The sequence below is a fragment of the Triticum aestivum genome, chromosome 5A (assembly GCF_018294505.1).
Source record: "Triticum aestivum cultivar Chinese Spring chromosome 5A, IWGSC CS RefSeq v2.1, whole genome shotgun sequence".
In the NCBI taxonomy this organism is placed as follows: Eukaryota; Viridiplantae; Streptophyta; class Magnoliopsida; order Poales; family Poaceae; genus Triticum; species Triticum aestivum.
In genome coordinates, this window is record NC_057806.1 from 686,582,221 (window position 1) to 686,653,788 (window position 71,568).

Genomic DNA, 71,568 nt, shown 5'->3' on the forward strand with positions numbered 1-71,568 from the left:
CATGGCTCCCAAATTCGCCAAGGGCAAGGGGGTGGCTAAGGGCGCCGGGACGGTGGAGCCGCCGGAGAGCGCGCTGTCGGGGGACTGGACGATGTCCGCCTTTTTCTTCCCGTTGATGGTTGATGTTCAAGAGCTCCGGGCCTCCTTCAAGCCCCTATGGGGAGTGAAGATGGGGGGAGAGGGTTCGGGACACCCGGCGACGCGCATCATTCCTGCCCTTGCGCTGATCCTGCCTCAAATCGGTACCCCTTCTTCGTTGATTACTTTTCTTGCGGGTTATGCCCTCCTTTCTCCGACTTCTTCTACGACATTATGGGCACATTCGGCTTTCGCCTCTTGGATTTTACTCCGAATGCGGTGGCGTCCATGGCTTTCTTCGCGCATCTTTGCGAAGGCTTTGCCGGGGTGCAGCCCAACACGGCGCTCTTCCGCCATTCCTTCTTCCCTCGAATCCAGCCGGGAGGAGCCGTCTCCGGTTGCATCACCTGGATCCCAAGATCCAAGGGGGCGTACCCGGATGGTGCCGTGAAGGAGAGGTGGGAGGAATGGCGTGGCCGGTGGTGCTCGATTGAATATGAGAACCCGCCGGAATTCTGCAAGGTCCGCCGAGTGCCGCCGGTCCGCGGCAGCGATTGGAGTGATGTCGACGCCGCCGATGGGAGGCTCACCATCGCCACCACCAGGATTCTTCGGCTCACCCAGGCCAGACTCACCCTTGAGATGATCGGGGCGGACTTCATTCGCCGCCGGATCGCCCCGTTGCACAGCAAGGCGAGGCCAGCTTGGCTCTTCACGAACCCGCCTGACATTATGCGACTCCGCCCCAGCCTCGATCACAACTTCACAGTGCTGGCGCATGCCCACTTCTGCCAGCGGCTTTTCCAGCTTGGTGTGTGTCGCGATGGCGAGGTCGAGCGGACCGGCAAGGCCGCAAGGGCTGCCGCAAAGGTTGGCAAGGCCCTCAAGGGGCCATTTTGCAAGCTGCCAGCGGGGGTGGTCCCGTTGTGCAACAATTCGCGTCGGTCCGAGATCATCGCCATGATGCCGGACTGTAATGTGCACGGCCCTGTCCCGAGCTGGAAGGAGCCGAAGGTCGAGGATGTGCAGTAATTCTTCGACACCCTGATCGAGGTGTACATCAATGCTGACGCCGAGCGGTGGCTTATCATGGACACCACCCAGGCAGAGCTGGAGTACATCGCCACTAGGGCGAGGGAGGCACAACTTGCCATGTAGGCCGGCAGCGCCGGGGGCGTGGAGGACATATCCGCAACAGCGGCGGAGGAAGAGGAGCTCTCCCGGTGGGCGGCGGCCTCCGGGGAGGTCAGCAGCGCCAACACTGGATCTCCGTTTGTCGAAGACGCGGCCGACGAGTCGTCGGGGGAGCAGGAGGACATGGCGGCGGGCTCAACGCCAACCAGGGGAAGAGGGCGAGTCCCGCGGCGGGCTGGCTCCGGTGAGCCGGTCCGGCCCGGTAGGGCTGCGCGGCCTCAATTGACCCTGGAGGGGTCTGGGCGCCACACGAGGGCCACGGCAGCCAATAGGCTGACGAAGGCTGCTGAGAAGAAGAAGACAACAGCCCCATTCCTCATCCGGGCGCGCACAAACCCCGCCGCCTCCTTTGCCTCCTCTGGCAGGCGTCGACTCGGATGATGATACGGAGCTCCCTTTTGATCTCGGGCCTCTCAGCCTGGAGAGGAAAAGGAAACTGGTGGAAGAGGAGGAGACGGATGACGAGTAAGTTCTCCGTTCCTTACTGTCATTTCCATTTCCTTGAATTGGGTCGCTTGTCTTGATCCACTTTTTCTTCCGTAGGGAGACAGAGACGTTGGCCCAGAGGGCGAAGAGGGCGAGGACCTCGGCGAGCAGCCAGCCCCGGCTGGGGCTTCAAAGACACCACTGGTGGTGCTGAGCAGCCCGGACAGCAGCCCCCGGCGCAGCCCCTCGCATAAGTTCCTCACCCTCTTCTTACTCGACATGTGGGAGGTGCTCGATGCCATGACGCTGACCTTGCCGGGTTTGCAGGAGGGGAGCGGCAGCAGGAGGAGCCACAGAGGGCTACTCCCAACACACCACCCCCATCGACTACGCCGCCGCGGGGGGCGTCCCCGGCAAGGGCATCAGGCACAGAGCCCACACCCATGGAGGAAGAGGGGAACTTGGGCGCTGGTGGCTTTGCCACGACGCCAAATGCCGGTGGAGAGGGGACATCTGGTCACAACCTGGCACTGGTGAGTCGCTTGTCCTTCGTCTCTGTTCTTCCCTTATTCTTTTCTTGGCTTCATTGCTCCCGTTGCTGCCCAGGCCCTCCTTCAACAGGTATGGAGGACGTGGATACCGTTGCTGGGAACATTGCTGAGGAGGCCGCCAAGGATGCTGCCGAGGACACCGCGGCGGGGGCCGCCAAGGCGACCGGCGAGGCTTCTGCCGAGGGCACCAGCGGTGGACCTGCCGGTGGGGCCGGCAATGCCTCTGCCGAGGAAGAGGTGGTGGGTGACCAGCCTCCCTCCTCCTCAACCTCGGGCCCCGGCAGGTATCTAAAGGTGGGCGACGATCTCTTCGTCCACCTCCCAGGGGTGTCAAGCCGGGCGCCCGCCGAAGGGGAAGTTTTCGACGGCGAGGTGCTTGCTGCCACCGGGCTCGAGGTGGTTGATGAGCCGGGGTTGGTGGCGACGGTTCTCCAGAAGAGCAGCTATTCCGTGCCATGGGGGCCAATTTCCGGAAGCTCCAAGTGCTCTACCGTGCTCGCCTGGACAAGGTCAAGTCCAGGATGGCAACGGTGCACAACACGGAGGTGGACTTCAAGGCGCGCGTTGCCGAGACGCAGACCTGGTTCCACCAGGCTCGCGAGGAGCAGCGGGCCTTCCAGGAGAAATTGGCCGAGCGTGATGTGGAGCTCACCATGAAGATTGCCGACATCGAGAAGGCCCAGGAAAAGGCGGCGAACTTGGCTGCCGTGGCCGAGGCCGCCCGGAACCAGCAGCAAGCCACCTTGGATTCCCAGGAAGAGGACCTCACCACGCGTGAGGCGGCCGCAGCGCTCCGTGGCAAGGATGAGGAGCTCGAGGCCGTTGTCGCACGGCGGACTCGTGAGCTGGAGCAGAGGCACAAGGAAGCACTCGATGCCCAGGCTCTGGCCCATGTCGGCAAGGTAAGGGAGTTGGAGGTGGCGCAGGACGAGCTGAAGGAGCAGGCCCTCAAGCTGTCCATTGAGAACACACTCAACAGCGCCTTGGTGGAGGCGCAAAGAGCGGTCATCAGCAGGGCTGGGGAGCTCTCCAAAGCACAAAACTCCGTCAGAGACCTCAAGCTGAAGCTGGAGGATCTCGAGAAGATGCTGTCGGAGAGCAGGGCTCGGGAGGAGACCTTGAGCAGGAGCCTGGAGGAGGAGAAGCAGCTGCGGGCGAACGAGGCCGCCTCCCACCAGGATTATGTGGCGGGCGAGAACAGATGGATCAGCCGCCTGGAGGAGGTCGCCGGCAGGGTCACCTCGCAGTTGGCCACCACGGGGATGCCACACGTGAGGTACGCCCCTGAGCGCAGTGGGACCATCAACACCAATTTGACCCTGTTCTTCGAGGGCGTCCTCGGAGCCTTGGCGTATCTTCACTCCAACAGGGCGGCCACGCTGGCCGAGGAGGCCCAGCGACTCTGCCGGAGGGTCGTGACCAAGGTCCACACCAAGACGGCATACTGGAATCCCGATCTTGACTTCGCGGCCGCGATGAAGAGCTTGCCGGATGATGCTGACCTCATGGTGCTCAAGGAGCGCATCAAGCCCATCACCGACTGCATCGACGAAATCAAGAGGGTGGAAGGCCAGCGCTGGGATTAGGCATCCCGTTCTTCTTCACCGATGCGGGTTCCCGAGCAAAACAAATTTTATCTTTAGTTAGAACCGCAGCTATGATGTGATGTAATATAACTTTGAAGTACTCTTAAGTTTCATGCATCTTATTTCCCGGTTCGATTCCTCTTTGTATGCGTGCCCTACGTCCATCGGGAAGTCTTGCCGGCGCGGAAGCCCCTAGCGGCATTTTGGGGACGGATCCCCATGGCCAGCCGGGTATGCGTGCTGCCGTACGAGCCACCTTTCCGTTCTGAACGCAGCTGCTCGAACTGTCGAGCTTGACTCGAGTCAGAATCGGGGGTGTTGCAGATGGCGGAAGGCTACTCTGCCATTCTCGACGCAGCCGCTTGAGCTGTTGAGCGGACTCGAAACAGGGAAAGGGCGTTGCCGATCGTGGTAGAGCCCCCTGGCGTGCAGGTTTCTCATACAAAGAAAATATCACCGGGGGGGGGATAACCTCAAATACGAAGGGTAGCACAAATAAGGGTTCAGTGCAACTTAGCTTCTGTTTGCGATCGCTCGAGTGTCGATGTTCTTGCCTCCTTTCTTCTTCAAGGGTCACGAAGATGAAGGAGTGCCGGGCTAACTGCTAGAGCCGATTCTCACAATTGCGTCCCCTACCTGGCGCGCGAAAGATGTCGGTGGGAACGACACCTATGGGATCACAAGAATCCCTACTATGGTTGCGGTGCGCGGGGTCGTGAGAAGAGTGGATCAAACAGGTAGCACACGGTTCGTTTATCCAGGTTCGGGCCGCGGGGATGCGTAAAACCCTACTCCTTCTTTGGTGGATTGTATATCTGTGTTCTTGAGCTAGCTATGGGGCGTGAGGAGCTCCAAAAAGCCGAATCCTCCTCCTGGTCGCCTCGGGCCTCCTTTTATTGGAAAGGGGGTTGCCACAGTAGCACCAGGAGGTGGAAAGGGAGCAGTGATGTGAGGTTATCCCTCGCATTACATGACAAGGCGCATTTAATGGGTCTTGCCCAGGTGTCCTTTCTTTATCGGGGATGGGGGAGAGCCCTGTCTTGTCCGTCGTCGCTCCCTCTCGCGTTGGCACGCGCCCTTGCCAGCGGCGCCCGCGGCGCCATGTAGGCAGGCAGGCAGCTGAGGTGGCACAGCAGTGGGTCTCCACGAAGATCTGCATGCCGCCACGCAGGTGCCTGCCCAGTTGGTTGGGTCGGCATCTACATGCGAACGACGGTGGAGGTTTGACTGGTGTGGGCCTGATGGTGGCCCTACGGGTGTTCTTGGAAAGGGCCTTGCCGGGGCCCCGGCAAGGGTCTTGCCGTGGCGCCTGCTGTCATCCCCGGTAAGGCTCTTGCCGGGGGCCTTGTGGTCCTCTTTGGCTAGGATCCCGCCAAGGATCATCATCTTCTAAAGGGTGTATCTGATCTTGAATGTCTTCACAAAGATCTGCATGTCACAACGGGGATGTCTCCTGAATCCTTGCCCTATGGGGGCAGTGGACTCAAGGATGACTCACTCCGTAGGTGTGAGGCGAGCTGTCACGGCAAGGGTCTTGCCGGGTTTGCTAAAACCGCCTCCCGGGAAGGATCTTGCCGGGGGGTCCGTTTCGTCCGCTTTGCTCTTTGTGGTCTTTGTCTTGGCGTCGTTCTGCTTCTCCTGAGCTTCGGTCTTACCTTGACTCACCTCCCTTGCCTTGCTCAGTGTGGTGGTGCCCGTGGCTCAGACTGCCCGTGCACAGTTATAGGGGTACAAAAAGCGTACCCCTCTTTTTGTATACCGACAGTGGTGTCTAGCCACCCGTCCTCGATTAGCACAGCTGGCTCCGAGCTAAGGGTCGGAGCTGATGCGGGCGCGGCCTCTGGGGTACCGTCTAATGGCAGAGCTAGGTCATACCCATTGGGATAGTGCGGCGCGCCCGGCTGTGGTTCGAATCCGTCGAAGATCATGTCCCCACGGATGTTGGCCGTGTAATTCAAACTTCCAAATCTGACCTGATGCCAGGGGCATAGCTTTCAATCTGCTCCGGATGGCCAAGCAAATTAGCCCGTAGTACAAAGCCACCGAATACGAAGATCTGTCCGGGGAGAAAAGTCTCACCCTAGACCGCATCGCTATCGATGATAGTAGGAGCCATCAAGCCTAACAGTGACGACACAGAGGAACTCTCAATGAAAGCACCAATGTCGGTGTCAAAACCGACAGATCTCGGGTAGGGGGTCCCGAACTGTGCGTCTAGGCCGGATGGTAACAGGAGGCAAGGGACACGAAGTTTTACCCAGGTTCGGGCCCTCTTGATGGACTAAAACCCTACGTCCTGCTTGATTAATATTGATGGTATGGGTGTTACAAGAGTAGATGTACCACGAGATCAGAGAGGCTAAACCCTAGAAGCTAGCCTACGGTATGATTGTATGTTGTGATTGTTGTCCTACGGACTAAAGCCCTCCGGTTTATATAGACACCGGAGAGGGTTAGGGTTACACAAGGTCGGTTACAAAGGAGGAGATATCCATATACGTATTGCCTAGCTTGCCTTCCACGCCAAGTAGAGTCCCATCCGGACACGAGACGAAGTCTTCAATCTTGTATCTTCATAGTCTAACAGTCCGGCTAATGGAGATAGTTCGGCTGTCCGGAGACCCCCTAATCCAGGACTCCCTCACCCCTATTACAATACAAGGGGCTCAATATGCGCGAACAAGTGGCAATCAGGCTCAATTTTACTCATCTTGAATTGTACATGGTTTCTTTAGTATAACCTACCTTTTTGCATGACAACTTTTCAACTAAGTTCCTCTCTTTTACAGATGACCATCGTGCTACACCCGTCCAGGATACGGCACAACGGAGACACAGGCGCAGACGTTCAGCAAGGACCTGTTCCAAGGATTCTTTTTAGATTAAGAACCTGCGTAAACCTTTTTTACTGTCTCTTGTTGATACACATCCCTCGGATTCTCAGTACAATTGAAAAGGATGCTGACGTCTTGGCATGTGGCCACATCAGAATAATGCATGTACCTGGACACCAGGGGCTTATTACAAAGGGCACTGTTTAGGCCCAGTTTACACCATAAAGACCGAATACCTTAGGGAGTGTTCGGCGTCGCGAGTTTGGCCTTATATGCATCAGCTCCGAATCATGTCTTTGGTCAAATGTTGGGTTTGCCTGGCTCCTGTGTTTTGCTGCCTTACGTTCCGCTCTATCGGCTAAGGCGGCTCCAGGAGAACTACTGCGATTGTGCCCTGGTTCATCTGGACGAGCACCTCAGTAGAGAAAGCCGAAAACAGACTGTCGTGATATAGCGTGAGACTGGTCAACCACTCGATGACCTATTGGAATCTTCGGGATTCCTCCGCCTTAACGAAGGGCCGTTTCCCGGCCAGGCATGTACGCACCCCGAATTCGGATGAGTGTAGAGCCACCAGGGGCTATATAGTAGCCCCACTGTCAAACTCCTCTGGCTAAGTGAAAGTGTTAAAGCATTATAGTCCGGTTGCCTAGTTCGCTATGCTATCACCTCCTTAATGGACCAAGACATTGCATCAAATGTGAACACGCGTCTTCTGCGAACACCCCCGCATTATATGCGTGGGGGCTGAAGCCGACGACAGCAATCTTTCAGGTTATATACATATATACGTAAACGGCCGCACAGGAGGCATCATATTACTTTTGGGCAAAAGTATAAATATAGCCTTGCTAAATTTAATAAAACATTGTTTTTAAAATGGGAATGCATGTCACTCAAACATAATATTCTTTGAGCACTGGGCCTCTATCGAACGAGCGCCTTCAAGAACTTCTTCAAAATAGTCCTCAGCAGCCACCCGGCCTATGGCCGAACCCTGCGCCGCAACAGCGGTGGCATCCATCTCCGCCCTGTATGTCTTGACACGGGCAAGGGCCATCCGCGAGCCTTCTATGCACGCCGACCTCTTCATCGCATTAATGCATGGCACCGCATCAAGGAACTGCTGCTCCAAGCTAAAATAACTATTCGGCTTTGGCCTTTTCGGCCACAGATGATCTACAACAGACCTCATGGCGAGTCTGGACAATCTATTCAGCTCGGCCCATTTGGCAAGCTGATCAGTTAATGGAAGCGGATGCTCTGGAACGTTAAATTGCGACTAGAACAGTTTGTCCACTTCACGATCTGTTTGATCTCGGAAGTATTAGGCCGCATCGACAGCACTCGCAGCCAAGTCCAGATATGCATTGACCGAACTCCACAGCCGATCCCGAGGGGCATACCGCGGATCTCCGAACTTCCTCCGCAGCATAAAGGGCTTCCCAGCCACAATATCCCCGGCTTCACCCAGTTCCTCCTTCTTCGCTCTTGTTGCAGAGCGGGTGTCTTTGGTCGCCATTGTGGCCTTTTCAAGGTCCGTTGCCTTCGCCTGGTTTTCTTCTTCAAGAAACTAGAAACGGTCGGCAACGTCTTTTAACTTTATAGCCATCTTGGCCATTTTCTCTTTGCTCTCGCAATGCGCAGCCTTTTCGGAGCTTCAACCACCTGCACATAAAGGCGGTCTGGTTATTACCTGGGACTATGATCCTTTGTTTGCCGCCGTTCTCAACGACAACCAAACTCTTAGGGGCTACTATCTACATGGGGCAGACCTAAAATGTGCGGTACTATCACAAATGTATATCATTTCATGTACCTCAAAGCCCGTCAGTAGACTCATAAAAGCTTCATGCAACCCGCTTTCGGCGGACGAAATCCTTTCAATCACCATACCCATCAATGTATGGTGTTCTTCTGAGATAGTTGCTCGCTCTAGCAGATCCTTCAGTACATCCGACCGCATACCAGATGGTGCCGGACTCTTTTGATTGCTCTCTTCGAGAGCCGGATACTGGGGACTTCGGGTGGCCATAGGATTACCTTCTGGCCTTGCCGGATCAGGAGAAACCCTTTGTGATGATACTTCAAGGTCGCCCGCTTCTTGAGCGGGAGAGTCTGGGGGAGGCGTTTCGCTCTCTATCATCTCCGGAATAAGATCCCCCGAAGATGAGCTCTGCTGAGAAGTGGTAAGATCCAAAATGCAAGATAAATGCTTCGATTATTTTCCTCAGAGGTAAGGTAGTATATCTTAACTACTAAGTACTTTTTGATTACTTACAGCTCGTTAGAGGGCTGATCCCCGCACGGACTTTGTGCGGCAAGAGCACTCTCGGAGGGGGGCATGTAATTGTTATCCTCCTCCTCTCCGCCAGCCGCTCTCTCAGGAGAGCTGGCTCCTTCATCCTCCTGATCAAACTCTTGCTGGAGGGGGTTTTCATTGTCTTCGGCACTATACGGAGTGTTATTATCTCCTGTGCCGGTATCACCACTTTTGTTTTGGCGGGACTTAGAGCGGCCCCACTGACGTCGGCGCTTGGGTTGCTTCTTGGAGGGGTCATCCTCCGGTATCTCGTCGTCCTCCGCTATCTCGTCACCGTTGCCTTCATTGGGTGTATCCACCATGTATATGTCATACGACGAGGTGGCTTTCCAGTGCCCTATAGGTGCTGGTTCATGTTCGTCTCCTACATCGTCGTCCATACCGTCGATGTCTTCGGAGTCGAAGTCGAGCATGTCGGTTAAATCATCGACAATGGCTACAAAGTGGGTGGTGGGTGGGCGTCAAATTTATTCGTCGTCCGCATCCCAGTCCTGTTGGCCATGATCCGGCTAGGGCTCTCCTGATAGAGAGAGAGACCTTAGTGAATTCAGAATGTCGCTGAAGGGCGAGTGCTGAAAGATATCCACAGCGGTGAATTCCATGATCGGCGCCCAGTCGGATTCGATTGGCAGGGGCGCGGATGGTTCAGGGTCCGGAAGAGAGTCCGGCACCTTGGAGTCACGGGCTGCGCAGAGGATAATGCTGGTGTTCGGCTCGATCGCCGTTGAGACTGCAGCCCCTGGGGTGGTTGTCGGTGGGAACGACACCTATGGGATCACAAGAATCCCTACTACGGTTGCGGGGCGCGGGGTCGTGAGAAGAGCAGATCAAACAGGTAGCACACGGTTCGTTTATCGAGGTGCAGGCCGCAGGGATGCGTAAAACCCTACTCCTGCTTTGGTGGATTGTATATCTATGTTCTTGAGCTAGCTATGGGGCGTGAGGAGCTCCAAAAAGCCGAATCCTCCTCCTGGTCGCCACGGGCCTCCTTTTATAGGAAAGGGGGTTGCCACAGTAGCACCAAGAGGTGGAAAGGGAGCAGTGATGTGAGGTTATCCCTCGCATTACATGACAAGGCGCATTTAATGCATCTTGCCCAGGTCTCCTTGCTTTATCGGGGACGGGGGAGAGCCCTGTCTCGTCCGTCGCCGCTCCCTCTCGCGTTGACACGCGCCCTGGCCAGCAGCGCCCGCGGTGCCATGTAGGTAGGCAGGTAGCTGAGGTGGCGCAGCGGTGGGTCTCCACGAAGATCTGCATGCCGCCATGCAGGTGCCTGCCCAGCTGGTTGGGTCGGCAGCTGCATGCGAACGGCGGTGGAGGTTTGATTGGCGTGGGCCTGATGGTGGCCCAACGGGTGTTCTTGGCAAGGGCCTTGCCGGGGCCCCGGCAAGGGTCTTGCCGTGGCGCCTGCTGTCATCCCCGGCAAGGCTCTTGCCGGGGGCCTTGTGGTCCTCCTTGGCTGGGATCCCGCCAAGGATCATCATCTTCTGAAGGGTGTATCTGATCTTGAATGTCTTCACAAAGATCTGCATGCCACCACGGGGATGTCTCCCGAATCCTTGCCCCATGGGGGCAGTGGACTCAAGGGTGACTCACTCCGTAGGTGTGGGGCGAGCTGTCACGGCAAGGGTCTTGCCGGGTTTGCTAAAACGGCCTCCCGGCAAGGATCTTGCCGGGGGGGGGTCCGCTTCGTCCCCTTTGCTCTTTGTGGTCTTGGTCTTGGCGTCGTTCTGCTTCTCCTGAGCTTCGGCCTTACCTTGGCTCACCTCCCTTGCCTTGCTCAGTGTGGTGGTGCCCGTGGCTCAGACTGCCCATGCATAGTTATAGGGGTACAAAAAGCGTACCCCTCTTTTTGTACAGCGACAGGAGCCCCCGGGCCTGGGCCACACGTAAGCGCAATCGCGTCGTTGGGCTAGGACCAAAAATGGTGCACGGGCAGGCGGGGCGGTTTTTACCGCGGTAAGTCTCTTCACGCGCTGCACTTCCCTTGCATCCCGCGCGTGGCGTGGCATGGGGATGCGTGTGTGACGTGGGCGGCATGCGTCGGGTTGCTTCCCGCGGGCATGCTTCACATCACAGTTAATGTGAAAGGAGGCGGCCCGTGTTTTTCCCCCATAAGAAGGAATAACCGTGGGCACGCTGCTCACTTTCTCCTCTTCCCTCGTGCCTTTTTCGATCTCAGAGCCGCCGTTCCCTTTCTTCCTTCCTTCCTAAGCTTTCGCTGTCGCCCGCCGCCGCTGCTTTGCCATCCCCCTTCCTCAGCCCTCTGAACTTCTTGGTCGCCATGGCTCCCAAATTCGCCAAGGGCAAGGGGGTGGCTAAGGGCACCGGGACGGTGGAGCCGCCGGAGAGCGCGCTGTCGGGGGACCGGACGAAGTCCGCCTTCTTCTTCCCCTCGACGGTTGATGTTCAAGAGCTCCGGGCCTCCTTCAAGCCCCTATGGGGAGTGAAGATGGGGGGAGAGGGTTCGGGACACCCGGCGACGCGTATCATTCCTGCCGCTTGCGCTGATCCGGCCTCAAATTGGTACCCCTTCTTCGTTGATTACTTTTCTTGCGGGTTATGCCCTCCTTTCTCCGATTTCTTCTACGACGTTATGCGCACCTTCGGCTTTCGCCTCTTGGATTTTACTCCGAATGCGGTGGCGTGCATGGCTTTCTTCGCGCATCTTTGTGAAGGCTTTGCCGGGGTGCAGCCCAACACGGCGCTCTTCCGCCATTACTTCTTCCCTCGAATCCAGCCGGGAGGAGCCGTCTCCGGTTGCGTCACCTGGATCCCAAGATCCAAGGGGGCGTACCCGGACGGTGCCGTGAAGGAGAGGTGGGAGGAATGGCGTGGCCGGTGGTGCTGGATTGAAGATGAAAACCCGCCGGAATTCTGCAAGGTCCGCCGAGTGCCGCCGGTCCGCGGTAGCAATTGGAGCGATGTCGACGCCGCCGATGGGAGGCTCACCGTCGCCACCACCAGGATTCTCCGGCTCACCCAGGCCGGACTCACCCTTGAGATGATCGGGGCGGACTTCATTCGCCGCCGGATCGCCCCGTTGCACAGCAAGGGGAGGCCAGCTTGGCTCTTCACGAACCCGCCTGACATTATGCGACTCCGCCCCGGCCTCGATCACAACTTCACAGTGCTGGCGCATGCCCACTTCTGCCAGCGGCTTTTCCAGCTTGATGTGTGTCGCGATGGCGAGGTCGAGCGGACCGGCAAGGCCGCGAGGGCTGCCGCAAAGGTTGGCAAGGCCCTCAAGGGGCCATTTTTCAAGCTGCCAGCGGGGGTGGTCCCGTTGTGCAACAATTCGCGTCGGTCCGAGATCATCGCCATGATGCCGGACTGTAATGCGCACGGCCCTGTCCCGAGCTGGAAGGAGCCGAAGGTCGAGGATGTGCAGCAATTCTTCGACACCCTGATCGAGGTGTACGTCAATGCCGACGCCGAGCGGTGGCTTATCATGGACACCACCCAGGCAGAGCTGGACTACATCACCACTAGGGCGAGGGAGTCACAACTTTCCATGGAGGCCGGCAGCGCCAGGGGCATGGAGGACATGGCCGCAACGGCGACAGAGGAAGAGGAGCTCTCCCGGTGGGCGGCGGCCTCCGGGGAGGTCAGCAGTGCCAACACTGGATCTCCGCTCGTCGAAGACGCGGCCGACGAGTCGTCGGGGGAGCAGGAGGACACGGCGGCGGGCTCGACGCCAACCAGGGGAAGAGGGCGAGTCCCGCGGCGGGCTGGCTCCAGTGAGCCGGTCCGGCCCGGCAGGGCTGCGCGGCCTCAATTGACCCTGGAGGGGTCTGGGCGCCACACGAGGGCCACGGCACCCAAGAGGCTGACGAAGGCTGCTGAGAAGAAGAAGACAACCGCATTCCTCATCCGGGCGCGCACAAACCCCGCCGCCTCCTTCGCCTCCTCCGGCAGGCGTCGACTCGGATGATGATGCGGAGCTCCCTTTTGATCTCGGGCCACTCAGCCCGGAGAGGAAAAGGAAACTGGTGGAAGAGGAGGAGACGGATGACGAGTAAGTTCTCCGTTCCTTACTGTCATTTCCATTTCCTTGAATTGGGTCGCTTGTCTTGATCCATTTTTGCTTCCGTAGGGAGACAGAGACGTTGGCCCAGAGGGCGAAGAGGGCGAGGACCTCGGCGAGCAGCCAGCCCCCGGCTGGGGCTTCAAAGACACCACTGGTGGTGCTGAGCAGCCCGGACAGCAGCCCCCGGCGCAGCCCCCAGCGTAAGTTCGTCACCCTCTTCTTACTCGACATGTGGTAGGTTCTCGATGCCATGACGCTGACCTTGCCGGGTTTGCAGGAGGGGAGCGGCAGCAGGAGGAGCCACAGAGGGCTACTCCTAACACACCACCCCCATCGACTACGCCGCCGCGGGGGGCGTCCCCGGCAAGGGCATCAGGCACGGAGCCCACACCCATGGAGGAAGAGGGGAACTTGGGCGCTGGTGGCTCTGCCACGGCGCCAAATGCTGGCGGAGAGGGGACTTCTGCTTCACAGCCTGGCACTGGTGAGTCGCCTGTCCTTCGTCTCTGTTTTTCCCTTATTCTTTTCTTGGCTTCATTGCTCCCGTTGCTGCCCAGGCCCTTCTTGAACAGGTATGGAGGACGTGGATACCGTTGCTGGGAACATTGCTGAGGAGGCCGCCAAGGATGCTGCCGAGGACACCGCGGCTGGTGCCGCCAAGGCGACCGGCGAGGCTTCTGCCGAGGGCACCAGCGGTGGACCTGCCGGTGGGGCCGGCAATGCCTCTGCCGAGGAAGAGGTGGTGGGTGACCAGCCTCCCTCCTCCTCAACCTCGGGCCCCGCCAGGTATCTGAAGGTGGGCGATGATCTCTTCGTCCACCTCCCAGGGGTATCAAGCCGGGCGCCCGCCGAAGGGGAAGTTTTCGACGGCGAGGTGCTTGCCGCCATCGGGCTCGAGGTGGTTGATGAGCCGGGGTTGGTGGCGACGGTTCTCTAGAAGAGCAGCTTTTCCGTGCCATGGGGGCCAATTTCCGGAAGCTCCAAGTGCTCTACCGTGCTCGCCTGGACAAGGTCAAGTCCAGGATGGCAACGGTGGACAACACGGAGGTGGACTTCAAGGCACGCGTTGCCGAGACGCAGACCTGGTTCCACCAGGCTCACGAGGAGCAGAGGGCCTTCTAGGAGAAATTGGCCAAGCGTGATGTGGAGCTCACCATGAAGATGGCCGACATCGAGAAGGCCCAGGAAAAGGCGGCGAACTTGGCTGCCGTGGCCGAGGCCGCCCGGAACCAGCATCAAGCCACCTTGGATTCCCAGGAAGAGGACCTCACCGCGCGTGAGGCGAAGCTTGCCGCAGCGCTCCGTGGCAAGGATGAGGAGCTCGAGGCCCTTGTCGCGCGGCGGACTCGCGAGCTGGAGCAGAGGCACAAGGAGGCACTCGATGCCCAGGCTCTGGCCCATGCCGGCAAGGTAAGGGAGTTGGAGGTGGCGCAGGACGAGCTGAAGGAGCAGGCCCTCAAGCTGTCCAACGAGAAGAGCACGCTCAACAGCGCCTTGGTGGAGGCGCAAGGAGCGGTCATCAGCAGGGCTGGGGAGCTCTCCGAAGCGCAAAACTCCGTCAGAGACCTCAAGCTGAAGCTGGAGGATCTCGAGAAGATGCTGTCGGAGAGCAGGGCTCGGGAGGAGACCTTGACCAGGAGCCTGGAGGAGGAGAAGCAGCTGCGGGCGAACGAGGCCGCCTCCCACCAGGATTATGTGGCGGGCGAGAACAGATGGATCAGCCGCCTGTTGGAGGTCGCCGGCAGGGTCACCTTGCAGTTGGCCACCATGGGGATGCCACACGTGAGGTACGCCCCTGAGCGCAGTGGGACCATCAACACCAATTTGACCCTGTTCTTCGAGGGCGTCCTCGGAGCCTTGGCGTATCTTCACTCCAACAGGGCGGCCACGCTGGCCGAGGAGGCCCGGCGACTCTGCCGGAGGGTCGTGACCAAGGTCCTCACCAAGACGGCATACTGGAATCCCGATCTTGACTTCGCGGCCGCGATGAAGAGCTTGCCGGATGGTGCTGACCTCATGGTGCTCAAGGAGCGCATCAAGCCCATCACCGACTGCATCGACGAAATCAAGAGGGTAGAAGGCCAACACTGGGATTAGGCATCCCGTTCTTCTTCGCCGCTGCGGGTTCACGAGCAAGACAAATTTTATCTTTAGTTAGAACCGCAGCTATGATGTGATGTAATGTAACTTTGAAGTACTCTTAATTTTCATGCATGTTATTTCCCGGTTCGATTCCTCTTTGTATGCGTGCCCTACGTCCATCGGGAAGTCTTGCTGGCGCGGAAGCCCCTAGCGGCATTTTGGGGATGGATCCCCATGGCCAGCCAGGTACGCATGCTGCCGTATGAGACACCTTTCCATTCTGAACGCAGCCGCTCGAACTGTCGAGCTTGACTCGAGTCAGAATCGGGGGCGTTGCAGATCGCAGAAGGCTACTCTGCCGTTCTCGACGCAGCCGCTTGAGCTGTTGAGCGGACTCGAAACAGGGAAAGGGCGTTGCCGATCGTGGTAGAGCCCCCTGGCGTGCAGGTTTCTCATACAAAGAAAATATCTCCGGGGGGAATAACCTCAAATAAGAAGGGTAGCACAAATAAGGGTTCAGTGCAACTTAGCTTCTGTTTGCGATCGCTCGAGTGTCGATCTTCTGGCCTCCTTTCTTCTTCAAGGGTCACAAAGATGAAGGAGTGCCGGGCTAACTGCTAGAGCCGATTCTCACAATTGCGTCCCCTACCTGGCGCGCGAAAGATGTCGGTGGGAACGACACCTATGGGATCACAAGAATCCCTACTACGGTTGCGGGGCGCGGGGTCGTGAGAAGAGCGGATCAAACAGATAGCACACGGTTCGTTTATCCAGGTTCGGGCCGCGGGGATGCGTAAAACCCTACTCCTTCTTTGGTGGATTGTATATCTGTGTTCTTGAGCTAGCTATGGGGCGTGAGGAGCTCCAAAAAGCCGAATCCTCCTCCTGGTCGCCTCGGGCCTCCTTTTATAGGAAAGGGGGTTGCCACAGTAGCACCAGGAGGTGGAAAGGGAGCAGTGATGTGAGGTTATCCCTCGCATTACATGACAAGGCGCATTTAATGCGTCTTGCCCAGGTGTCCTTGCTTTATCGGGGACGGGGGAGAGCCCTGTCTCGTCCGTCGCCGCTCCCTCTCGCGTCGACACGCGCCCTGGCCAGCGGCGCCCGCGGTGCCATGTAGGCAGGCAGGCAGCTGAGGTGGCAGCAGTGGGGTCTCCACGAAGATCTGCATGCCGCCACGCAGGTGCCTGCCCAGCTGGTTGGGTCGGCAGCTGCATGCGAACGACGGTGGAGGTTTGACTGGCGTGGGCCTGATGGTGGCCCTACGGGTGTTCTTGGAAAGGGCCTTGCCGGGGCCCCGGCAAGGGTCTTGCCGTGGCACCTGCTGTCATCCCCGGCAAGGCTCTTGCCGGGGGCCTTGTGGTCCTCCTTGGCTGGGATCCCGCCAAGGATCATCATCTTCTAAAGGGTGTATCTGATCTTGAATGTCTTCACAAAGATCTGCATGCCACCACGGGGATGTCTCCCGAATCCTTGCCCTATGGGGCAGTGGACTCAAGGGTGACTCACTCCGTAGGTGTGGGGCGAGCTGCATGGCAAGGGTCTTGCTGGGTTTGCTAAAACCGCCTCCCGGCAAGGATCTTGCCGGGGGGGGGGGTCCGTTTCGTCCGCTTTGCTCTTTGTGGTCTTGGTCTTGGTGTCGTTCTGCTTCTCCTGAGCTTCGGCCTTACCTTGACTCACCTCCCTTGCCTTGCACAGTGTGGTGGTGCCCGTTGCTCAGACTGCCCGTGCATAGTTATAGGGGTACAAAAAGCGTACCCCTCTTTTTGTACACCGACAGTGGTGTCTAGCCACCCGTCCTCGATTAGCACAGCTGGCTCTGAGCTAAGGGTCGGAGCTGATGCGGGCGCGGCCTCTGGGGTACCATCTGATGGCAGAGCTAGGTCATACCCATTGCAATAGTGCGGCGCGCCCGGCTGTGGTTCGAATCCGTCGAAGATCATGTCCCCATGGTTGTTGGCCGTGTAATTCAAACTTCCAAATCTGACCTGATGCCAGGGGCATAGCTTTCAATCTGCTCCGGACAGCCAAGCAAATTAGCCTGTAGTGCAAAGCCACCGAATACGAAGATCTGTCCGGGGAGAAAAGTCTCACCCTGGACCGCATCGCTATCGATGATAGTAGGAGCCATCAAGCCTAATAGTGACGACACAGAGGAACTCTCAATGAAAGCACCAATGTCGGTGTCAAAACCGGCAGATCTCGGGTAGGGGGTCCCGAACTGTGCGTCTAGGCCGGATGGTAACAGGAGGCAAGGGACACGATGTTTTACCCAGGTTCGGGCCCTCTTGATGGAGGTAAAACCCTACGTCCTGCTTGATTAATATTGATGATATGGGTGTTACAAGAGTAGATGTACCACGAGATCAGAGAGGCTAAACCCTAGAAGCTAGCCTACGGTATGATTGTATGTTGTGATTGTTGTCCTACGGACTAAAGCCCTCTGGTTTATATAGACACCGGAGAGGGTTAGGGTTACGCAAGGTCGGTTACAAAGGAGGAGATATCCATATACGTATTGCCTAGCTTGCCTTCCACGCCAAGTAGAGTCCCATCCGGACACGAGACGAAGTCTTCAGTCTTGTATCTTCATAGTCTAACAGTCCAGCTAATGGAGATAGTTCGGCTGTCAGGAGACCCCCTAATCCAGGACTCCCTCACCCCTATTACAGTACAAGGGGCTCAACGCGCGCGAACAAGTGGCAATCATGCTCAATTTTACTCATCTTGAATTGTACATGGTTTCTTTAGTATAACCTACCTTTTTGCACGACAACTTTTCAACTAAGTTCCTATCTTTTACAGATGACCATCGTGCTACACCCGTCCAGGATACGGCACAACGGAGACACAGGCGCAGACGTTCAGCAAGGACCTGTTCCAAGGATTCTTTTTAGATTAAGAACGTGCGTAAACCTTTTTTACTGTCTCTTGTTGATACACATCCCTCGGATTCTCAGTACAATTGATAAGGATGCTGACGTCTTGGCATGTGGCCATGTCAGAATAATGCACGTACCTGGACACCAGGGGCTTATTACAAATGGCACTGTTTAGGCCCGGTTTACACCATAAAGACCGAATACCTTAGGGAGTGTTCGGCGTCGCGAGTTTGGCCTTATATGCATCAGCTCCGAATCATGTCTTTGGTCAAATGTTGGGTTTGCCTGGCTCCTGTGTTTTGCTGCCTTACGTTCCGCTCTATCGGCTAAGGCGGCTCTAGGAGAACTACTGCGATTGTGCCCTGGTTCATCTAGACGAGCACCTCAGTAGAGAAAGCCGAAAACAGACTGTCGTGATATAGCGTGAGACTGGTCAACCACTCGATGACCTATTGGAATCTTCGGGATTCCTCCACCTTAACGAAGGGCCGTTTCCCGGCCAGGCATGTACGCACCCCGAATTCAGATGAGTGTAGAGCCACCAGGGGCTATATAGTAGCCCCACTGTCAAACTCCTCTGGCTAAGTGAAAGTGTTAAAGCATTATAGTCCGGTTGCCTAGTTCGCTACGCTATCACCTCCTTAATGGACCAAGACGTTGGATCAAATGTGAACACGCGTCTTCTGCGAACCCCCGCATTATATGCGTGGGGGCTGAAGCCGACGACTGCAATCTTTCAGGTTATATACATATATACGTAAATGGCCGCACAGGAGGCATCATATTACTTTTGGGCAAAAGTATAAATACAGCCTTGCTAAATTTAATAAAACATTGTTTTTAAAATGGGAATGCATGTCACTCAAACATAATATACTTCGAGCACTGGGCCTCTGTCGAACGAGCGCCTTCAAGAACTTCTTCAAAATAGTGCTTAGCAGCCACCCGGCCTATGGCCGAACCCTGCGCCGCAACAGCGGTGGCATCCATCTCCGCCCTGTATGTCTTGACACGGGCAAGGGCCATCCGCGAGACTTCTATGCACGCCGACCTCTTCATCGCATTAATGTGTGGCACCGCATCAAGGAACTGCTGCTCCAAGCTAAAATAACTATTCGGCTTTGGCCTTTCCGGCCACAGATGATCTACAACAGACCTCATGGCGAGTCCGGACAATCTATTCAGCTCGGCCCATTCGGCAAGCTGATCAGTCAATGGAAGCGGATGCTCTGGAACTTTAAATTGCGACCAGAACAGTTTGTCCACTTCACGATCTGTTTGATCTGAAAAGTATTCGGCCGCATCGACAGCACTCGCAGCCAAGTCCAGATATGCATCGACCGAACTCCACAGCCGATCCAGAGGGGCATACCGTGGATCTCCGAACTTCCTCCGCAGCATAAAGGGCTTCCCAGCCACAATATCCCCGGCTTCACGCAGTTCCTCCTTCTTCGCTCTTGTTGCAGAGCGGGTGTCTTTGGTCACCATTGTGGCCTTTTCAAGGTCCGTCGCCTTCGCCCGGTTTTCTTCTTCAAGAAACTGGCAACGGTCGGCAGCGTCTTTAAACTTTACAGCAATCTTGGCCATTTTCTCTTTTCTCTCACAATGCACAGCCTTTTCGGCTCTTAACTCTTTGGCCGCCTTCAAAGCGACTGCATTACTACTCCTTGCTTGCTCCTTGGCTCGGGCAAGCTCTGCCCGAAGGGTCTCCATGTTGGCAGCTCCATCTGCAGTCACAACATATTAAAGATACTGGCATCACGCTGCTCTTACAATGAGACATTCACCAGAAAAATCAACTACCCTGTGCCTCGTCAAGCCGCTTGTTAACAAGCTCAATGTCGGCATCTGCCGCATCCAGTTGCTGCTTTAGCTCGACAACCCCATCAATCCGGCTAGCCACCGGAGCTTCAACCACCTTCACATAAAGGCGGTCTAGTTATTACCTAGGACTACGATCCTCTGTTTGCCGCCGTTCTCGACGGCAACCAAAGTCTCAGGGGCTACTATCTACACGGGGCACACCTAAAAATGTGCGGTACTATCACAAATGTATATCATTTCACGCACCTCAAAACCTGTCAGTAGACTCATAAAGGCTTCATGCAACCCGCTTTCGGCGGACGAAATCCTTTCAATCACCATACCCATCAATGTATGGTGTTCTTCTGAGATAGTTGCTCGCTCTAGCAGATCCTTCAGTACATCTGACCGCATACCAGATGGTGCCGGACTCTTTTGATTGCTCTCTTCAAGAGCCGGATACTGGGGACTTCGGGTGGCCATAGGATTACCTACTGGCCTTGCCGGATCATTAGAAACCCTCTGTGACGATACTTCAAGGTCGCCTGCTTCTTGAGCAGGAGAGTCTGGGGGAGGCGTTTCGCTCTCCATCATCTCCGGAATAAGATCCCCCGAAGACGAGCTCTGCTGAGAAGGGGTAAGATCCGAACTACAAGATAAATGCTTCGATTATTTTCCTCAGAGGTAAGGTAGTATATCTTCACTACTAAGTACTTTTTGATTACTTACAGCTTGTTAGAGGGCTGATCCCCGTGCGGACTTTGTGCGGCATGAGCACCCTCCAAGGCAGGACCCTATGGTGGAGTTTTCTTCTCTAGTTTGGAAACCTTGGTTTCCGGATCTTCAGAGGTAGTCCTCTTCCTTCCCCGGGGCGAGGGAACGTCAGATTCTTCCCCTTGGTTATCCTCCCTCACGGAGGCGCTCATTCCCTTGGTTGGAATAGGTAGCGATGGAGGCCCGCTTTCACCCTCTTTATTCCCCCCTTCATCTTCCTTTGAGGGCACCGGGCGAGGTGCTGACTCGAGCATCTTTTCCAGCACCGGATTGTCCAAGCCTTTAGGAAGAGGGGTCGAACACCGGATCATCTTCGCCTTTGTTATCCAGTCCTAGTCAAAGAGCGATCCTTCAGAATGATGTGATGATAAATAAAAGACAGTGTGTTCGGCTAGAGGATTACTTACTTGGGCCGCGATGCGGTTACTGCTCAGGCCCACGTCCTCGGTAGTGTCCGGACACTCTATTTGGGGTCCGAAGAAAAATTTGTACATCTCGTCGTGCGTTAGGCCAAGGAAATTCTGAATAATGCGTGGTCCTTCCGGGTTGAATTCCAACATGCGGAGGGCCCGACGTTTGCAAGGCTGGACTCGACAAACCAGCATAACTTGCATTACCATTACTAGACTGAAATCTCCCTCAAAGAGATCTCGGATGCGGCTCTGCAGCATGGGCACGTCCTTGGCTGGACCCCAGCTTAGCCCCCTGCTAATCCATGACATCAATTCTGGTGGAGGGCCTGAGCGAAAAGTGGGGGCAGCTACCCACTTGGCACTTCGAGGAGCTGTGACGTAGAACCACTCCCATTGCCACAATCCGGACACCTCTGGAAAGGAACCCTTTGGCCATGGAGCGCCAGCGATCTTGCTTATTAATGCGCCTCCGCACACTACGTGCTGCCCCTCGACCATCTTCGGCTTCATGTCAAAGGTCTTAAGCCACAGACCGAAGTGAGGGGTAATGCGGAGGAAGGCCTCACATACGATAATAAATGTCGAGATGTGGAGAAGGGAATCCGGGGCCAGATCGTGAAAATCTAGCCCGTAATAGAACATCAGACCCCTAACAAAGGGATCCAGAGGGAGGACTAGTCCTCGGAGGAAGTGGGAGATGAACACAATGTTCTCGTTGGGTTCAGGAGTAGGGATGACCTGCCCTCGGGCAGGCAGCCGATGCGAAACTTCGGCGGTCAGGTATCTGGCCTCCCTCAACTTCTTGATATCCTCCTCCGTGACAGAGGAAGGCATCCACCGGCCTTGAAGGCTGGATCCGGACATGATTGAAGGTCCAAAGCACCAGACCTGGGCTTTGGGTGTTAGAACTCGAGGCGGGGGAAGGATTCGATTGAGCACGGGAGGGAAAAAAGTAAAAGTCTTGTCCCTTTATAAAGAGGGTGAGTATCAAGCGTCCTCCTCGTGGCTGTTTGGGACTTGCCTAAAATCTAGGAGTCCTAGGCACGGTTACCCACGACCGTATTGATGAGAATCCCGTAATAAGGGGGACACGATCTCTGCTTTGACAAGACGTGTCAAGAAACCGCCTCGCATTACGTGCGGGGCTGGTTAAAGGAAAAACGGTTCGAATAACTACCGGGCCGTGACGTGATGTCATGCTGCCAAAACATGTCAGCAGATTAGATTTGTGGAAATATTATTCTCTCTACGGTGGTATGTGGAACTTAATTTTCAGGGTCAGACACTATCCTTGTATTCAAACTCTTCTGTGATGTATTCGGAGGAGGAACCCGCCTTGTAATGCCGAAGACAACACTGCGCCAGACTCATCGTCATTGAAGCCTGGTTCAGGGGATACTCAGGGAGTCCTGGATTAGGGGGTCTCCGGATAGCCGGACTATATCCTTTGGCCGGACTGTTGGACTACGAAGATACAAGATTGAAGACTTCGTTCTGTGTCCGGATGGGACTCTAGTTGGCGTGGAAGGCAAGCTAGGCAATACGGATATGTATATCTCCTCCTTTGTAATCGACCTTGTGTAACCCTAGCTGTGGGAGTCCTGGATTAGGGGGTCTCCGGACAGCCGGACTATCTCCATTGGCCGGACTGTTAGACTATGAAGATACAAGATTGAAGACTTCGTCTCGTGTCCGGATGGGACTCTACTTGGCGTGGAAGGCAAGCTAGGCAATACGTATATGGATATCTCCTCCTTTGAAATCGACCTTGTGTAACCCTAACCCTCTCCGGTGTCTATATAAACCGAAGGGTTTTAGTCCGTAGGACAGCAATCACAACATACAATCATACCATAGGCTAGCTTCTAGGGTTTAGCCTCTCTGATCTCGTGGTAGATCTTCTATTGTAACACCCATATCTTCAATATTAATCAAGCAGGACGTAGGGTTTTACCTCCATCAAGAGGGCCCAAACCTGGGTAAAACTTTGTGTCCCTTGCCTCCTGTTACCATCCGGCCTAGACGCACAGTTCGGGACCCCCTACCCGAGATCCGCCGGTTTTGACACCGACATTGGTGCTTTCATTGAGAGTTCCTCTGTGTCGTCATCGTTAAGCTTGATGGCTCCTACTATCATCGGCAGCGATGCGGTCCAGGTTGAGACTTTTCTCCCCGGATTGATCTTTGTATTTGGGGGCTTTGCACTGTGGGCTAATTCGCTTGGCCATCTGGAGCAGATTGAAAGCTACGCCCCTAGCCATCAGGACAAATTTGGAAGTTTGAATTATACGGCCAACATCCATGGGGACTTGATCTTCGACGGATTCGAGCCACAGCCGGGCGTGCCGCATTGTCGCGATGGGTATGACCTAGCTCTGCCACCGGACGGTACCCCAGAGGCTGCATCAATCGAGGACGGGTGGCTAGACACCGCCTCAGGGGCTGCAGTCTCGACGGCGATCGAGCCAAACACCAGCATAATCCTCTGCGCAGCCCGTGACTCCAAGGTGCCGGACTCTCTTTCGGACCCCGAACCATCCGCGCCCCCGCAAATCGAATCCGATTGGGCGCCGATCATGGAATTCACCGCCACGGATATCTTTCAGCACTCACCCTTCGGCGACATTCTGAATTCACTAAGGTCCCTCTCTTTGTTAGGAGAGCCCTGGCCGGATTATGGCCATCAGGATTGGGATGCGGACGACGAAGAAATTCGACACCCACCCACCAACCACTTTGTAGCCACTGTCGATGATTTAACCGACATGCTCGACTTCGACTCCGAAGACATCGACGGTATGGACGACAATGTAGGAGACGAACATGAACCAGCACCTATAGGGCACTGGAAAGCCACCTCGTCGTATGAAATATACATGGTGGATACACCCAATGAAGGCAACGGCGACGACATAGCGGAGGATGACCCCTTCAAAAAGCAACCCAAGCGCCGAGGTCAGCGGCCCCGCTCTAAGTCCCGCCAAAGCAAAAGTGGTGATAGCGCCGAAGACAACAACAATCCCCTCCAGCAAGATTTAGAGCCGGAGGATGAAGGAGCCAGCTCTTCTGAGAGGGCGGCTGGCGGAAAGGAGGAGGATGACAATTACATGCCCCCTCCGAAGACGAGGCAAGCCTCGATGACGATGAATTTTCCGTACCAGAGAATCCCATCGAACAAGAGCTTTTCAAGCGCAGGCTTATGGCCACGACAAATAGCCTGAAGAAAAAACAGCAGCAGCTTAAAGCTGATCAAGATCTGCTAGCTGACAAATGGACTGAAGTCCTCACGGCCGAGGAATATAAACTTGAGCGTGCCTCCAAGAGTTACCCAAGGCGCAGGTTACTACCCCGACTGGAGGAAGAAGCGTATGATATGGCTTCGGAAGTTATCCGGGGATCCGAAGACCACTTCCAGTGTAATTGAGCCTGTGCAGTGGGCCTCTACGCCTGGAATGATGCCTTTAAAGGTCTTCTTTGTGGGTTTGGTCCTTGAGGGGTCTATACCCATTTTGCGCATTGTGTCATGATAAAGCAGGTTCAGGCTGCTGCCGCCGTCCATGAGGACTCGAGTGAGGTGAAATCCGTCGATGATTGGGTCTAGGACCAGTGCGGCGAATCCGCCATGACGGATACTAGTGGGGTGGTCCCTGCGATCGAAGGTGATTGGTCAGGAGGACCAAGGGTTGAACTTCGGGGCACTTACGTGCGACCACCAGATGCCGATGACTTGAGCCACATAATTCAGTAGCCAGAAGAGTCGGCCAGGCAATTTTGGACTCGGTTTCTTACAAAGAAAAATCAAATCATCGACTGTACGGATGTGGAGGCCTTAGAGGATTTCAAGCACAACATCCTAGACGAGTGGCTAGCCCGGCACCTTGGTCAGGAAAAGCCAAAATCTATGGGAGCTCTCACGACGCTCATGACCCGCTTCTGTGCGGGAGAAGACAGCTGGCTGGCTCGCAGTAATAACATATCAAAGAACCATGGTACCTCCGATACCAAGGACGGCAATAGCAGGTCACGTCGCAACAAGCATAAGCGCCGCATTAACAGTGAAAGTACTAAGGATACGACAGTCAATGCCGGATTCAAAGGCTCTAAACCCGGTCAGCAGAAAAAGCCGTTCAAACAAAGTATGCCGGGTCCGTCCAGCTTGGACCGTATACTCGATCGCTCGTGTCAAATACACGGCACCCCAGACAAGCCAGCCAATCACACCAACATGGATTGTTGGGTGTCCAAGCAGGCCGGCAAGTTAATTGCCGAAAACAAGGACAAGGGGCCGCATAGCAATGACGAGGAAGAACCCTGGCAGCCGCACACTGGAGGACAGAAGAGGTTTCCCCCACAAGTGCGGACGGTGAACATGATATACGCAACCCACATCCCCAAGAGGGAGCGGCAGCGTGCGCTCAGGGATGTATATGCGTTGGAGCCAGTTGCCCCAAAGTTCAACCCTTGGTCCTCCTGTCCGATCACCTTCGATCGCAGGGACCACCCCACTAGTATCCGTCATGGCGGATTCACCGCACTGGTCTTAGACCCAATCATCAGCGGATTTCACCTCACTCGAGTCCTTATGGATGGCGGCAGCAGCCTGAACCTGCTTTATCATGACACAATGCGCAAAATGGGTATAGACCCCTCAAGGATCAAACCCACAAAAACGACCTTTAAAGGCGTCATTCCAAGCGTAGGGGCCCACTGCACACAGGCTCAATTACACTGGAAGTGGTCTTCGGATCCCCGGATAACTTCCGAAGCGAATAGTTAATCTTCGATATAGTACCGTTCCGCAGTGGTTATCACGCGCTGGTCGGATGAACCACATTCGCTAGATTCTATGCGGTACCACATTATGCATACCTCAAGCTCAAGATGCCAGGACCTCGCAGAGTTATCATCGTCAATGGAAACACAGAGCGCTCTGTCCGAACAAAGGAGCACACCGCGGCCCTTGCAGCAGAAGCGCGAAGCAGCCTCTCAACGAAATCTACCAGTTCGGTGTTTCAAAGCCCGGACACCTTCAAGCGCGCTCCGGGCAATCGACAGACAAACCGCCTGGCGCGATCAGAGCTCGCGTAGCAATATGGCGGCCACCCCAATCCCAGCCCAACGGCATTATTCGTGCCGTGTGTACATAATTACGCATTAAAAATACCATGCCCACAGGTGGGGAGGGGGGGCACAACTGCGGCACGCCCCAAAACGCGGCCTAAACCGCACTAGGGGCTCCCGTTTGGTTATTTTTCTTTTTCTTTCAGGACATTAGTCTATTGGCGCACACATGATACAGCAACCAAGGCGGCAGACAACTACGTTATATGTCGGGGGTTTGGTGCGACATATGCCAAAGGATGGATTATCATGGTGGGGGATAGTAGAACATCGCCGGTGCCTGGAAACGGGATGAGGCGAAGAGATGCACGCCGGCGAATCTTACCCAGCTTCAGGGCTCTCCGAGGAGATAATACCCCTACTGCTGCTCTGCGGGGTCTCCGCATGATCACTATGGCAAAGGGTTTACACGGTTGCTCCTTGAGCTGTTTCTTGGAGGTAGGAGACGGCAAGGCTAGCTCTCTCCCTTCTATATGATCTGGCCTAGAGCTAATGGGTTCCAACCCTTTGCATGGGTGCCCTGGGGGGTTTATATAGGTCTACCACCCAGGGGTACAATGGTAATCCGGCTGGACGCGGGCCCAGCCGTCAGTGCCTCTGGCCTCCGTCTTCTCTGCCGACCGCTGGGGCCCGCCGACTGGCGGGCCCCGTCGACTGGCCTGGTACGGAGCTGACAGGCCGCGTCCATCGCGGGCGGGTCTTGCCGGCTGCTCATTACTGTAGCCTTGCTTCTGATGACGTGGGTTTAATCATGAGGTCGTGGCAACAGCCCCGCCGCCCGGCGGGCGATCACTGTCGCCACTCCCCATCACTTCTTGATTAATGGCGCATTGGCCCCAGGGGAGGGCTCGGCCGATTCCCCCGGGCCGATTCCCGACGGGTCCGACTGATGGTTCTTCTGTCGTCTCCTGAGGTCTCACTGACTGGTGGGGCCTGCTGTCTCTAGGCCGTACAGACAAGCCGTCATGGGTGCAGGATTCGGCCTTGCGGTGCTGATGTCAGGGCCGACATGGCAACAGTGCCACGCCGCACGGCGATCTTCCGGGGTACGGCGTGCTACGGCCATGCCTGCCCTTGGTAAGGGGCAGGGGTGGGCTTCGCTGTAGCCACACCCCTGCCCCGTCCCTATTGATGAGGTCATGGGGTTTGTTGGAGTCGCAGGCCGACTCCCCAAAGCCGGCTTCTCTAGATGTCGCTAGTCAAGAGTCGGATTTCCCTGAAGTCGTTCCTGGGACTCGGCCGTGGGTGGTCAGTCGGCCGTCTTGCCGTCGAATCCTTAGAAGGCGGCTCTTCGTCCTGGGGTCTTGAGGGGCGCAGCCTGCCCCGATGTCTTGAAAGGTTTTGGGTCTTGGGTTGGCCTATCCGCGGCCCATTACTCCGACAGTAGTCCCCGAAGCTGGTGAGGCGCCGCGGCCGATCGGCCGAGAAGCCTCAGCAGTTTCTCTTTCCGGGAGCTCAACACATGGTCTTTGATGGACTTCTGCCGGGCCGACTAGAAGGAGTCGGACTCGCTCGATTCAGACTTACTCAATTCCAACTCGCAGAGTATTTCCAAAGTCGCGGCGGGATTTAAGTGGCGTTCTAGCTAAGCCTCCAGGCCGCCGCCCGTTCTAGGCCTGTCACGCGATGGCACGTGCCTGGGCCGTCCTGCCAGCCTACGCGCGCGATGGGATAGGCCCATAGGCGGGGCCCGCCACCACCGCGCCTCGGTGCCCGAGCGGATCTGCTGCGGCCCTGGTGGACGGTTGGGGTTCCCGTGGAGTTGCTGCGCGCAGTAACTTTATCATGGAACGTGGGGGACGTGGGGCCATGGGCGCAGTAAATCCCCACGTCCGCCCCCTCGGCTTCGCAGCCCATGAGGCTATAAGTAGGGGGGAGAGGGAGGCACGCGCGCCCCTCCTTCCCACTACTCCTCGATCTCTTCTTTCTCACTGCTCCTCGCTCTCCTCCCTCTTCTTCTTCTTTGCTCCGCCGTGCGCCCAAGCTCCGGCGAACGCCGCGGCGATCAGCTCACGGTGAGTTCTTCCTCCGCCTCCGTGCCTCCCCCGGTGCGCTCCGGCACCTGGGACGGCTCCGAAGTTCATGAAGACCACATCGAGTTCCTCCACCGGACTCGTCGGCTCCCCGGCGAGGATCGCGTGCAGGTGCGTCTTGCACCAAAGGGGGAGATTTCCCCCTCGCGGGTTATCTTCTGCTCGCACTGCATGCGCGGGTTGGGGATGCCGGCGAGCAGTTTCTTCCGATCCTTCCTGGAGTCCTACAGCCTCCAGCCGCACCACCTCACCCCCAACGCAGTGGTGCTGCTGTCCGCCTTCGTGGCCTTGTGCGAAGGCTTCCTCGGAGTCCTCCCCACCCTTGAGCTCTAGGTGGAGTTCTTCTTCTCCAAGCTCGGCATCCAGGCTGCGGGCGTGCTGGCTCAGTGCGGCGCTTTCATACTCGTGCGAAGGTCGGGGGCCGACAATCCCTTCCCCTCCATCTCGCTGATAAAGTCGGTGAAGATGTGGCAGAGATCCTACTTCTACGTCGAGAACGCCTCCGCGAGGGGGGACTGGGTCAACCTGCCGGCTTTCGAAGCCGGCCCACCGGCTGGGCGACAGCCCAACTGGTCGTACTGGGCCAAGTCGCTGATGCCTGCGGGAGCCGGCGCCATCACACGACTCCGAGTGCTAACGCAGTCGGAGGGTTTGACTGGTCCAGACCTACTAGCTGCCTTTGTGGTGCACCGAGTTCTCCCACTCCAAGGCCGCCCCCACATGATATGCCAGATGAGCGGGCACCATGACCCGAGTCAGATGTGCACCAAGGACATGCCTCATGAAGAGGTGGCCTTCATGGTGAACTACCTCTTGGACAGCAAGCTCCTAGAGGATTGGCGGTTCGGCAAGGAGCCGTACTCCCGCGCCAACCCCCCGTCCGTGGTGAGTTACCTCTCCTTTCTTTCTTTGGATTGTCTTCTTTCTTGTCGAGTTTGTTTTGACTAGTCAGCTTTGGTCAAAATCCCCTCCTCCACCCGCCAGCCGACACCTCGGGGCCGGCCCGCAAGTTCCTCGTCGATTGGGCGGAGAGCGATGTCGACGACCCCGATCTGGGGGCGGCGCCTTTAGAAGACGACGCCGAGAGAGGAGGAGGAATAGCAGGCGACTTCAGGCCTTCAGCCACATTCGCCAACTGGTCTGACGATGCCGTCGAGGGAGAAGTCGCCCCTCGCCATCGGCCAAGAGCCAGCTAGCCTGATGCAGGCTCTTCTGCCGCGCCGGGCGCTCCAGGGGGCGGGAAGAAGTGCAGGGCCGTGCCGACCTTGTTAGGCAGTCGGCCGAAGAAGCCCAAGGGCTCGGCTGCGGTGACCTGGCGGGACGAGGCGGCTGCGAAGGCCATCCGCTTCCGTAAGGAAGTGAAGAAGCCGCCACTGGTCTCCGCGTGAGTATTCTGTCTTCAAAGCTTTATTCTTTCTTTGTGACTTTGTCTGAGTCTTTGCTTGCTCCTCTTGCTTCAGGGCTCCCCTCACTCTTGAGAGGGTCACCGCCGCCTCCGTCATGGGGTCAGCGGAGACGTCCGCCACCACTCGGCGGATTGACCCTGCTGCTGACCTCCGGGAGGCGACGGAGTGGAATGCGTAGGAGAAGCGCAATGAAGAAGATGCCCTTCGCCTGGAGAAGGCGGAGGCCGACAGGGCGGAGGCCTCCGCCAAGAAAAAACTGGCGGAGGTCGAAGCCGCCGCCGCGACGAAGCGACAGGCTGAGGAAGCCGCATGCCGCCAGTCGGCGGTGTTCGTCACCCCGTTGAACTCCGCGCCGCCGCCTCCGGAGTTCTCGGGGCAGACTGGGGAAGCCGGCGAGGAGAACCCCATCGTGGAGAAGGAAGGCGGCGACCCCTCTACGCCGGACGTGAACGTTCCGCCGCCGCCTCCGCCGCCATCTGAAGGTGCGCAAGGCAGGCAACCAGCGGACCCTCCGGTGCCGCCGACCGAAGACGAGGGTGTGGTGAGGCTACTCCTCCAAGTCGGCTCGCCAACGCGCCGCCGTCTGGAGAAGGCGACTTTGGCATCCCGCCCCCTGGAAGCCGGCACCGCCAGCTCGGCGATCCCAGACGCCGAAGCGACGAGCGCCGCGCCCATTGGGTGGGTGCAAGGAGGCGGCACAGGGCCGCTGAAGCAGGCGCTTCTGGACATCCAGGCGAAGCTTCATGCCGAGGGCGATGCTCTCTGGAATTGCACCAAGGCGTACCTAGCGTCACGGGCAGCCGTCCGGGTATGTTTTTCCTTTCGCCTTTGTTTTCTTGTTCCTCTCTGTGGCGGCGCGCCAGCGCACCCACTGGGTGTAGTCCCCGAGTTTCGGGCTGGCTGCTGAGCAGGCGGCCCGGAACTCCAATTGATGAACTCTCGGTATTGACTTTTTGTCTGAAATGTTTGTCACAGGATTACCACAACCTTCGGGTCACTGCCTTCAATCGTAACGTTGAAGAGCTGGGCAAGTGGACCACCGATTTGTCGGAGAGCCGGAGTAAGTCTTTTTCCTTCTTCGCGGGGGCGCGCTAGTGCACCTGCGGGCTGTAGTCCCCGAGATTCGGGCCGACTACTGAGCAGTCGGGCCGGATCTCCCTGGCGACCTTCTTTTGATGACTTAAAGCCTTCTTTCTTTCTTCTTCTCAAGGGCCAACGCTGCTCTTCAACAGCAGCTGAGCGACGCCAACTCTGCTTTGCGTGCCAAAGAAGAGGAGTGCAGCAAGCTCGCCACGGAGCGCGATCTGCTGGCCACTCAATTGGCAGAGCAGAAGGAGCTACTTGTGAAGACGCAGAGGAAGGCGGAGGACACGGAGACCGCCCTCCTGGCCGAATTTGCGAGCGAGCGCTCCTCCTGGTCTGACAAGGACGCGCTGCTGGCCTCCGGCTTCCACAAGATTGAAGACATCGTTGATGGTGAGTTTCTTTACTTTCTTTCTTCGAGCTGCCGATTTAAGTCGTGCCGACTCCCGGTTTTTTGACTTGCTTCTTTGTTTCTTCCTGTCTTTGCAGACTTCTTTCCTGGGCAGTCGCAGGCCGCCATCCAAGCCATTGACGCTGACCGTGAAGGTCGGAGGGTGGAGGGCGCAGAGATTGCCGCCGACGCCCCCCGAACTCTTGACGAGCACATCCTGAGTATCGAGGCTCGCCTTCGACCGGCTCACCGAATGTTGCGCCGGCTTCAGCGTGTCGATGCCCAGGCGATTGCCGCCATGTGGCCGGATATGCAGGCTCCGCGCACCCCCAGCCTGACGACTGACTGGCTTGAGGTCGCGGATGGTCGTCTTGAGGCCTGGAAGGGCTCTTCGGCCCGAGATGGAGCGCGTCGGGCCTTGGAGTTCATCGAGGCATGGTATCCGGGGCTGGATCTAGACCGGCTGGCCACGCTTCGATCGGAGGCCCAGCCGAAGCTGGCAGCCGCGGAAGACGCCCTCGTCAAGTGTGCTGCAGCGATCGCCGAGTACACCGACACCAGCATCTTCGTCCCCGAGCGGTCTGAAGATGGCGAGGAGATACCGCCGGAGTGGTTTGGGAAGAACCCAGACTACGGCGAGGACTCGGCGGAGGTGATTCGCTCCAGCATCGAGGAAGAGGGCGAGGCGGAGGATGGAGGCAAGGCGGACGCAGCAGAAGACGGAGCAGATGGCCAGCCTCACCTCGACCGTGCCTCCAGCAACAAGCCCCGTGCGACCCACCCGACTGCCACCGGAGGCGCTCAAGCCGAGACTAGCCAGCCGGTCGCCCCAACGCTTGACGCTGGCGCCTCCTCCGACCCTCCGAATCCGTCTGCTGCTTCCTAAGCTGCCGATGTGTCTTTGTTTTGTCTGCTTAAGTAGTCTTTGAAGAACTTGTTAATTCGCACAATTCCACCCGCGGGCTGTATTTTGAACCTCTGCTCGAAAATTCGTCCAAGGGCCTATGTTATGTAAATATATTTATCCGAGTTCTATCTTTTCTTGCTCATTGCTCTTTTGGCTTTTTTCCTTTGCCGCTTTCTCTTAGTTGCCTGCCTTGCCAATCGGATAGCCGCTCTGCAAACTGTCGCTGGATCAAGTGGTTGGCTACTTTGGGAAAGCAAGTACTTAGCCGTTTTCAAGAGTTTTTGAGCAACTTGGATAGAAGACGGCAATCCGACTATTCGAGAGTCGGTTTTGAAAAAGGCTAGAAGCTGTCTTGAGCTATGTTTTATGCTTTGAGTCCTTAGCCATTTTTCATGCGAATGCCCATTCTACCTTACTGCTGCCCACTGTACAGTCGCTCTGCAAGCTGCGGCTTCTGGCAGGAGATGGTTTAGGCGTTTACGCACTACTTGTCCGACTGCAGGAATCATTTCATAGTACAAGGCGGCAAGTCCCCGGGCCGACTTGTCGATCCCGGTGCCAAACGGCATAAAAAGGAGTAATATACTTGCAGTCATAATTTTTACCATACAGACAAAAGAGGGCAGTCCCCGAGCTCGTCTCGGGGGTCCGAAGTCTTGGTATTTTAATGCAAAAGGTTGCATGGTACATACTGCATCAACTGTAAAATCTTCGGAGGAGATTTGCATTCCATGGCCACTCTGTCTCCTTGCCAGAGTCGTCCCTCTTGCGTGCTCGAGGATTCTAAGCGTCAATCAGGTAGTAGGAATCGTTGCCCAGTACTTTGCTGATGATGAAAGGGCCTTCCCAAGGCGCCAACAGCTTCTGCGGGCCGGCTGTTCGCTGGATCAGTCGGAGCACAAGGTCGCCTTCTTGGAAAGATCTTGGCCTGACCTTCCTGTTGTGGTATCGGCGCAGGCTCTGCTGGTAGATGCTGGACCGGCTGAGTGCCAACAGCCGGCCCTCTTCCAGTAGATCGACGCCGTCTTGTCGTGCTTCTTCTGCTTCCTCCTCGGTGTACATGGTGACTCATGGGGAGTCGAACTCTATGTCCATTGGGATGATGGCTTCGGCACCGTAGACGAGGAAGAAGGGCGTGAAGCCGGTTGACTTGTTTGGAGTCGTGCGCAGACTCCAGAGGACGGCTGGCAGCTCGTCGAGCCAGCAGCCAGCCGAGCGCTCCAGAGGCTCGATTAGCCAAGGCTTGATGCCGGACAGGATGAGGCCATTTGCTCGCTCCACTTGGCCGTTTGACCGCGGATGGGCGACGGACGCTAGGTCCAGTCAGATGCCCTGTGTTGCGCAGAAACGGGCCAAGGCGCCTTTGGTGAAATTTGTGTCGTTCTCAGTGATGATGCTGTGTGGTATGCCGTACCGAATTGTGATATCGGAGATGAAAGTTACGGCAGTCGGACCATTCAGCTTCTTGATTGGATTTGCTTCTATCCACTTGCTGAACTTGTCCTCTGCGACAAGTAAGTGAGTTAAACCACCTCATGCTGTTTTGAATGGTCCCACCATGTCTAGACCCCAAACTGCGAAAGGCCAGGCAATGGGGATGGTCTTGAGTGCAGAAGCTGGCTGGTGCGGCTTGGAGCTGAACTTCTGGCACCATTTGCATTTTTGGACCAACTCCTTGGCCTCTTCCAAGGCAGTTGGCCAGAAAAAACCGTGTCAAAAGGCTTTGGCGACGAGTGCTCTTGAAGCCACATGGTGGCCGCACTCACCTTGATGGATGTCTTTGAGAATCGCTTGGCCTTGCTCTGGCTCTACGCAGCGCTGGTAGACACCAGTGACGCTGCGCCTGACCAGCTCTCTGTTGACTAGGGTGTAGGCTGTCGCCCGGCGTTGTATTTGCCGAGCTGAGGTTTCATCACTCGGCATCTCTTTGTTCACCAGGAATTTGAGGATGGGATGGGCCTATGAGGGTGCTGCTATTTCTTTGACTGCCAGAACTACGACTTGCACAAGGGCGGTTGGGCTGGGAGGCAGCGGCCTGGAGTCAACAACCGCTTGCTAGGTTAATGAAGTCCCCTGGACGATTGGCGCGACCCTTGGATCGAGTTCTGGAGTCTTCAAGTCCGCTACCGCAGTCCCCAGGTCGGGTTCGACTGTGGCGGCTTTGGAGTCATCCGCCAAAATCCCCATACCGACTGCCGGAGCTCTAGAGTCGGGTCCGACATCTTCGGGAGGAGCCGACACAAAAATGGAGTCTGATTCTGGTGAAGGCTTGACAGACGGCTTGAGGAGGCGTTGAAGGGCGACGCCAGATGGTATTCCTTGGCGGGTGGAGCCGAGTCGTGCCAAGGCATCTGCTTGGTCGTTGTCGTTTCTTGGCACATGGAGAAACTCGCACCCTTCGAAATACCCGCTGAGTTGCTGCACGAGGAAACGGTAACTGGCCATGTTTGCATCTTTCAAGTCCCAGTCGCCAGATGATTGCTGGACCACTAAGTCCGAGTCGCCATAACACAAGATCCGGCGGATGCCAAGTTCTTTGGCAAGCCGGAGCCCGTGAATGAGCGCCTCGTACTGGGCGACATTGTTGGAGGCGGCAAAGTGGATTTGCAGCGCGTATTTGAGCTTGTCGCCTTTGGGAGTGGTGAGGATGACGTTGGCTCCCAAGCCAGTGCGCATCTTGGAGCCGTCGAAATGCATCCGCCAGTGGGTGGAATCAGGCGCTGGAGGTAGGTACTGGGTCTCGGCCCAGTCGACGAGGAAGTCGGCCAGTGCTTGTGACTTGATAGCAGTGCGGGGCTGGTAGTGGATGGTGTAGGGAGCTAGCTCTATGGCCCATTTGGCCACTCGGCCAGAAGCATCTCGACTACCAATGATCTCGGCAAGCGGGGCCGTGCAGACCACCGTGATTGGATGCTCTTGAAAGTAAGGCTTCAATTTCTTGGCAGCAAAGTGTACGCCATAGCACATCTTCTAATAGTGGGGGTAGTTCTGCTTGGAGGTCGACAGTACCTCGCTCAGGTAATATACCAGTCTCTGGATAGGTAGCGCCTTGCCTTCCTCCTTGCATTCCACTACAATGACCGTGCTGACTACCCGGCTGGTGGCAGCGATGTACAGGAGCATAGGTTCTTTGGGGGTCGGAGCCGCCAGGACGGGTGGAGTAGTCAGCATCTTCTTCAACTGAAGAAAGGCTTCGTCTTCCTTATGGTTCCACTCGAAAAAAGTGGTCTTCTTCATGAGTTGGTATAAGGCGAGAGCTTTCTCGCCCAGCCGACTGATGAATCGGCTGATGGACGCCAAGCAGCCGGTGAACTTCTGCACATCCAGCAGTCGGCTGGGTACCTCCATTCTCTCAATGGCCTTGATCTTTACTGGGTTGCATTCTATGCCGCGTTCAGAGACCAGGAAGCCTAGGAGCTGGCCGGCTGGTACTCCGAAGACACACTTCTCGGGGTTGAGCTTGATCTGGAATCAGCGCAGGTTCTCAAAGGTCTCCTTGAGGTCTTCCAGCAGTGTTCCATGCTTTTCTGTCTTCACCACCACGTCGTCTACGTAGACGTGGGCGTTCCTGCCGAGCTGCTTGAGGAGGCACTTCTACATGTAACTCTGAAAGGTGGCGCCGGCATTCCTTAAGCCGAACGTCATGGTGAGGTAGCAGAAGGCTCCAAACGCGTGATGAAGGCGGTCTTCCGTCTGTCAGCCGGGTTCAGCTTGATTTGCTGATATCCTGAGTATGCATCCAAAAAACTCAATAGCTCGCATCCAGTTGTGCAGTCTATCACCTGATCGATTCTTGGTAGAGCAAATGGGTCCTTGGGGCAGGCCTTGTTGAGGCTCGTGTAGTCAATACACATTCGCCACTGCTTGTTCTTCTTCAGTACCAGGACCGGATTTGCTAGCCATTATGGAAAGAACACTTACATAATGAAGCTGGCTGCTAGGAGTCGGGCTATCTCTTCTCCGACAACTCTTCTCTTCTCTTTTGATAGGTCGCGCAGGGGCTGCCTGACCGGCTTTGCATCAGATCGGACATGTAACTTGTGCTCGGCGAATCCGTCGGTACACCTAGCATGTCTTTGGGGGACCATGCGAAGATGTCCCGATTCTCACGGAGGAAATCGACGAGCTCGCATTCCTATTTGTTGTCGAGGTTTGCACCTACGACAGAATACCTCTCTAGGTGCTTCGGATCCAAGGGTATCTTCTTTGTCTCTTTGGCCGGCTTGAACGAACCCTCAGCCTCTGACTCTTTTGGGTTGGGCGATACCTCAGGCTGCTTGCCGGCCATCGCCACAACTCGCTCGAGGAGCCGCTTCTCGGCCGCGATTAACAGGGACTCGGCCAGCCGACTGCTCTCAGCCGCGCAAGCAAACGACTTCCGGTAGTTGCCAGCCACAGTCAGAATTCCCCTGGAACTGGGCATCTTCATCTTGAGGTAGGCGTAGTGGGGGACCGCCATGAACTTGGCCAAGGCGGGTCGGCCAAGTAGCGCATGGTATGGGCTCTCAAGGTCCACCACCTCAAACGAAACAGACTCTCTACGGAAGTGATCTTTGTCCCCAAAGAGAACGTCCATCAGGATCTTGCCGATTGGCGAGCAAGAAAGCCCAAGCACAATGTCGTGGAACATAGTTCGGCTGTTTTGAAGCTGTCTTTGCTTGATTCATAACTTCTCCATGGTGTCCTTGTACAGGATGTTGATGCTGCTGCCTCCGTCTATCAGAACTCGTGAGAAACGCACGGCTCATCTGTCTGTAGCAAAGGTGGCGTCCAGGACCAAGGCATAGGAGCCCGGACTCGGCATCACTTCCGGGTGGTTAGCCCTGATCCAGCTGATGGGCTTCTCGGACCAGTGCATGAACTCTGGCGTCTCCGATGCTACTGCATTCACCTCTTGTCGCTGCAGCCGCCTGCTGCATCGATCATTAGCCACACTGGTGAACACCACGTAGGCTCCATGTTCTTCAGGTTATTCATCTTGTACCACGCCGACTGGCCTGACAGCAGGATGCTAGGGCGGCGGCTGCCCAGCGGGCGGGTGAGGCAGGAGGCCATCTCTCTTGGCGATCCTGGTGAGCCAGTGGCACTTCTGGGTGGTGTGATTCGACGGCTTCGCGCCGCTATGGAATTTGCAAGGTCCATCCAAGGTCTGCTCATAGGAGAAGGCCGGCAACCAGTTTGGCTTGCCGCCTTTCTGTCGCTTGGGCGGGGGCTGCTCATCTGGCTGCTGGGCTTCAACGGTCGTGACCTGCCGGCTGCTGGAAGCCGGCTGCGGGGCCTTGCGTTTGTGGTCGCCATGCTGTTGTCGCTGGCTGGCGTCTGCCGCCGGAGTTCTTGGAGCCTGAGGAGCCACTTTTCCAGTTGTGGTGATTTGAATCTCTGTCTTCATGGAGGAGTCGGACGTGGCGTATTTGTCCGCTATGATCAGCAGCTCGTCGAGGGTTTCTGGCTCGTCACAAAGGAGCTTGTGCTTGAGGAGGGTGCCTTCTCTGCACCCGGCTGTAAAGTACTCGATGGCCTGCACCTCGTGCATGCCCTCGCAGGAGTTCGGGAGCTCGGCCCAACGCGTGAGGTAATCGCGAGTCGACTCGTCGGGGCCTTGCACGCACAAGGAGAGCTGACGAGGCTTGGGAGGACGCTTGTATGTGCTGGTGAAGTTGCAGACGAACGCTTCGGTGAAGTCGAACCAGCTGTTGATGCTGCGGGGCTTTAGGCTGTTCAGCCATGTCCGGGCCGTGCCCTGGAGCATGAGTGGAACATACTTTACGGCGACACGCTTGTTGTCGTTTGCTATGCTGACAGCCGTGGAGTAGTCGACTAGCCAGTCTTCCGGCTTCACGGAGCCGGTATACTTGGGCGTGTCTCTTGGGAGCGTGAACCCTCTCGGGAAAGGGCTCGTCCCGAATGCGGGGCCCGAAACAAGGCGGACCCAGCTCTTCTTCTTCTTCCAGCGCTAAGGATCGGTGAAGTCGGTTGATCCGGTGGCGGGCGTCATTCTCTCCAACTCCCTCTCTGCGGCCAAGGCGATCACCGAGAGTTCGATGGTCAACAGGCAGCGGGGAGACTCGCCTCTCCTCGCAGGGAGGGGGAGGCGGACAGTCGTCCCGTCGTTCCACTGCTCTTGGGCGGCCGTCTCGGTCGCGCTCTATGGTAATGCGAGTCTGACTGTGGCTGACAGCCGGCTCCTTGTCTCTTCTTCCTCGGGCGCCACCAGTCAGCGTCCGAGACGTCGCGCCTTGATCTCGGCGAAGGTCGTCGTTTGGCCGTTGCCGTGCCTCCGTGCGGTAGCCGGCCTCGTTCTGCGCGGCAGCCGCGTCGAGGAGCCACTGGACTCGCTCCATCATGAGGCGGCGTTCTTCGCCCTCGAAATTGTCCAGCTCATCCGCCGCTGCCTGAGCGGCTCGAATGTTCTCCACTGGTGTAGCGTACACATGGTGGCTTGCCCCAAACAGGTTGGCGATGGCTACACCACGCTGCTGGACCGCGCCAAGGCGGCTGGGCCCAGCCGGGGCCGGCGAGCCGCCGACGGCGCGATCCATCTCCCGCTGGTAGGCTTCTGACAAGCGCCTCATGCTGGCCAGCTTCTTCGCGCCTTCAACAAGCTGAAGGTGGCGTGCCTCCAACGTCTCTGCGTCAGCGTCTTCCGGAATGGGCGCAGTTAGGTCTTGTAGCACTGCGCCGAGTGAGTCGTGCACTCCTCCGCCTGGGAGCTCGTCATGACTGAGGACTAGCACCTCGGTGACAGTGCTTCCGTTGCTCTCCGCGCGAGGGAGTGGTTCGTCGTAGACCATCGCATTGGTGGGGAACGCGTCGAGCGGCGTGGTGTCGGAGTCGACCAACATCGGGTCGGTGGAGCCTACGGACTCCAAGTCTATGGCAGGCTCGCCGGAAACGTGGAGTCGATCGAGGAGGCCCGCGAGGAGGTTCTCGGGGCCGCCCGTGCCTGCGTCGGATGTAGGTTCGTCAGAGAGGTGGACCTCGCCGACAAGTTTGGCCAAGGAGCTAGCCATGCAGGCGATCTCAACGCCACTTAGCGCGTCGGTGCAAACTCCGTCTGGCGTGCCTGGTTGGCTGCGCTCGCCAGGGCGGAAAAGGGTTCCTGTCCAGAACAGATCTCCGGACGGCGGTGCACCAGGCCCCACGGTGGGCGCCAAATTTCAGGGGTTTGGTGCGACATATGCCAAAGGATGGCTTATCATGGTGGGGGCGAGTAGAACGTCGCCGGTGCCTGGAAATGGGATGAGGCGAAGACATGCACGCCGGCGAATCTTACCCAGCTTCAGGGCTCTCCGAGGAGATAATACCCCTACTGCTGCTCTGCGGGGTCTCCGAATGATCACTATGGCAAAGGGTTTACACGGTTGCTCCTTGAGCTGTTTCTTGGAGGTAGGAGAGGGCAAGGCTAGCTCTCTCCCTTCTATATGATCTGGCCTAGAGCTAATGGGTTCCAACCCTTTGCATGGGTGCCCTGGGGGTTTATATAGGCCTACCACCCAGGGGTACAATGGTAATCCGGCTGGACGCGGGCCCAGCCGTCAGTGCCTCTGGCCTTCGTCTTCTCTGCCGACCGCTGGGGCCCACCGACTGGCGGGCCCCACCGACTGGCCTGGTAAGGAGCTGACAGGCCGCGTCCGCCGTGGGCGGGTCTTGCCGGCTGGTGATTACTGTAGCCGTGCTTCTGATGACGCGGGCTTGATCATGAGGTCGTGGCAACAGCCCCGCCGCCCGGCGGGCGATCACTGTCGCCACTCCCCATCAGTTCTTGATTAATGGCGCGTGGGCCCCGGGGGAGGGCTCGGCCGATTCCCCCGGGCCGACTCCCGACGGGTCCGACTGGTGGTTCTCCTTCCGTCTCCTGAGGTCTCACTGACTGGTGGGGCCTGCTGTCTCTAGGCTGTACAGACAAGCCGTCGTGGGTGCAGGATTCGGCCCTGCGATGCTGATGTCAGGGCCGGCATGGCAACAGTGCCACGCCGCACGGAGATCTTCCAGGGTACGGCATGCTGTGGCCATGCCTGCCCTTGGTAAGGGGCGGGGGTGGGCTTCGCTATAGCCACGCCCCTGCCCCGTCCCCTTCGATGAGGTCATGGGGTTTGTTGGAGTCGCAGGCCGACTCCCCAAAGCCGGCTTCTCTGGAAGTCACTAGTCAGGAGTCAGCTTTCCCTGAAGTCGTCCCTGGGACTCGGCCGTGGGTGGTCAGTCGGCCGTCTTGCCGTCGACTCCTCAGAAGGCGGCTCTTCGTCCTGGGGTCTTGACGGGCGCAGCCTGCCCCGATGTCTTGAAACGTTGTGGGGCTCGGGTTGGCCTTCCCGCGGCCCATTACTCCGACATTATATAACGGAATCCCCAGGTTGATTACATATTTCATATCATTCCTCAGCTCGCCCTTGGAAGGGACATAGTCCTACTCTTTTGCTTATTGCACTATCTGTATCACTCTGTTGTAATGCAATTTTTTAATAAACAATGCATGACATTACGGCTATTATTGCATTCTTGTTATATATTTCTATGTGTTCATCAACGAAGCCTTGCAAACGTACACTCTGGTATGGCCAAAGCACCAGGGGCTTACGTACCCACAGTACGGTGTGAAAAGTCCGAACACTTTCACAAGTGCGGCACCCCGAACTTATAACATTATATGCATCAGCTCCGAATCATGTCTTTGGTCAAATGTTGGGTTTGCCCGGCTCCTATGTTTTGGTACCTTATGTTCCGCTCTATCGGCTAAGGTAGAGCTAGGAGAACTACTGCGATTGTCCCCCAGTTCTACCGGGCTGAGCACCTCAGTAGAGAAAGCTAAAACTGACTGTCATGATAAGGCGAGAGATTGGTCGCTGTTCGGCGAGGTTTTTCAAGTCCCAAAAGACTTATGCCGCTTAGGGCGAGGGGCCGGCTCTGTCCATCTTACAGGCGTGTATCGCGCCCCGAATTCGGCCTTTTGAATACCAGGGGCTTCGCCGAAATTTAAAATTATAGAATTCTATGGCTAAGTGAGAGTGATAAAGCATTATTAGTCCGGTTGCCTTGTTCATTGTGCTGAGCACCTCCCTCAAAGGACCCAAACATGGGAACAAGAGTGCTTAGATTTATCCCGAACACCCCAGCACTCGTGGTATGGGGGCAGAAGCCGAGGACTAGCCATCTCTCAGATTGGATAAACAACCAAACAGAAGGTAATATTTTAAATTCACACAAGCGTTGCATAGCGCATATGAACCAAGTTTTCATCACACAGGATAAAAAACGAGCAAGTCTCATTCAAATATTACATTTTGTGAACACTCTTCCGCGATAAGACGTCAAGAAACAGAGGAGAGCCAGATACCTGCCCGACGACATCGCGCACTGGCTCCCAGATGAGGGACAGCTTATCCCCACCCCCGAGCCCCATGAGAGGGTGGTATTCCTCACCCATTTCCTCCGCGGACTAGGATTCCCTCTCCATCCCTTTGTCTGGGGGCTCATGTCTTATTACAGCTTGGATTTCCACGATCTGGCCCCGAACTTCATCCTCAACATCTCCGCATTTATCGTCGTGTGTGAGGCCTTCCTCCGCATCAAGCACCACTTCGGCTTATGGCTGAAGACCTTCAATGTCAAGCCGAAGGTAGTGAGCGGCCGCCAGGCGGAGTGCGCAGCCACCATGGTGGGCAAGATGCCCAACATCACATGGCTCGAGGGCACCTTCGTGGATACCATAAAGGGGTGGCAATCGGGGTGGTTCTATATCACCGAGCTGCGCGACCCTGCATGGGTAGCGGCCCCCGAGTTCTGATCTGGCATCCCCATGCGGCTCACCTCCTGGAAAGAGAAGGGCCTGTCCTGGGGTAATTCAAAAGAGCTGACCGGACTCCAGTCATGTATTCAGAACATGGTGGACAAGAAGCTAAAGCTTGTCAACATAGTCCAGGTTATGCTCGTCCACCGGATACTCCCGTGCCAACAATGGGAGTTTACCTTGTGGGAGTTCAATCCGGCACAGCACCGAACTCTAAACAGGCTCTTCGATACGACTCATGAAGATGCCTGGAGGGTGCTGTTCAAGAGCGCCGAGGTCCCTCCCCCCATTACTGAGGATCGCCGATTCAGCGCGAAGTGCCACGCTAGTGCGGTAAGTTGTTTTACCTTTTACAGGATATTTGTTTTCTATATGGATTGGCTATATGCGGGATCTAAACTCATGTGCCATTAACAGGACTTGCAGAAGATGGCCGGACAAATCGACTGTCCGGCTCCCTTGCCCGAAGGCCCTGCAGACACCCTTCTGGCGAAGATGTTGACTCCGGCCCCTTACAAGGTGCCGAAGAAGACCAAGAAGGCCAAGGGAGCTCGAAAGAGTTCCTGACGCCAGGCGTCGTCGGACTCACTGTCCGATGATCTGCGGCGCAATCTTCCCCCGAAGACGAGGGAGAGGAAGAAAAGGCTCCCCCACCAACTGGGGGAGACAAGAAAAGGAAGGCCGCGCCAACTGGGGAGGCCGGAGGGTCCAAGAAGGGAAGGACGCTCCTTCCGGACAGCTCCACCGCCGCCGACGAAAGTGAAGACGAGTGGTTGCCCAGGGCCAAGCCCCAGGGGAGATCGTAAGTATTCGGATACCAAAGTAACCCATAGGATTCCTTTGTCGCATTGCTTTCCCTAACGCCGAACTCAATTGTGCAGGCCACCCCGAGCCAATATTGAGGTATCCTCGGACGGCTCCCTGGGCTCGTCGGACATGGATAGCGATCCAGTCCCGACTGCCACCTCCCCTCATCCAGCCGACGACGCCAAGGTGCTTTCTCAAGAGGCACTGGATTGAGGGGGGACAGTCCAGGAGGCGCCTCAAGGCGACCTTCCAGTCTCCGGGAGCCGAGGGGACGGGGTCCCCGAGAGCTCCGAGTTCGGCCCTCAGCCGAACACCGCGCCGGACCCTCCAACGGTTCTGAGCTCGGGCAGGCGGTCCCCTTCTAAGGGGGGTGAAATGCCTGTGCCGGTGACCTCTGGCCATCCAGAGGCGCCGGACACTATGTTGGAAGCGCTTCGCAGTGCTTCCATTGAGGAGGAGCATCACACTATCATGAGTGCGGTGATCCAGAAGGTTCAGTCCACCAAGAGTGGATTGACTGAAGCCTGTACTAGCCTTCTAACAGGCTTCGAGGTAAGTGTTTTAAAATGTAGTAGAAGTATTACCGCATAGACAGTAGCCCATGATGCTTTGTTCGGTGTTCGCAAAGAAAAGCCGAATAGAGGATCAAATAATATCGCAAGAGTCTAATATAAGTATCTCAATATGCATATGCAGGCTTCTCTGCTGGCGTCCGCCGCACTAACAGCAGAGGTCGCCATATTGAAACAGGACCTCGATGGGTGCAAGAAAGAGCTCGGCCTTGTCAAGAGGCAGCTCGAGGAGAACGAAGGTAAGTAATACCCCGTCTATAGATATATGTATATAAAAAAGGACGCGATTGCAAAATGACAGGATCATTGTATGTTTTGCCAGGGGCCACGACCGAGGTGGCGACCCTGAAGCAAGCACTGACCAAGGCCGAAGATACAGCAGCCAAGGAGCGCATCGAGCAAGAGAGGCACGACGCTCGGGTGGATGAGGTGCAGCAAGAGCTCCAGGCTCTCGTGACGAAGCACGAGGCATTGGAGCTTGACTTGAAGACGCGAGAGTTTGAGCTTGCCGCGGCCCATGAGAGCGCGAAGAGTGCCAAGGCCGAAGCCCCAAAGGCCCTGCAAGAGATCGATGCGATGAAGAAGATAGCGGCGGGTAAGGCTTTCTATATGCAAAGCAAGCATGTAAAAGTAATTTACCGATTACTTACCCGAATCAGGAGCTCTTCATGGGCATTCGCAGATTTGCCCCGCAGTGTGTCCGATGCCGCACAATTTTACCAGGCCAAGGATGCAAGCTCGATGGAGAATCTGTTTTGGTCTCAGTATGCTGAGGCTAAACATCCGGTACCAATGAGCGACCAGCTGAAGCAGATGGTCGAGCTACATAAGGCAGCCGATCAGGCCATGAAGGGCCTCATAGTCCGGTTGTGGCCTGGTGACGCCCTTCCGAACAGCTTCTTCGGCTTGGTGAGGTGGCTTGGGGATGCCTGCCCACGGCTGGAGGTCATCAAGCGATCTGTCTGCATTGAAGGAGCACGTCGGGCTTTCGCTAGTGTCAAAACGCAGTGGGTCAAGCTAGACACCGTGAAGCTGATCAAGGAGGGGCCGCCGGAGGGCAAGGAGCACCGCCACCCCAAGATGTACTACGAGGGTGTTCTGCCGGGCGCCCGTCTTCTCGCGGATGAGTGTTCACAAAATGTAATATTTGAATGAGAGTTGCTCGTTTTTATCCTGTGTTATGAAAACTTGTTTCATATGCGCTATGCAACGCTTGTGTGAATTTAAAATATTACCTTCTATTTGGTTGTTTATCTAATCTAAGAGATGCCTAGTCCTCGGCTTCTGCCCCCATACCACGAGTGCTGGGGTGTTCAGGATAGATCTGAGCACTCTTGTTCCCATGTTTGGGTCCTTCCAGGGAGGTGCTCAGCACAACGAACAGGGCAACTGGACTAATAATGATTTATCACTCTCACTTAGCCATAGAATTCTATAATTTTAAATTTCAGCGAAGCCCCTGGTATTCGGAAGGCCGAATTCGGGGCGCGATACACGCCTGTAAGCCGGACAGAGCCGGACCCTCGCCTTAAGCAGCATAAGTCTTTAGGGACTTGAAAAACCTCGCCGAACAGCGACCAGTCTCTCGCCTTATCATGACAGTCAGTTTTAGCTTTCTCTACTGAGGTGCTCAGCCCGACAGAACCGGGGCACAATCGCAGTAGTTCTCCTAGCGCTACCTTAGCCGATAGAGCGGAACGTAAAGTACCAAAACATAGGAGCCGGGAAAACCCAACATTTGACCAAAGACATGATTCGGAGCAGATGCATATAATGCTATAAGTTCGGGGTGCCGCACTTGTGAAAGTGTTCATACTTTTCACACCATACTGTGGGTACGTAAGCCCCTGATGCTTTTGCCGTACCAGAGTGTATGTTTGCAATTCGTCGTTGATGAACACATAGATATATATAACAAGAATGCAATAATAGCCGTAATGTCATGCATTGTTTATTAGAAAATTGCATTACAGCAGAATGATATAGATAGTGCAATAAGCAAAAGAGTAGGACTATGTCCTTTCCAAGGGCGAGCTGAGGAATTATATGAAATCTTTAATCAACCTGGGGATTCCGTTATATAACGTAGTTGTCTGCCGCCTTGGTTGCTGTATCATGTGTGCGGCAATAGAGCTGTCGGACGGTGTTTCCAGAGATTAATGTCCTGAAAGAAAAAGAAAAATAACCAAACGGGAAGCCCCTAGTGCGGTTTAGGCCGCGTTTTGGGGCGTGCCACAGTTGTGCCCCCCTTCCCCACCTGTGCCCATGGTATTTTTAATGCGTAATTATGTACGTGCGGCACGAATAATGCCGTTGGGCTGGGATTGGGGTGGTCGTCGTATTGCTACGCGAGCTCAGATCGCGCCAGGAGGTATGTCTGCCGATTGCCCCAAGCGCGCTTGAAGGTATCCGGGCTTTGAAACGCCGAACTGGTAGATTGCCTTGAGAGGCTGCTTTGCGCTTCTGCTGCAAGGGCCGCGGTGTGCTCCTCTGTTCGGAGAGAGCGCTCTGTGTTTCCATTGACTATGATTACTCCGCGAGGTCCTGGCATCTTGAGCTTGAGGTATGCATAATGTGGTACCGCATTGAATCTAGCGAATGCAGTTCGTCCGAGCAGCGCATGATAACCACTGCGGAACGGGACTATATCGAAGATTAAGTCTTCGCTTTGAAAGTTATCCGGGGATCCGAAGACCACTACCAGTGTAATTGAGCCTGTGCAGTGGGCCTCTACGCCTGGAATGACGCCTTTAAAGGTTGTTTTTGTGGGTTTGATCCTTGAGGGGTCTATACCCATTTTGCGCACTGTGTCCTGATAAAGCAGGTTCAGACTGCTGCCGCCATCCATAAGGACTCGAGTGAGGTGAAATCCATCGATGATTGGGTCTAAGACCAGTGCGGCGAATCCGCCATGACGGATACTAGTGGGGTGGTCCCTGCGATCGAAGGTGATTGGACAGGAGGACCAAGGGTTGAACTTTGGGGTGACTGGCTCCAACGCATATACGTCCCTGAGAGCACGCTTCCGCTCCCTCTTGGGGATGTGGGTTGCGTATATCATGTTCACCATCCGCACTTGCGGGGGAAACCTCTTCTGTCCTCCAGTGTGCGCCTGCCGCGGTTCTTCCTCGTCATCGCTATGCGGCCCCTTGTCCTTGTTTTCGGCAATTAACTTGCCGGCCTGCTTGAACACCCAATAATCCCTGTTAGTATGATTGGCTGGCTTGTCTGGGGTGCCGTGTATTTGACACGAGCGATCGAGTATACGGTCCAAGCTGGACGGACCCGGCGTACTTTATTTGAACGGCTTTTTCTGCTGACCGGGTTTAGAGCCTTTGAATCCGGCATTGACTGCTATATCCTCAGTACTTTCGCTGTTAATGCAGCGCTTATGCTTGTCGCGACGTGACCTGCTATTGCCGTCCTTGGTATCGGAGGTACCATGGTTCTTTGATATGTTATTACTGCGAGCCAACCAGCTGTCTTCTCCCGCATAGAAGCGGGTCATGAGCGTCGTGAGAGCTGCCATAGATTTCGGCTTTTCCTGACCAAGGGGCCGGGCTAGCCACTCGTCTCGGATGTTGTGCTTGAAAGCCACTAAGGCCTCCGCATCCGAACAGTCGACGAATTGATTTTTCTTTGTAAGGAACCGAGTCCAGAATTGACTGGCCGACTCTTCTGGCTGCTGAATTATGTGGCTCAAGTCATCGGCGTCTGGTGGTCGCACATAAGTGCCGTGTAACTCGTCGAGGAATGCGGCCTCCAGATCTTCCCAACCGCTAATGGAGTCTGCTGGCAAGCAATTAAGCCAATTCCGCGCTGGTCCTTTGAGTTTTAGTGGGAGGTACCTGATGGCATGTAAGTCATCACCGCGGGCCATGTGGATGTGGAGGAGGAAGTCCTCAATCCATACTGCGAGATCTGTTGTGCTGTCGTATGATTCAATGTTTATAGGTTTGAAACCTTCTGGGAATTGATGTTCCATTACTTCGTCTCTGAAGCATAAGGGGTGTGCGGCGCCTCTGTATTGGGCTATATCGCGACGCAGCTCATATGGGTCCTGCCCGCTGTGTTCGGCCTGGCCGGATTTGCTTTTACTTTATCCGGTGTGATGTTTACCGTCTCGTAGAGTGGTGGGCCCTCGTGATCTGTAGATTGATCTTGAATGCTTTGCTTTGTCCTCCAATATGTCTCGCAGGTCTGGCGTATCTCCCCATGCCTTTTTATTTGGATGGTGTTGGGGTGGAGGCTGAGCTTTTGGCTGGAATGCCTCTCTATCGCGGCCACGAGGTGGCCGATCAGCCGTATCATACGCTTCTTCCTCCAGTCGGGGTAGTAACCTGCGCCTTGGGTAACTCTTGGAGGGACGCTCGAGTTTATATTCCTCGGCCGCGAGGATTTCGGTCCATTTGTCAGCTAGCAGATCTTGATCAGCTTGAAGCTGCTGCTATTTTTTCTTCAGGCTATTTGCCGTGGCCATAAGCCTGTGCTTGAAGCGCTCTTGTTCGACGGGATCCTCTGGTACGTCAAATTCATCGTCGCCGAGGCTTTCCTCGTCTTCGGAGGGGGGCATGTAATTGTCATCCTCCTCCTTTCCGCCAGCTGCCCTCTCAGGAGACCTGGCTCCTTCATCCTCCTGCTCTAAATCTTGCCGGGGGGGATTGTTGTTGTCTTCGGCGCTATCCGGAGTGTTATTATCTCCTGTGCCGGTATCACCACTTTTGCTTTGGCGGGACTTAGAGCGGCGCCGCTGACGTCGGCGCTTGGGTTGCTTCTTGGAGGGGTCATCCTCCGCTATCTCGTCGCTGTTGCCTTCATTGGGTGTATCCACCATGTATATGTCATACGACGAGGTGGCTATCCAGTGCCCTATAGGTCGTCTCCTACATCATCGTCCATACCGTCGATGTCTTCGGAGTCGAAGTCGAGCATGTCGGTTAAATCATCGACAGTGGCTACAAAGTGGGTGCTCTGTGGGCGTCGAATTTCTTCATCGTCCGCATCCCAATCCTATTGGCCATAATCCGGCCAGGGCTCTCCTAACAAAGAGAGGGACCTTAGTAAATTCAGAATGTCGCAGAAGGGTGAGTGCTGAAAGATATCCGTGGAGGTGAATTCCATGATCGGCGCCCAATCGGATTCGATTAGCGGGGGCGCAGATGGTTCGGGGTCCGGAAGAGAGTCCGGCACCTTGGAGTCACGGCCTGCGCAGAGGATTATGCTGGTGTATGGCTCGATCGCCGTCGAGACTGCAGCCCCTGAGGTGGTGTCTAGCCACCCGTCCTCGATTGGCGCAGCTGGCTCCGAGCTAAGGGTCAGAGCTGATGCGGGCATGACCTCTGGGGTACCGTCGGGTGGCAGAGCTAGGTCATACCCATCGCGACAGTGCGGCGCGCCCGGCTGTGGCTCAAATTCGTCGAAGATCAAGTCCCCACGGATGTTGGTCGTATAATTCAAACTTCCAAATCTCACCTGATGGCCAGGGGCGTAGCTTTCAATCTGCTCCAAATGGCCAAGCGAATTAGCCCGCAGTGCAAAGCCGCCGAATACGAAGATCTATCCGGGGAGAAAAGTCTCACCCTGGACCGCATCGCTACCGTTGATAGTAGGAGCCATCAAGCCTAACAGCGATGACACAGAGGAACTCTCAATGAAAGCACCAATGTCAGTGTCAAAACCGGCGGATCTCGGGTAGGGGGTCCCGAACTGTCCGTCTAGGCCGGATGGTAACAGGAGGCAAGGGACACGAAGTTTTACCCAGGTTCGGGCCCTCTTGATGGAGGTAAAACCCTACGTCCTGCTTGATTAATATTAAAGATATGGGTGTTACAAGAGTAGATCTACCACGAGATCAAAGAGGCTAAACCCTAGAAGCTAGCCTATGGTATGATTGTATGTTGTGATTGTTGTCCTACGGACTAAAACACTTCGGTTTATATAGACACCGGAGAGGGTTAGGGTTGCACAAGGTCGGTTACAAAGGAGGAGATATCCATATACGTATTGCCTAGCTTGCCTTCCGCTCCAAGTAGAGTCCAATCTGAACACGAGACAAAGTCTTCAATCTTGTATCTTCATAGTCTAACAGTCCTGCTAATGGAGATAGTCCGGCTGTCCGGAGACCAGGCTTCAATGACGATGAGTCCGGCGCACAGTATTGGCTTCGGCATTGCAAGGCGGGTTCCTCCTCCGAATACAACCAAAAGAGTTTGAATACGAGGACAGTGTCCGACCCTGAAAAATAAGTTCCACATACCAACGTAGAGAGAATAATATTTCCACAAATCTAATCTGCTGACACATTTTGGCTGCATGACATCATGCCATGGCCCGGTAATTATTCAAACCGTTTCTCTTTAACCAGCCCCGCACATAATGCGAGGCTGTTTCTTGACATGTCTTGTCAAAGTAGAGATCATGTTCCCTTATTATGGGATTCTCATCAATACGGACGTGGGTAACCCAACCGCACCATCAATTATGGCGCTTGGGGGATAAGCGAGTTTTACCAGGCTAGTGGGGGCGCATAGTTTCGTCCGCCCTTATAAAGGGATAAGGTTTAACCCTCTTCCTCCCACGCCTTCTTCCTCCTTGCTCATCCATTCTCGCGCACTCGAGCTCCAACACCCAAGTCCTCATCCTTCTCCTCAACCTTCTCCAAACATGTCCGGAGCGGGAGGCAAGTGGATGGATTCCTCCGTTGCGCGGAGCCGGATACTTAGCCGTGGATGTTCGCGACCTGATGTTCTACTACGGGCTGTACTTTCATGATCTGGCCCCGAATTTCATAGTCAACATCTCGGCGTTCATCGTCATGTGCGAGTGTTTCCTCCGCATCCGGACCCTCTTCGCTATGTGGCTGAAGACCTTCAATATCAAGCCGAAGGTGGTGGGGGCCTAACAAGCGGAATGTGGCGGAGCCATGGTGGGCAAGATGCCCAATGTTATATGGCTCGAAGGCTCCTTTGTGGAGACCATAAAGGGGTGGCAATCGGCGTGGTTCTATATCACCGAGCCGCGCGACACCAACTGGGTGGCGGCCCCCGAATTTCGATCCGGATTCCCCACGCGGCTCACCTCCTGGAAAGAGAAGGGCCTGTCCTAGGGTTCATCTGTGGAGCTGGACGGACTCCAGAAGTGTATCCGGAATATGACAAGCAAGAAGCTCAAGCTTGTCAACATAGTCCAAGTCATGCTCTTCCGCCGGATCCTCCCGTGTCAACAATGGGAATTTAACTTATGGGAGTTCGACCCGGCCCTGCACCAAACTCTGAGCGAGCTCTTCGACACGACGCACAAAGACATCTGGAGGGTGCTGTTCAAGGGCGCCGAGGTCCCTCCCTCTCTCACCGAGGACCGCGGGGTAAGAGTGAAGCGCCCTGCGAATCCGGTAAGTTTTGTACATCTGGTAGGAAATTTACTTCCCATTGCTTAACCACGCGCAGGGTCTGAGCTCCGATGCCTTTGATAGGACTGGGTGGAGGCATCGGAGCAGATCGACTGCCCGACCACTCTGCCCGAAGACAGCGCGGACGCTCTCCTGACGAAGATGCTGACTCCGGCTCCTTACAAGGTGCCGGAGAAGACCAAGAAGAAGGCCAAGGGAACCCGAAAGAGTTCCCGGTGCTAGTTGGTATAGGACTCATTGTCCGATGACTCCTCGACGCACTCCTCCCACGAAGACGAGGAGGAAGATGCAGATGCTCCCCCTCCAGTCGGGGGAGACAAGAAAAGGAAGGCCGCCCCAACTGGGGGGGCAAAGGGTCCAAGAAGGTAAGGACTCTCCTTTCGGACAGCTCCACCACCGCCGCCGAAGGCAAAGACAAGTGGCTGCTCAGGGCCAAGCCCCTGGCGAAGTCGTAAGTATTTGGATACCAGAGTAACTCATAGCATTCCTTTGTCGCACTGCTTCTCCTAACGCCGAATATAATTATGCAGACCGCCTCGAGCCCGTATCGACGCATCTTCGTCGGATGGCTCCTTGGATTCATCGGATATGGATAGCGATCCACTTCCGACCGCCACCTCCCCTTGCCCTACGGACAATGCCGAGGTATTGTCTCAAGAGGCACCGGGTCAAGGGGAGACAGTCCCAGAGGCGCATCAAGGCGACCTTCCGGACTGCGGGAGCAAAGGGCTCCGAGTTCGGCCCTCAGCCGAACACCGCGCCGGAACCTCCAGTGGTTCCGGATTCGGGCAGGCGGCCTCCTTCCAAAAGGGCAAGACGCCTGGTGACCTCTGTCCATCCAGAGGCACCGGATAACCTACTGGGAGCGCTTTGCGGCGCTTCCATCGATGAAGAGCACCGCACTATTAAGAGTGCGGTGATCAAGAAGGTTTAGTCCGCCAAGAGAGGGATGACTGAAGCCTGTGCCAGCCTTCTAACAGGCTTTGAGGTAAGTGTTTAAAATATAGGAAAAATATTAGCGCATAGACAGTAGCCCCTGATGCTATGTTTGGTGTTCACAAAGAAAAGCCAAATAGAGGATCAAATAATATCTGCAGGAGTCTAATAAAAGTATGTCTATATGCGTATGCAGGCTTCGCTGCTGACCTCTACCGCACTAACTGCGGAGGTCGCCACACTGAAGCAGGACCTCGAGGGGTCCGAGAAAGAGCTCGGCCTTGCTAAGAGGCAGCTCGAGGAGAACAAAGGTAAGTAATACCTAGTCTATATATATATATATATATATATATATATATATATATATATATAAAAGATGCGATTGCGAAATGACAGAATCATCATGAATGTGCCAGGGGCCACGACTGAAGTGGCGACCCTGAAGCAAGCGCTGTCCGAGGCCGAAAACAAAGCGGCCAAGGAGCGCACCGAGCGGGAAAGGCAAGAGGCTCGGGTGGGCGAGGTGCAGCAAGAGCTCCAAGCTCTCGTGACGAAGCACGAGGCGTTGGAACTTGACTCGAAGAAGCGAGAGTCTGAGCTTGCCGCGGCCCTTGAGAGCGCGAAGAATGCCAAGGCCAAAGCCCAAAAGGCCCTCTAGGAGATTGATGCGTGTAAGGCATTCAATATGCAAGCAAGCATGTGAAAGTAAATTACTGGTTACTTACCCGAGTCCGGAGCTCTCCAGGAGCATTCGCATATTTGCCCCGCAGCGTGTCGGATGCTGCAACGTTTTACTAGGCCGAGGAGGGAAGCTCAACGGAGAAGTTGTTCTGGTCTCGGTATACTGGGACCGAACACCTGATGCCTATGAGCGACTAGCTGAAGCAACTGGTCGAGCTGCACAAGGCGGTCGAACAGGCCATGAAGGGCTTTATAGTCCGGATGTGGCCTGGCGAGGCCCTTCCCAACAGCTACTTCGTCCTGGTGAGGCGGTTTGTGGATGCCTGCCCATGGCTCGAAGTCATCAAGTGGTCCGTCTGCATCGAAGGTGCACGCCGGGCTTTCACCCGTGTGAAGGTGCACTGGGCCAAGATGGACGCTGTGAAGCTGGTGAAGGAGGGATCGCCGCGCGACAAGGAGCGTCGCAATCCCGAGATGTCTTATGAAGGTGTCCTGAAGGGTGCCTGTCTTGTAGCGGACGAGTGTGCCAAAGATGTAATATTTGAGTAAACTTGCTTGTGTGATCCTGTATTATGAAAACTTGTTTCATATGCGCTATGCAACGCTTGTTTGAATTTAAAATATTACCTTCTGTGTGGTTATTTATCAAATCTGAGAGATGGCCAGTCGTCGGCTTCTGCCCCCATGCCACGAGTGCTAGGGTGTTCGGGATAAACCTAAGCACTCTTGTTCCCACTTTTGGGTCCTTCGAGGGAGGTGCTCAGCCCAACGAACAAGGCAATTGGACTATAATGCTTTATCACTCTCACTTAGCCATAGAATTCTATAATTTTAAATTTCGGCGAAGCCCCTCGTAATCGGAAGGCAGAATTTGGGGCGCTATACACGGCTTAAGCCGGACAGAGCCGACTCCTCGCTCTAAGCGGCATAAGTCTTTAGGGACTCAAAAACCTCTCGAACAGTGACCAGTCTCTCGCCTTATCATGACAGTCAGTTTTAGCTTTCTCTACTGAGGTGCTTAGCCCACCAGAACCAGGGCACAATCACAGTAGTTCTCCCAGTGCTACCTTAGCCGATATAGCGAAACGTAAGGCACCAAAACATGGGATCCGGGCAAACCAAACTGTTGACCCAAGACATGATTCGGAGCTGATGCATATAATGCTATAAGTTCGGGGTGCCGCACTGTCGAAAGTGTTCGGACTTCTCACGCTGTATTATGGGGTATGCGTAAGCCCCTAGCGTATTGGCCGTACCAAAGTGTACGGGTGCTGGATGTAATGAATGAACATATATACATATAAAAAAAGAAGAATGCAATAATAGTCTTAATGCTATGCATTGTTTATTACTAGCAAAAAGGCCCGTGCTTTGCAACGGGAGAAAAGAAATCCTCTCATATCGCTAGATGGGTGCGTGGTCGGTTGGCAGGTTATGAGATCGAACTCTTCCATGGGCAATTTTAGTTTTTGCCAGCTCTTCGGACGTGGGCCATAGTGTGCCGAGAAGTGGCTTCCTCCGTTGGGCCAGAACCGGTGGCAACTAACTAAACAAAATAGCATATGTGAAGTTAATTGAAGCGGGACCAAACGAAGCGGGACCAAACCAAGAATATCACCTCCTTTTAATAGTAGGTATAGAAAAAGGGGCATTAAAGCAACACGATACAAGTAGTGCGATAAGCAAAAAGTGGGACTATTTGACATTTCCCCTCCAAGGGCAAGCTGAGGAATATTATTGAAAGTAGGTATTTCACTCATTATCAGAGACCACCAGGGAATTCCATGACGCGACGTAGCTTTCTGCCTCCTTGGTTGTTGTATCGTGTGGCCGGCAAACATACTGCCGGACAGTGTTTGCAGAGAGTAAAGTCCTGAAAGAGAGATAAAATAATAAGGCGGGAAGCCCCTAGTGCGGTTGAGCCGCGTCTTGGGGCGTGCCGTAGTCGTGCCCCCTCCCCACCTGTGCCCATGGTATTTTCAATGCGTAATTATGTATGTGAGGCACGGATTTAGCCGTTTGGCTGGGACTGGGGTGGGGGCCGCATTGCTATGCAAGCTCGGAATGTGCCAGGCGGTCTTGTTGCCGATTAATCTGGGCGCGCTTGAAGGTGCCCAGGTCTGGAATCATCGAACTGGTGGATTGCCTTAAGAGGCTGGTTTGTGCTTCTGCTGCGAGGGCCGTAGTGTGCTCCTCCATGCAGAGAGAGTGCTCTATGTTTCCATCGACTGTGATGGCCCCCCGAGGTCCTGGCATCTTGAGCTTGAGATATGCATAATGCGGTACCGCATTGAATCTCGCAAATGCGGTTCGCCCGAGCAGTGCATGATAGCCACTACGGAACGGGACTATATCAAAGATTAACTCTTCGCTTCGGAAGTTATCCGGGGATTCGAAGACCACTTCCAACGTGACTGAGCCTGTGCAATGGGCCTCTACACCTGGTATGATGCCTTTAAAGATCGTTTTTGTGGGTTTGATCATTGAGGGGTCTATGCCCATTTTGTGCATTGTGTCCTGGTAAAGCAGGTTCAGGCTGATGCCGCCATCCATAAGGACTCGAGTGAGGTGAAATATGTCAATGATTGGGTCTAAGACCAGTGCGGCGAATCCGCCATGACGGATACTAGTGGGGTGGTCCCTGCGATCGAAGGTGATCGGACAAGAGGACCAAGGGTTGAACTTTGGGGCGACTGGCTCCAACGCATATACGTCCCTGAGCGCACGCTTCCGCTCCCTCTTGGGGATGTGGGTAGCGTATATCATGTTCACGTCCGCACTTGTGGGGGGAACCTCTTCTGTCCTCCGGTGTTCGGCTGCCGGGGTTCCTCCTCGTCATCGCTATGTGACCCCTTATCTTTGTTTTTGGCATCTAACTTGCCAGCCTGCTTGAACACCCAACAATCCCTGTTGCTGTGGTTGGCTGGCTTGTCGGGGGTGATGTGTATTTCACATGAGCGATCAAGTATACGGTCCAAACAGGACGGGCCCGGAGTGCTTCTTTTGAATGGCTTTTTCCGCTGACCGGGTTTAGAGCCTTTGAATCCGGCACTGACTGTCGTATCCTCGGTATTGTCGCTGTTAAGGCGGCGCTTATGTTTGTTGTGACGTGACCTGCCGTTGCCGTCCTTGGTATCCGAAGTACCATGGTTCTTTGATTTGTTATTGCTGCGAGCCTGCTAGCTGTCCTCTCCCGCACAAAAGCGGGTCATGAGTGTCGTGAGGGCTGCCATAGATTTCGGCTTTTCCTGGCCAAGGTGCCGGGCGAGCCACTCGTCGCGGATGTTGTGCTTAAAAGCTGCTAGGGCCTCTGCATCCGGACAGTCGACGATTTGGTTTTTCTTTGTGAGGAACCGTGTCCAGAATTGCCCGGCCGATTCCTCTAGCTACTGAATTATGTGGCTCAAGTCATCGGCATCTTGTGGTCGCACATAAGTGCCCAGAAAGTTGTCGAGGAATGCAGCTTCCAGATCTTCCCAACAGCCAATGGACTCTGCTGGCAAGTTGTTGAGAAAATGTCGAGCTGGTACTTTGAGTTTGAGTGGGAGGTATTTGATGGCATGTAGGTCAACACCGCGGGCCATGTGGATGTGTAGGAGGAAATCCTCGATCCATATTGCAGGATGTGTTGTGCCGTCGTATGATTCTGTATTTACGGGTTTGAAACCCTCTGGGATTTGATGATCCATTACTTCATCTGTGAAGCATAAGGGGTGTGCGGCGCCTCTGTACTGGGCTATATCACGACGCAACTCAAATGAGTCTTGCCCGCTGTGTTCGACCCGGTGGGACTTACTTTTACTATATTCGGCGTGACGATTATTGTCTCACGTAGCGGCACGCCCTCGTGATCCGTAGATCGATCTTGCATGTTTTTCTTTGTCCTCCAATACGTCTCGCAGGTCTGGCGTATTTCCCCATGCCTTTTTATTTGATGGCGTCGGGGTGCGGGCTGAGCTTTTGGCTGGAATGCCTCTGTCACGGCCACAAGGTGGCCGATCAGCCGTGTCATACGCCGGGGATGTAGGTTTTTGTGCTTCCACCTCCAGTCAGGGTAGCAACCTGCACTTTGGGTAACTCTTGGAGGGGCGTTCGAGTTTATATTCCTCGACCGCAAGGATTTCAGTCCATCTGTCAGCTAGCAAGTCTTGATCAGCTTGAGGCTGCTGTTGCTTTTTCTTAAGGCTATTTGCCGTGGCTATAAGCCGGCGCTTGAAGCGCTCTTGTTCGACGGGATCCTCAGAAACAACGAATTCATCGTCGTCGGGGCTTGCCTCGTCTTCGGAGGAGGGCATGTAATGATCATCCTCCGCCTCTCCGTCTGCCGCTCTCTCGGGAGGGCTGGCTTATCCATCCTGCTGCTCTAAATCTTGCAGGAGGGGATTGTTGTTATCTTCGGCACTATCAGGTTTCGGGTTCCGGCAGACCCTTGAGGTTCGAACACTGGGGTGCACGCGTTGATCTCTCCCCTACCGATCTACGTCTGATCCTCTCGTGCGAACTAAGATGAAAATGATGAACAACACAAGAGACACGATGTTTATACTGGTTCGGGCCACCGTTGTGGTGTAATACCCTACTCCAGTCTGTGGTGTGGTGGATTGCCTCAGGGGCTGATGATGGACAGTACAAGGGAAGAACAGCCTCGCTAGAGGTGTTCTTAAGCTGGTGCGATGAACTGCTAGGGTGAGTTCATTGTCTCTCTCTCTCTCTACTAGGGTTCTACCAGATCTCTCGATGTTCTTGGGGTGTCTAGATGTCTCTACTCTATGATGGCTAGCTCTATTTATAGAGGCCCTAGGCCTCTCCCCAAATAATGAGCGGGAAGGGCGCCAACAATTGGCCATTTCGAAGGGGAACATCTAGTACAAGTTATCCTGACCAAAGGTGGTCTTCGGCTGCCAAAAGCACTGGCGATGATGCCGTCTTGGGCTCCATGGTGACCTTCGTCCTGTCGTCCAGCTGGTCTTGGTCTCGTTGCACCGGAATGGTAACCTTTGCCTGATGCCTTGGCCTGTGCTTGCCCCCTTTACACCAAATGGGAAACAAGCACACTGCATAGGCCGGTGCCCGCCTGGCGCCCGCCTGGTCTCGATCGTCATGGCTTGCGTCACGGGTTCCTCGCGAGGTACCCCTGCCTTGATCTCTCCGCCTCCTCGCAAGCCTGCCTGATGAGGCTGCCTCTGAGGAAGCTTCCCGTCGTCCGCCCCGCGAGGCTTGGCCCCTCGCGAGGGTCTTTGAGCTTGAGCTGATGAAGATGGGCCGCGCTGGGCCCCCACTTGAGACACGCCGCAGGCTGCAGGCAGGCAAGTCTGGGGACCCCCGTTCCCAGAACACCGACAGTAGCCCACGGGCCCAAGGCGCGCGTGGGCTTGGCTTTGCAGAGAAGCGAAGGGGCAAGCATGAAGCGCCGCGGGCCCTAACATCCTGCGACCTTGGGCGCCGCGTGGTGGTTGATTGGGCGTGGGCGTGGGCGTCTGCACTTCCCACGACGCCTTAGCAACTGCATGACTGACAAAAAGGGGGGGGGGGCTGGCCAGGCTTACTTGCCCCGCTCTCGTGCGTCTTGAACTAGAGCCCCTTTCTCGTTCTCCTTCCTCTTGCTCCCGAAATCCTCCAGATTGGTGCCCCGCAAGTCCCCGGCTGATGCTTGGTACTCGTCGGCCCTGGATTCCCTGAATTTGTCGGAGAAGAACCTCGCCCTCGCGCGCCTGATGAAGATTGCGCAGGGCAGCGAGGGAGCGACTGTGCTCAAGGTCAGCTCCGATCAACCTGAGGGCAAGGGGAGCACCTTCTACCCGTTCTTCATGAGTGCCATTGTCGCTGGTCTGGTGCCTCCTTTCTCTGAGTTCTTCCATGTTGTTCTCCGCCAATACAACCTGCAGGCTCTGCATCTCCACCCCAACTCTGTCCTTCTCCTGGCGATTTTTGCCTACTATTGTGAGGCTCATGTTGGTGTGAAGCCCTCGGTGGCCTTGCTACGCCACTTTTTCTCCCTCCGGGTTTCTGGTGCTCAGGTCTCTGCATGCACGAGCTTCATTACCTATTCCAGCTCCAAAGCCATTTCAAAGCCTGGGAAGAGGATTGAAGGCTACCGGAGCAAGTGGGTCATGATGGATGTTGGGCGCCTCCACCCTCGTCTGGTATTGCCGACACGGCAACCTAAGTCCTTTGACGCATGGTCCCGCGCGAAGCTCATCGACCCTCGCGCGAAGGCGGTGTTGAGGAGGATGAACGCGGACCTAAGACCAAGCAACTCGGAGGCGGCGAAGCTGACCGGGGCCACGCTCCTGAGGGAGTTCTTGGAGCACCGGGTGGCTCCGCTCCAGGAGCACCCGCTCCCACTGTGGGGGCTTGGAGGAGCAGACACCGCCCTGCGCCTGACCGACGAGGACCTGGCTGCGGCCCTTTGTTCATTGGTTGGGGGAGATGTGGCGAGCCCAGTGGGTGCCCCTGTCCCCCTGTTCCTTCGTGACGACTGGGAGCTGGTGGTGAACGCCATGCCCACCTTCAACGGTGAGGGGATGGTGCCCGCGGCAGCTCCCGAAGATCTGGCGGTCTTGGCAATGGTGAACTTGTCCTCCGGCAGCTCTAGCAGGGAAGAAGAGGAAGAAGAGGCGGAGGAGGAAGCGTCCAACCCAAAGGAGACCGGCCAGGATTGGGGGGAGTCCTTCCCTCGGCGCAGGTCCCAAGCCCTCCGCTCCATGCCGGACGACGACGAGGCCAACGCCAGCCGAGGAAAGGTGGGCTCTTCCTCGATCACGAGGAAGGGCAGGTCGAGCCTGGTTCCCCCAGGGTCTGCTCTGGTCCTTGGGGGGTCCAAGGCCAGCTCCATCTCTCCTGACGCGCCTTCTGCTTCCGGGCCCTCCCAGGCTGACCCCCGTTGCAGGCTCTCTGGCTTCAAGTATGGCCGAAAGTTGTTTGATTCCACGGACGACGTCCAGTAAGTGCTCAATTTGTGCTCTTCTTGGTTTCTGCCATTGAGACTTGACGTTTGTGCTCTTTTACCAGGCCGGCACCTGCGGCCAAGAGGTTGAAGGAGGCTTCTGCGGCCCTGCTTGTGGCGAATCCGTCTACCGGGGAGAAGCCTTCGGCTATTTGGGGAGAGGACGGCGAGGCCCGCGCCTCTCCGAACCAACCGCCCTCGCGAGGCCAACTGGGGCACCCCGGCGAGGAGTTAGCCCCCGTGGCCCCGCTGGACCTGGAGTCGACTGTGCCCGATGCTGCGGCCGTGGCGGCCAAGGCTCAGGAGGTCCCTTCCTGCCAAGCCATGGCCACGCTGCCATCATCTCCGCCTGCTCCACAGGTTCTTGTCTCTTCTGCTCCCTCCACTGCTATCCTGGACCAGGTTGCCAACGAGCTGAGCCAACTGTGGGGGGATCTCCTGAGCGCGGACCCTCTAGTGGTCGGGCGCCTGGAGTTGGCCTCTGGCTAGGCTCGTTCTGCTGCCTCCGTCCGAGCGGTGTTGAGCCAGGCCGTGTCGTCCTCCGACGAGGAGAGGCGGGCCGCCAACCAAGCCAAGGCCGCTCGCGATGCTGCCCTGGGCGACGTTGCAAATGCCCAGGGCCGCTGCAAGACGCTTGAGGCCGAGCTGTAGGGCCTGCGCGACGAGCTCGCCAAGGAGGTGCGCAGCCGCCGGGAGAAGGAGAAGGAGATGAAGGCTAGGAAGGCTGCCACCAAGGACCGGGACGCCAAGCTTGACGTCCGCCACAGCCGACTAGAGACGCTGGAGCGGCCGCTGAAGGCGGAGAGGACCGAGCTAGACGCCAAGGCAAAGGTCCTGACGAAGGACCGGGCGGCCTTCGCGGAGCTGGAGAAGAAGGCTCGAGGCATACTGAAGACGCTGTATGAGAGCGGCCTGGAGGAGCCGTTGGCTGGTGCGGAGGATGGCCCCGCCAAGCTGCTCCCCTTCCTAGTTGATGCGCTTGAGGACGTCGCAGACGGCCTTGACCCACGGTCGAGGCTCAGGCGCGTGCCCTATCTTCTGCGGCGCTGACGCGTGTCCTCAGCCATGTCTACCTGCGCGACCCCAATGTCGACTTCGACAGCCTGCTGGAGCCCGTGAGTGGCGACCGTGCCGCTGCCGCCGCTGAGGCCGTGAGGGGCTGAGCCGAGGTTTTGCTAGGGAAGTTCCGCTCCCCCAGCGTCCTGCCCGGGCGCGGTGCCGCCAGCCTGGCGACCTCGGGAGGCGAAGCTGTCCAGCATGACTCCACCACCAGTGATGGCATTACTGGGGAGTGATTCCTTTGCGACTTCCATCCTATTTTATTCCTGCACATGCACCATGCCTCGCGGAGGCGTTAAAACTTGTGTTTGGCGTTGTGGAACAATCTTATAGCTTGTAATATTTGCTTTGAATTTCCCGGAATTTGCATTTTCCTCTCCTACATGTTTACGCTCTACATCGGCAGGGCCCGACCCCGCGCATACCTCACCCAACGTTAACCCCGACCGGAAACCAAGGACGGGACTAAGGAGTGAGGGGCTATGTGGCAAGTTAGGCTCCTGAGTCGCGATGCTCAGGAGTCCCCCTTGACACGCGAGCAACAAGTAGGGAAGGGGGAGCGAGGAGTGGATTGATCGTTCTACGTCGGCAGGGCCCAGCCCCGCGCGTACCTCACCCAGCGTTAGCCTCGACCGGAAACCAAGGACGGGACTAAGGAGTGAGGGGCTATGTGGCAAGTTAGGCTCCTGAGTCGCGATGCTCAGGAGTCCCCCTAGACGCTCAAACGGGTTTCATACCTTGGCTCCGCTTGGGGAGTGGCGCGCGACGACCAGGTCCAAGGGACCTGGCTGGGTGGCGTGCGCTCGGGCAAGGCCCGGGCGTAGCCCCCGTGTCCAGCCCCCTCGCGCGGCACTCCCGAGGGGAGGCATTGCGATGGTGCCGGACACTAAGCTCTAGGCTCCCTGAGGTTGGTACGGCCATGGGCCGCCCTCAGTTGTTTATCACCAGCGCGGAGCATAGCGCTTCCGTATGTGTACAGGCATAGCCGCTCCTCGGCAGTGTCGTCAGCCAGTGCAGAGCATGGTGCTTCCCACTACTAGGGAAAAGGCTAGCAGCAGTGCGGGTTTTAGGCCTATCAGCAGTGCGGGTGCCCGCACTACCAATAAGGCGCTACAGCTAACTTTTAGTAGTAGCGCTGCCTGTACCCGCGCTACCACTATTGACTATAGTAGCAGTGCTTTTTAGGAACGCACAGCTATTACTTAGCTGTAGCAATTTCCCGGTCCAGCGCTACTGTTATATCTTTCACCATTTCCCCATTCCAGCTTCGATAAACTGCAATTTCCAGATACTAGGTACTACTAGATATCAATTTCATAAAGCATTATAGGTACTAGGTAGTACTCCCTCAGTTCGAAATTACTCGTCGTGGTTTTAGTTCAAATTTGAACTCAAACCACGACGAGTAATTTGGAACCGAGGGAGTACTAGATAACAATTTCATATATACTCAACATGCATCCTCAAGCAGTACAAGGTGATATCGATGACAATCATCATATTTAGTTCTAGATGATATCGACGACGATCATCATATGTAGTTCTACATGATATCGATGACGATCATCATATGTAGTTCTAGATGATATAGCCACACACACATATGTAGTTCTAGATGATATCGACAACGATCATCATCCTCAAGCCTGGGCGGTGGGTGTTCCTGATAGTAATTAGGATGGCCTGTCCAGCACGAAGATTCTTGCCAACGAGGAATCACTTCCACCCAACCGAGTTCAAGTGTGTGCGACCATCTGTGCCCATGCGGTAAGTACATGTGGTGACGGAGCCCCTTGCGGTAAGGCGTAGTCCAACTGAGCCTTCTTCATCAGGCTCGATACCACAACTCACAGATAGGTTCTTTGGCAATCTCTGAATAAGAAAAACATGTCAATTAATAAATAGCCTCACACATACTCCTGCAAATATATTTCTATTAAGTCTAAATTTCTACACTATCAAAAGACACAGTACTACGCATTTGTACTAATTAATCATGAATTCTACTAATAAGTATATATATGGATTTTCTACACTATTAATAGTTCCTTGGATTCTACACTAATAAGCATGTGATCAGACTCTTCACTAAAGTATATCATCGACTAGATTCCACAAAGCATATCATTGGACTATACACTAAGCATATCATCGGATTCACTAAGCATATAATCGAATAATTTGCATTTGTAAGTATAACAATAAAGCATATATATATATATCATCAAATTACTACATGCAGTACGTATAACATACCATTTCATGCCGATCGACCATGGTACTTGTTACGCGGGTCACGAATGGCACCCCGACAAAGTCATCACGTGGCGGAATTATGTCCCATAGGCTGCACACCTCCTCCTAGCTCAGCCTCATTCTTTGAGCTATGATGGCTTCATGAAGTGGGTTCTCATCATCTTCATTGAGTGGGTCCTCATTATCTTCATCATCTTCGTCATCTTCATCATCTTCCACCAGGTTGATATAAATGACAACCAGCTTGGATCTTTCTGCTCTGAAGGAGAATCTGATCAACTCACCACCAGTAAGATGCATGCGAGCGAGGAAACGGGTCCATCCATCTCCTCCAATCTGCGACATATTGCGTCCTTTCTCGACCTCCATAGTGTATGGCCCCCAGGAGCCTCAAATGTCACAGTGTCTCCTGTCAGCTTGTTGAATTTTAACCTCACATTGCATGGGACGATCTGTGTAAGAAAAGCAAAATGACACAATGCAGTAATGCCAATACTAAAAATAAAATAGTTGTTACATTTCATCTAATTTCTTACCGCCGCATGATGAAAACTCGGATGAAAGTAGATGCCGAACAGCTTGCCAGTTGCAAGGCTGCTGGCGCACCTTGACTTGCACAGTCGACATAGTGGTGCTGGTGGTGGCGCCATTTTCCTAAAGCAATATGAGCAAAGGATTAACGATTCACTTCACAGGAAACAAGTGGCAAATTTAACTAAATTGGCACCTACATTTTGCAAAAAAATAACTTATTACAAAAAACTAAATCGAGCATACTAAATCAACTAAATGAAATAGCATACTAAATCCACTATCATACTAAATCAACTAAATCAAAATGTTCTAAATCAACTAGCCTACTAAATCAACTAAATCAACTAGCCTACTAAATAAACTAAATCAAAATGTTGTAAATCAACTAAATCAACTAGCCTACTAAATCAACTGAATCATATCAACTAAATCAAAATGTTACATATGAAAGCCTACTAAATCAAAATGTATCAGGGAGGAGGGACAAGGAGGGATGACACGAGGAGGGAGAAGATAGTAGGATGGAGGAGGAAGGCGGAGCGAGGAGGGGCCAGCCGGCGGCGAGTGGAGGGAGGACGGATCGAGGAGGAAGGCGGAGCGAGGAGGGGGCGGCCAGCGGCAAGTGGAGGGAGCACGGAGGAGGAGGCCGGTACCGAGTCCAGCGAGGAGGATGAGGCGACAGTAGCGCAGATCGGGGGAGGGGCGACAGGGGAGGACCGGCGGCGTGGGGGTTGAGGAGGAGACCGTGAGTGTGTGTGAGTGTGATCTGTGGACGAGGCTAGTGAGTGGGGGACATGGACTGGAATAGCAGTAGCGCGCTATAGGTAAACGCGCTACTGCTAAACTACCTATCAGTAGCGCCTTTCGGCCTGAACGCGCTACTGCTATGTGTCAGTATGTAAAAATAGACATAGACATAAAAAATACATTGATCATCAATGGTCTTTTTGTGTACAATCTGATTTGTCAATAGGAATCCTCGCCGGTTGGTTTAAGAACTGGCGAGGACTCCTATTGCGGCCACAGATCCTACACATAGAGTTCAATGAAGACCAAGTGCTTGTGAAAGTTGTAGAAGAAACATATTTAAGGTGGGTAAAACTCTCTTCACGGGGCGAGGTGGGACTAAATTTTTGTAGTTAATTTAGCAGTAGCGATTATTGCCTGAATGCGCTGCTGCTACGTTACATAGCAGTAGCGCTGTTTATTTTAACGCGCTGCTGCTATAACTGGCCTCGCGGCGGCGTCGTGGGAATTTTAGCAGTAGCGCTTCTTGGAGTGCACGCGCTACTGATAAACTTGTTTCAGCAGCGAGTTTCCATGGCCCGCGCTACTGCTACTTAGCAGCAGCGCCTGATTTTAAAGCGCGCTGCTGGTAAGATTCTGTGTATAGGCTTTTCTCTAGTAGTGTCCACTGGTGCGTGGGAGGGGGCTCCCCTCCAGGAGGAGCCCCCAGGGCGTGTACAGCCCCGCCCTGACACGTGGCCGGCACGGTAGGGCTTGGAGAGGTGTATCTGGGCACCCATGAGCCAGTGCGGGACTCACGAGGCCCTACCTCGAGGCGGGTTGCGCCTGGCTCTGGGCCTTTATCAATTGGTGTGTTCCTGCAGGGTTGTTAGAATGCAAATGCTCTACGTCCTCAGGTCCCGGCCCCTGAGCGAGCTCAGCCGCCGCTGGTATTACAGGTCGCGATGCCGTGGGTTAAGGCCAGGGGGTGAGGGCTGGAGAGCCAGTAAGAGCCCATGAGTAGCGATGCTCAGGCGCCCCCCTTTTAACGTGCAAGCGCTTTGCACGACGACAAGCAGTAGGTGATAATTATGGGAATCAGATTAAGCGTGAAAGAACAACTTCATCCTAGGGTAAACGCTGGAAAAGCAACTACCGCTGGGTCGGGCCCGAGTGGTGTGGGGATGATGCAGCCCGAGGGGCGCCCCCAACAGGGTAAGTAAAGAGCATAACCAAAATGGATACATGCCGCGGGGACGGACCCACGCGGCCTGGGAATGGTGCAGCCCTGTGGGCGCTCCCAGCTGAAAGTAGAACTCTGAAAGATATCACCTGATGCTGTTGAAGACGAAGCGATGCTGAGGAAGTGAGCGATGCATGGTGAAGACGTCGGCCCTCATGAGCCCCCAGGCCCAGGGGCCTCGGGAGGCTTTGGTGGTACGTGCAGGTCTTCGGGGACCGTCGCCACCTCTGCCAGGACCGCATGATGCCTGACCATCTGAGCCTCCAGAATGCTCCTCAACAAGCGCTGATGTGCGGCGACCGCGCTCGGCGGGCCGAAGGGCATGCGAACGTAGCTGTGGGGTTGTCCCATGCAGCGCCCTACGGCCGAAGGCCATAGGCGCTCTTGGGACGCAGCTCAGTTGAGCCCTGGTACATCGACGCAGACGCGCAGTCCTCCATCCTCGCCTGGATGTGGGGCCATGGCAGGCAAGTGGCGGCTGCCGCGCATGACTCTGGACTCTTGTACCTCTTGGGTGTTCCTTGCGATGAACTCCTGGGGGTTTTGTCTCCTTTGACTTGTAATTTTCTGAGGGAAGCGTTCCTGAAAGCACCCCTCCAAGTGGTGCCCGAGCGCCTCCCCCGCGACCTTGGCAAGGTCGGTGGCTCTCCAAGGGAGAGCCCTCGAGCCCTGCCTGAGGAGGGCGCCGGGCGCGCCTTCCTATGCGCGAGAGGGTGGCGCTCCCTGATCGGGCGCGAATCCTGACGTAATACCTCTAGAGGTGCCTGCTTCCTTGTGGCTCTGGTCAGGTGAGGTCTTCTTCTTCTTGAGGGTCGCCTCGGGAGGCCTCCCGCTCCTGCAATTCAGGTCTTCGATTGCTGCGGCTTGGAACGCACGCTCGAGCGAGCACACTGCATCCCTTTCTTCACAGGGTACGGTGATGACTCCACCGCTTCCTGGCATCTTGAGGACATTGTAACCATGGTGAGTCACTGCCATAAACTTGGCTAGGGCTGGGTACCCGAGGATGGCGTTGTACGGCAGGCGGATGTGAGCGACATCGAAGTCGATGAGCTCGGTGCAGTAGTTGTTGCGTTGCCCGAAGGTGACCGGAAGGCGAACCTGCCCAATTGGAACAGTGAAACCATCGGTGACTCCTGAGAAAGGCTTGGTCGGCAGAAGCTGGTCGTATGGCACTTGGAGATTGTCGAATGTCTCAACGGACAAGACGTTGAGTCCTGCTCTGCCAGCGATGAGGGTCCTGGTGACCTGCACGTTGCTGATGACTGGGGAGCAAAGCATCGGGAGGACTCTGGCCGTTGCCGCACACTTGAGCTGGTCTGTGGAACTGAATGTGATCGCACACGTAGACCACCTGAGAGGGCATGTGGCCTGAAGCTTGGGAAGGACTGCATTCACCTCGCGAGCAAACTGCTTGAAGATTCGCTGTGAGGCTGGGGCCTGGGCGCCGCCCAGGATGCAAGCAATTGCATGCGCCTCTTGGAAGCCCCTAGCCCCATCGTCTTGGTGTTGGTCTTCGTTCCTCCTCGGTGGAGGCGGCAGAGGAGGGAGGCCTGAGTTGCCGTGGGGACGGTCCTCATGAGGCTGGTCCCTCCAGCCTCCCTCGCGAGGCTGGTCCTGCCAGTGGTCCTTGCGAGGGTGGTCACGCCATCCCTGGCGAAGGCCACGGTCTTCCCATCGTCCACCGCCTCTTCCTCCTCCTCGGCCATAGCCCCTGTCATTGCGCTCTGGGCGTCGGCCGATTCGCCCATCTCGCACGGCTCTGAGCTCTTGACATTCATTGGTGTTGTGGGTGTGGAGGTCATGGTACACGCAGTACCATCCGCCCTTAGATGACTCAGGCTGATCCCTGCCTCGCTTGGTATCCGGTTCCGCTGCTAGCACGGAAGCCCCCTTCCGCTTCACGTCCTTGGCCGTGCGCTTCTTTTCTTTCGGGTCGGCTGCCGGGAGCTTGAGAAGGGAGAGAGGCCCTTCCTCAGCCCTGGCGCACTTGGTCGCCAAGTTGAACAGCTCCAGGGATGTGCACAGGTCTTCATGGATTGCTAGCTCTTCCTTCATCTTGACGTCGCGCACGCCGTCGGAGAAGGCTGAGATGATGGCTTCTTCAGTCACCTTGGGGATCTTGAGGTGAGCGTAGTTGAAGCGCTGGATGTACTTCTCCAGGGTTTCTCCTGGCTGTTGCTTGATGCAGCGCAGGTCGCTCACGGCCGGGGGCCGGTCGCAAGTGCCCTGGAAGTTGGTGATGAAGCAGGTGCACATCTCGCTCCAGGAGGAGATCGTGCTGGGTGCCAGGTTCAGGAGCCAGGTGCGGGCGCCGTCCTTGAGCGCCATGGGGAACCAATTCGGCATGACCTTCTCATCTCCATTGGCGGCTACGATGCCCAGCTCATAGAGCTGCAGGAACTCCGCGGGGTCCGCTGTGCCATCGTAGCGGGGAGGGAGGTTAGGCTTGAACTTGCCCGGCCATGTGATGCCGCGCAGCTCGGGGGTGAAGGCGAGGCAGCCCACCATGGCCACCGGCGCCCTTTGCTGGTGCTGGACTCATTCTTGCGGGTCACCACGCGCCGCCACTGGGAGCAGCGCGGGGTTTTGTCGTGGAGGCGCCGGGGCGCGATCTTGGCGCGCCAGCACTGGGAGCGCGCGAGCACCTTCCCGGGGACGTGGGATCTCTTGGCAGCTCCCTTCTTGCTGGGCTGGCACCGGACATGGAGGGTCTCGCCCTGGGGCTCCGCGCCTTTGAGCCAAGGCACCTTCTTGGGGTGGAGGTAGTGGAGGCGCCTCCTGATCCTCGCCCCCTGCACAGGACGGAGGGCGAGGCAGCGAGAGGGACTGCTAGAGGGAGCCCCCTGCGGCACTGACGAGCTCGGTGATGCGGGCGAGCCAGTCCTCGTAGAGGTCATCGACGGGGCGATAGTGCAGGAGCTCCCGCGCCAAGAGCAGTGAGGCGTGCGCATCCATGGGTGTGCGACGGGCGTGGGACGACGAGCCAGTTGGAGTCAGCGAAGTGGTGGCGGTGCGGCCATCCCGCCGCACCAAGGGGTGCTAGGACGAGGTCTGCTGCTCGTTCCCCGCCAGGCCGGTGGTGGCGGGCGGCGGGGAACGACGAGGGGGGCCGCCGACAGGCGCCGTCTAGGCGACGCGAGTGGCGTGAGCAGCCCAGCGCTCGGCGCGAGCCCGACGAGCGTCAGCCATGGACATGACGGAAGATCACATGCGAACAGCGGAAGGAAGATTTCGGCGCACCCCTACCTGGAGCGCCAAATGTCGGGTTTCGGGTTCCGGCAGACCGTTGAGGTTCGAACACTGGAGTTCGCACGGAGATCTCTCCCCTACCGATCTACATCCGATCCTCTCGTGCGAACTAAGATGAAAATGATGAACAACACAAGAGACACGATGTTTATACTGGTTCGGGCCACCGTTGTGGTGTAATACCCTACTCCAGTGTGTGGTGTGGTGGATTGCCTCTGGGGCTGATGATGGACAGTACAAGGGAAGAACAGCCTCGCGAGAGGTCTTCTTGAGCTGGTGCAATGAACTGGTAGGGTGAGTTCATCGCCTCTCTCTCTCTCTCTCTCTGCCAGGGTTCTACCAGATCTCTCGATGTTTTTGGGGTGTCTAGATGTCTCTACTCTGTGCTGGCTAGCTCTATTTATAGAGGCCCTGGGCCTCTCCCCAAATAATGAGCGGGAAGGGCGCCAACAATTGGCCATTTCGAAGGGGAACATCTAGTACAATTTATCCTGACCAAAGGTGGTCTTCAGCTGCCAAAAGCACTAGCGATGACGCCGTCTTGGACTCAATGGTGACCTCCGTCCTGCCGTCCGACTGGTCTTGGTCTCGTTGCACTGGAATGATAACCTTTGCCTGATGCCTTGGCCTGTGCTTGCCCCCTTTGCACCAAAGGGGAAACAAGGACACTGCACAGGCCGGCACCCGCCTGGCACCCGCCCTGTCTCGATCGTCATGGCTTGCGTCACGGGTTCCTTGCAAGGTACCCCTGCCTTGATCTCTCCGCCTCCTCGCGAGCCTGCCTGATGAGGTTGCCTTTGAGGAAGCTTCCTGTCGTCCGCCCCGTGAGGCTTGGCCCCTCGCAAGGGTCTTTGAGCTTGAGCTAATGAAGATGGGATGCACTGGGCCCCCGCTTGAGCCACGCCACAGGCCGCAGGCAGGCAAGTCTGGGGACCCCCGTTCCCAGAACGCCGACAGGCACTTTCCGGAGTGCTATTATCTCCGGTGCCGGTATCACCACTTTTTCCTTGGCGGGACTTAGAGTGGCGCCGCTAATGTTGGCGCTTGGGTTGCTTCTTGGAGGGGTCATCCTCCGCTGTCTCGTCGCCATTGCCTTCTTTGGGTGTGTCCACCATGTATATATCATATGATGAGGTGGCTGTCCAGTTCCCTGTGGGCAATGGTTCCTTTTCGCCTCCCGCATCGCACTACTAGGAAAAGGCCTACTAATGGCGCACCAGTTTTGCCTACTAATGGCGCATCACTGGTGCGCCATTAGTATCACGCCACTAGTATTTATTACTAATGGCGCACCACTGGAGCGCCATTAGTATCTGGTATACTAATGGCGCACCACCCAGTGCGCCATTAGTATATAACACCATGCGCCATTAGAATGCCTCCCAGGGCCATATTTAACCATGTGCTTTGGCACACTAATGGCGCACTGCGGATGGATGCGCCATTAGTATACTTGGCATACTAATGGCGCACTCTGTAGTGATGCGCCATTAGTATGAATATTAGGTTTTTTTTACTTTTCTGATTTTTGCACAGGTTACAAAATATATTATTTGACAGAATATAGACAGTAGCACACAGCAACAACAGATTCATCGAACACAATAGAAGATTAGTCTCCGAATACAATTCATCATATTAGTCTCCGAATTCAAAAGACCGAACAAAGATAAAACATTACAAGTCTCGAGACCGCGAGTATCGAGTTTGTCGGAAGTAATACTAATCCTAACAAGTCCTACTAATCATCATCATACAACTTCTACTCGTTATTCATAACAATTCATACGATCATCATCTTGATAGTCATCGAACCAACCCTACTTAATTGTTCTTAGCACATGATCATCACTATTAGGCAGGAACTAAATACCCTATTTAAGCTAAAATAGCATAAAACAATATAGACCCCGACTCTCCATTATGGAGAATGGAGAACATCCTGTCTCCAATTCTTGCGCTTCGCTTCCTCTTGCTTCCAAGAAGCTCCTTACGATTGTCCATACATTTTTTCCATCCTTTGATTTTCATGTCTCCACTTCTTTTAGAAATCTCGTATGGACAGTTGAGCTTCGTAGGACGACCTGGCTGTATGTTCAAAACATTAAGACTACCTTTCTGATACATCATATGAGGCACACAATTCTCTGGGATTATCTGTTGAAAAACATAGTAATAACATCATAGTTAGCAATGATGTACTAGTTTTAGAAGTATGCAAAAGATGCATGGATGTCGTAATAGTAAAAATCTTACCAGGGAATCTCCATGGTAGTTACCGTAGTTGAACACATGCACTAGTGGCACGTATTTACCATAACATTGAGGAGTTTGATTGTGGATAATGTAATTCTCAATGTCAGTACAAAATCCGACCAGATGATTTTTCTCCTTGTAAGTTGTTAATTCGGAGCCATCGGTGTAGTGGGTTTTGTCTACCATCTCCCGCACATTCTTTGAACAATAAAAATAAGCTGTCAATGGAAATAAGTTGTCAACTATTTTGAAATAAACAATATAAATTAGCTAATAACTATGTTTGAGAAACTCACATAGTGGTAGAACTAGAGGCGTATCAACAAGGACCCAAATGTCCATATTGTCTTGGTTGATGTCAGGATTACCAAGATCCATGGTGATAAGCATACCCTCATCAAAACCATACATCTTCCAAAATGCTTCCCAATTTTTGCAACCAAAATGGGTTACGCTCTTAGAATTATATAGATTTACTTCAAAGTCCACATCGTGACGAGTCCTTAGGTGAATTTTCTTTGTTTCAGAAATTTCATGGTCTTCAAAATCCATCCTCCCCAAGACATAGCGTCTTGCATGGCATGGGATAAGCTATACTCGAATTGTAAAAGATGAAAATTACACGTTGAAATAGTTGAAGTCATGCTTAATTATGAAAATAACACTTGTCGTCATTGTGTACCGTTTCAACTTCGAAGGTCTCCTCGAGCTTAATGCTGAAGTGCCGATCATCGTCCAGGTGAGGCATGTCGCACAGACCTCGATCGTCGTGGCACCAGTTGCACTCCGCCGGGAGACTTTCGTCGTCCGATGATGATGACGACATATCCTATGTTCATAATTCAAAACTACATCATTTAGGGTTTGTCGACACCGAGGCATCCTAAAAGCTAAGCTTTTATCATTTAGGGTTTGTCGACGCTGAGGCACCCTAAAAGCCTAAGCTTTCATCATTTAGGTTCTTATCGACACCGAGGCACCCTAAAAGCCAAGGTTTTATCATTTAGGGTTTGTCAACGTCGAGGCACCCTAAAAGCCTAAGCTTTCATCATTTAGGTTTTGTCGACGCCGAGGCACCCTAAAAGCCTAAGCGTACATCATTTAGGTTCTCATCGACACCGAGGCACCCTATAGAAGCTAAGTTCAGTTTTCATCATTTAGGGTTTATCGATGCCGAGGCACCCTAGGTTG